At 40.9% G+C, this 69,429-nt stretch overlaps 7 protein-coding genes and 1 long non-coding RNA gene across 38 annotated transcripts in view; 3 read left to right on the plus strand and 5 right to left on the minus strand.

Annotated features, from left to right (window-relative positions):
• Positions 1–8,243: 8,243 nt before the first annotated feature.
• Positions 8,244–17,646, minus strand: LOC9269497 (uncharacterized). Its single transcript, XM_015776639.3, has 20 exons — positions 17,274–17,646; positions 16,249–16,381; positions 15,732–15,868; positions 15,601–15,646; positions 14,675–14,890; positions 14,088–14,591; positions 13,861–13,995; positions 13,537–13,752; positions 13,375–13,464; positions 13,055–13,296; positions 12,891–12,979; positions 12,210–12,250; positions 12,077–12,107; positions 11,865–11,987; positions 11,566–11,780; positions 11,379–11,474; positions 11,185–11,297; positions 9,194–9,329; positions 8,997–9,101; positions 8,244–8,891 (listed from the first exon to the last, which is right to left on the minus strand). The coding sequence occupies exons 1-20, from the start codon at positions 17,546–17,548 to the stop codon at positions 8,691–8,693; spliced, it is 3,144 nt and encodes a 1,047-aa protein (XP_015632125.1). The 5' UTR covers positions 17,549–17,646; the 3' UTR covers positions 8,244–8,690.
• A 2,634-nt stretch (positions 17,647–20,280) lies between these two features.
• Positions 20,281–24,840, plus strand: LOC4332323 (phosphatidylinositol 4-phosphate 5-kinase 1). Of its 2 annotated transcripts, XR_001544266.3 has the most exons (9): positions 20,281–20,810; positions 20,911–21,078; positions 21,183–21,348; positions 21,769–21,879; positions 21,990–22,183; positions 22,277–22,407; positions 22,512–22,611; positions 23,250–23,816; positions 24,134–24,840. XR_001544266.3 is itself a non-coding variant. In XM_015773712.3 (8 exons), exons 1-8 carry the CDS (start codon positions 20,425–20,427, stop codon positions 23,554–23,556), a joined length of 1,563 nt encoding a protein of 520 aa, XP_015629198.1. In that variant the 5' UTR covers positions 20,281–20,424; the 3' UTR covers positions 23,557–24,106. The 2 variants fall into 2 exon arrangements, 1 of the variants encoding a protein (XP_015629198.1); XM_015773712.3 differs by lacking the exon at positions 24,134–24,840 and having other exon boundaries at positions 23,250–24,106.
• A 1,734-nt stretch (positions 24,841–26,574) lies between these two features.
• On the plus strand, positions 26,575–27,165 carry LOC136355857 (uncharacterized). The gene is made up of 2 exons (XR_010740381.1): positions 26,575–26,838; positions 26,972–27,165. It is a non-coding gene; the product is annotated as an uncharacterized lncRNA (long non-coding RNA).
• Positions 27,166–29,735: 2,570 nt separating this feature from the next.
• Positions 29,736–33,178, plus strand: LOC4332324 (partner of Y14 and mago). 4 transcript variants are annotated; one of them, XM_066309026.1, is made up of 4 exons: positions 29,736–30,060; positions 30,149–30,259; positions 31,822–32,120; positions 32,576–33,178. In XM_066309026.1, the coding sequence occupies exons 1-3, from the start codon at positions 29,872–29,874 to the stop codon at positions 32,095–32,097; spliced, it is 576 nt and encodes a 191-aa protein (XP_066165123.1). In that variant the 5' UTR covers positions 29,736–29,871; the 3' UTR covers positions 32,098–32,120; positions 32,576–33,178. The 4 variants fall into 4 exon arrangements, with proteins under 4 accessions (XP_066165123.1, XP_015628231.1, XP_066165124.1 ...); XM_015772745.3 differs by having other exon boundaries at positions 31,822–32,049; XM_066309027.1 differs by having other exon boundaries at positions 31,825–32,120.
• A 1,198-nt stretch (positions 33,179–34,376) lies between these two features.
• Positions 34,377–38,723, minus strand: LOC4332325 (mitogen-activated protein kinase kinase kinase 1). Its single transcript, XM_015777534.3, has 9 exons — positions 37,613–38,723; positions 36,843–36,927; positions 36,669–36,731; positions 36,380–36,537; positions 36,104–36,179; positions 35,934–35,993; positions 35,483–35,590; positions 35,081–35,341; positions 34,377–34,825 (listed from the first exon to the last, which is right to left on the minus strand). Exons 1-8 carry the CDS (start codon positions 38,626–38,628, stop codon positions 35,114–35,116), a joined length of 1,794 nt encoding a protein of 597 aa, XP_015633020.1. The 5' UTR covers positions 38,629–38,723; the 3' UTR covers positions 34,377–34,825; positions 35,081–35,113.
• A 4,031-nt stretch (positions 38,724–42,754) lies between these two features.
• LOC4332326 (uncharacterized) lies at positions 42,755–58,065 on the minus strand. 2 transcript variants are annotated; one of them, XR_010739768.1, is made up of 19 exons: positions 57,642–58,001; positions 56,253–56,316; positions 55,968–56,072; positions 55,324–55,523; positions 54,500–54,673; positions 54,202–54,366; positions 53,930–54,045; positions 52,675–52,729; positions 52,282–52,479; positions 51,747–51,806; positions 49,731–49,813; positions 48,459–48,670; positions 48,249–48,340; positions 48,028–48,157; positions 45,333–46,576; positions 44,975–45,258; positions 44,206–44,281; positions 43,919–44,086; positions 42,755–43,237 (listed from the first exon to the last, which is right to left on the minus strand). XR_010739768.1 is itself a non-coding variant. In NM_001417463.1 (18 exons), the coding sequence occupies exons 1-18, from the start codon at positions 57,906–57,908 to the stop codon at positions 43,102–43,104; spliced, it is 3,753 nt and encodes a 1,250-aa protein (NP_001404392.1). In that variant the 5' UTR covers positions 57,909–58,065; the 3' UTR covers positions 42,801–43,101. The 2 variants fall into 2 exon arrangements, 1 of the variants encoding a protein (NP_001404392.1); NM_001417463.1 differs by lacking the exon at positions 44,206–44,281 and having other exon boundaries at positions 42,801–43,237; positions 57,642–58,065.
• Positions 58,066–58,300: 235 nt separating this feature from the next.
• Positions 58,301–61,894, minus strand: LOC4332327 (eukaryotic translation initiation factor NCBP-like). Its single transcript, NM_001417462.1, has 6 exons — positions 61,654–61,894; positions 61,404–61,496; positions 61,208–61,312; positions 61,027–61,104; positions 58,839–58,958; positions 58,301–58,757 (listed from the first exon to the last, which is right to left on the minus strand). Exons 1-6 carry the CDS (start codon positions 61,807–61,809, stop codon positions 58,626–58,628), a joined length of 684 nt encoding a protein of 227 aa, NP_001404391.1. The 5' UTR covers positions 61,810–61,894; the 3' UTR covers positions 58,301–58,625.
• Positions 61,895–65,257: 3,363 nt separating this feature from the next.
• The window catches only part of LOC4332328 (uncharacterized), a 5,139-nt gene continuing 967 nt past the window's right edge, over positions 65,258–69,429 (minus strand). Inside the window, exons 1-8 of one of the 26 annotated variants that reach the window (XM_066308747.1) lie at positions 69,129–69,429; positions 68,961–69,011; positions 68,002–68,245; positions 67,817–67,911; positions 67,591–67,630; positions 67,332–67,414; positions 67,115–67,158; positions 65,258–65,578 (exon numbers count right to left, since the gene is read on the minus strand). The exon at positions 69,129–69,429 is cut by the window's right edge and continues 967 nt beyond it. The gene's annotated coding sequence lies outside the window, so the exon portion shown is untranslated. Of the gene's footprint in view, positions 67,912–68,001; positions 68,246–68,960; positions 69,012–69,128 lie in introns of all 26 variants that reach the window. The other 25 variants (XM_066308743.1, XM_066308745.1, XM_066308742.1 and 22 more) reach the window with 25 other exon arrangements.

Raw genomic sequence — 69,429 nt, forward strand, 5'->3', positions numbered from 1 at the left:
TCCTTTTTTTTGGTCTGGACAAGACTACTGATCATGCAAAAGTTGCACGCTGTTCGGCTTTTTGCAATGCCATTATTCCGCCCAAAATTATTTTCTTCCTCAAATCAAGAATCAAGATGCTCTGATCCATGGCACAAGTTGCAAGCTGCACCCTTCCAGAGTTTCGGTGATCTGATCACACATAAAGCGTCCCTCTCCGTGTCTCTTCACGATGTGTGCATGCAGGACAAATGCCCGATTAGCGCGCAGAACAGGGCGAGGAGAGGGCCCAACCGCCCAAATGCTACAGCACCATACGCGGATTAGCATCTTTCCCGGTCCCGTCCCAGTTCCCACACGGCCACACGCAGCGCGACGCCAATTGCGATCGATCCCCCGGCGAACGCGTGACCGCAATGCATGCATGGCGCCTATATCCTCGATGACGAGCTACTAGCGTTTGTGCTGTGCATCCGCGGGTTCGACGGCGGCAGGTCCGTGGCGTGCCTCGCCGAGACGACGACACGTCGGCGCGCCGCGAGTGACACAGATGGGACGGGAGTCACGGACAACGAGGACACAAACTTAGGACAGGGAGTTTGGTGGGGGGTGTGGTCGCGCTGGCACGGCTAAAAGCGCCACCAGCCCACCACTGCGCGCTCTGAGGCCTGCGGCGCTGCTTAAAATTTTCCGGTCTCTGCCGATCGGATTGCACGTACACGCGCCCGGCCCGGGCGCTCGGCTCGGGTCCCGACATCTCGCGCCCACAGCCGCGCAGGGGAATCGTGTCCCGCATCGCGCGACGTGCCTCGCCCCGGTGCCGCTCGTCCATGCGCGCGCGCGCCACACGACGGCCCGCCCAGCCGGGCAGCCGTCGCGCGGTGCTCTGCTCGGTCCTTCGTAGCTCAAAATTTTTCACATTTCGACTGATTGATAGCTCGTGTTCGTTCGACACATACCCCCCCCCCCCCCCCCCATGGCCCCATGCAGAGTAGTACGCCTCTGCTCTTTCCATCTCGCTGCCCAAAACGGTACGGCAAAAAGCGCTGCTGACAGGGACAGTCGCCGATTGCGCCCACTCCCCACTCCCCGTGTTGGGCAAAGAAACTTTGCCGATCCCAGTAACACTACTAGAGCAGAGGGCTCTGTAAAACGGGGCATGTTGCCGTAATCTGCATGCGCCCGTTGCTCTCGCCGCTCGTCAAACCCCACCTGTGCGACCCAAACATTTACATCGGCGGTTACGAGCGGATCGCGATATGCGCGCGGCGCACCGTCAGCCCGGAAGCGGCAGCGGGATCTGCTCGCCTTTGCTGCGCACCGGCGCATCTGTGGATTTTTATGGGATCGTGGGAGGGAAAGCCGTTGATGCTCTGTTGCTTCATGTGGGTAGCGTAGTGTTGTATATACGGCGGAATGTAACGTTTGCAGGGGTGGACGTGTCAGCGCTGGAGAGGGCCATGAAGAATTGGCGCGCATTTGCGCATGTAGCATGGCAACGTCAGGATGTTAAGCGGGAGGTGACGCCGCTCTTTTCTCGGGGACTTGCCTACTGTTTCATTTGCCATATCGCCATTCTTTACTGTCAAGGCATGTACTATGATAGAAAACTTTTAATAACCTTATTAATTAGGAATATTTTCTGACATAGGAGAGATAGAAAGAGGAGAGATAAAATAGTGTACTATGGTTAACAATAGCTCAATATAGACTCAGCCTCTGTAAAAAATATAAAATGTGAACACAATTACATAATGGTTAAAAAAGAATAGTAATAAAAAATATTTTTAGTTAATGGTTACATCCTTAGTCATATCAAGTGTCTGAGACCTTATACTAGAATCTACCACTGAGCATGCCCTTATGTTTCATAAATACAATCAATTTTATTGGAGCTGGACTTTAAAATTAAATTAAATTTGGAGTAAATTTTATTTTGGACCACTTTTTATTACCGGTGTTTTGCTTTCGACCACCTTTTAATCAACGTATTCACTTTGGATCAGATAATCTTACATTTGTTGCGTTTTGGACTACCCTAACTCTCTTCTCAAGCATATGAACGATTTCGAGTACGCCGGCTCCGATTCATCGATGAACTCCCACCACTTTATACCCGGCAATTTATTTGACAGATGACAAGTTTGACGTAGATAGATAAAAGATTTGAGTGTGCTCCAAAGTGACACAAAAGTAAGATTTTTCGGTTCAAAGTGAAAATATTAGTTAAAGGGTGGTCCAAAGCAAAACACCAGTAGTAAAAGGTGACCCAAAGTAAAATTTACTCTTAAATTTGATAACAACACTTATGCTTCATAAATAAAATCAATTTAATATACAAATATACCGTGCAATCTATACTGATAATATGGATTACTCGCCACGATGAAATGGTGCTTGTTTAATTTTCTCATTCTGAATTAACACCGTACACAATAATCTTCATAGCGAACATCATATATAGCTCCTTTTAACCCTCTTTCTTATGATAGATAATATATATATTCCCTTCTCTAAATAACTTCATTTCTAACCAGCGGAGTTGAGATTAGAATAGAAGGGTAAAAGATCATAATACTTCTTATTCATAAGAAAATAGTATTACTGGAAGGGTAGATATAAAGGGTATTAAAAAAATACAACTCCTCGTGCTAGGATTATGTAAGGAAGTAAAATGGAACTTATTTTGGGATAAATTATAGAGGCTAAGGGCTCTCCTTAAATCGTCGGAATGGAAAAATAGGAATAGAAAAACACAGTATTATGTTAGGAATATAAGTGCAAAACATAGAATTACAAAACACGGAAATGACTGTTTGATTGGATAGTAGGAAAAAAAATATGAGAGAGATAGACTCAAAAGAAAATTTTCAAGAGGTTCGAGCTCTTGCTAAATTTTCTCCAAAATCTTTATAGGATTTATCAATCATTCCATAGGAATTTCAATGTAGGATAGGATTCAATCATTTGTTTCAAAAATCTTTATAGAAAATTTTCCTATAGAATTGAATCTTCTAAAATTCTTATATTTTTCCTCCAAATCAAAAGGCCCCTAGAAAATGAATTTATTTTAGAAAGAAGCATGTAAATTGCAGCTAAAACTCCTGTTAATTCTTTTTTCCACGAAAAATGGATTGATGGGCCTAAAGCAGCACCGACCAGATATCTGAAGTGCCACGAGCGGTACTGCGGTAGCTTTTGATAAGTTCAACGTCATGTTTAGTATCCTCCGTACATTTCTTCTGAACAATTAGGAGAATTTTTACCCCCGAGAGATGTGAAAGCTTAATGTACGTACGAGGAGTCTGAAAACAAAAAGGTTGTTGTCAGATAGGCCGAGTGGTAGTCCACAACAGCTTTGACAGTTACACGGCACGAAAGAAAGTGTGTAGCTTTGGAGTTTTTCTTAACGAACAAACTTTTCTATGTAGAGATTTCAATTTTTTTTCACTCACTTATTTGAAAAAACATATATGGACAGTGGATTCTTCCTACACTTGTTAGGCTCCAATTTGTTCTGGTATTGATGGTTCTTGTAGGAGAAATGACCTAGTATACCTTTCACCGAGCAGTTACAATAATTGGACCACTTTTTCTTGCGCATATACAGGAATCACAGGCGCAGAGCGATCCACAATTTGCATTCCCAACCAACATCATCCGGGCATGCAGATCAGAGGACGTTTCTTGGAGGAGCGTTCAGTGATGCGTGGGGCAGCTATCTCGCCAAGTGTCGCCTCCAAAGCCCAAACACTAGCAAGGGATGGGAGACGAGCGAACAAACGGAAGTGGAGTGAGTGAGTGATCGTTCGTCGAAGTGTACCGTATTCCGAGCATGCACGAGTCGTATTCACGTCCCCTTCAGCTCTACTGGAAGAATATGATCACTTAGACGTAGCAGCATTGGTCTCTTCAGGCCTAAGCCAGCTGATGGTCGAGCTTACAGCTTGTTAAGCATGACAACGCTAGCTAACAGAGCAAGCATATATGCATTTCTGTTCTCACTCCCACCTGATATGTGCTCAACAAGCATATATGTTCAGATTTCCACAGTAATATATATTCACCTAGCATAGTGTTCCTGTTCCCTCTGATAATTAAAAGGAATTGCATTGCTATGCTAGTATAGTTTGCTGTGTGGTGCTGGTGTTTGTGTGAAAAGAGAAGTACTGTGGGCATGTGTGGACGTGTGGTGACCGGTGAATTTGGTTGCTACTGCTTTGTTTTTCACTGTACATTGTTTGAGAAAAAAAAAAGGGAAAAAGGTGAGATCGATCGCTTGATCGTGTGGATGGATTCCCTATCTCTAGCGCAGCGGTGCTGGTGCACAGCAAGAGGACCGGAAAGAAATCCAAGGCAGGTGCCATCAGAATCCCTCTTGGATTGAAAGCCATCGAATCTTGCGTGCCATTACCAGGACAGGCCCGATCCTGGGGCCATCGCATCTGCTTCTGTCAAAATCGTACTACTGCCATCATCTATCCGCTACAGCTAGCTACCAAAAGCAGTGATCCATCGATCGTTCTACTCTCATGTATAGCTACTCATATACTCCATCCGTCCTAACCTAAATGAACTTTTAAACATATTATATTCAAATTTACGTATAAAAGTCAGATTTATTTAAAAACAGAAGTAGTAGGTCCGCAAGGTTGCCGTTGTCGATCAGTTTTGTAGCAGACGGATAAATTACGCCATTGTAAGATAAACACCAAATGTAGCTTATTGTAAGTTACAGACTCTTGTAATACAAATGGAGATGGAGAGTAAGCCAAAATTTCGGATACATATCGATCGTGAAAATTCGGGCGGTCCAACGCTATAGTTGACCATAGTTGAAACATGGAGTTATACCATGGTGAAAAAAATAGTCATTGCAATATTTGCCTTTGTAAAGCAAACTAAAATGCATGTTGAAACAATTTGCTATCGCATACAAAACATCAAATTTCAACAGTCGAAATATATACATGTCTGCCGTTAGAATATAATTACATGAAATCTTTTTGAAAAAAAAATTATCATAACTAATGTAACGTTATAATCTGATGATAGATGGAATAAGTAATTTACGAGGGAAAAAAATCATCTAGATCTCATAGCTTTTGTTTCATATCCCTCTCTTCTCATCTCCATTGCTCTGCATGCTTAGCTATAATTGCTCTCTGCTAGGAGTGGTAATGAACCTACAAACCTACTCCGTACTTGTTAGTTTCAAAATTCGAGGACCGAGCCTAAAATAGGGTGGGTTGAATTTTTAACATTTTTACCTAAAATTATATAAAGGATACATATGTAATAGGGATGTAGGTGGGACCGGCAAGCAAGTCTTTTTGCCCGTTTATTCTACTACTAGTTTTTTTTCTTCAAAATTTTATACTATCATGTGAAAAAAGACTAGTAAACTGGTTTTGTATGGATAGTGAGATTGCCCGCTTACATTCCTAAACACATTCTCCTAGAATTTTAGATAAAAAAAATTGAGTAAGACAGAGAAGACGTACAAAGCTAGAATTGCACTTGTTTGTTCGTACAATGATAGCACGTTACACAATATGTTCGTACGTACCACGCATGTCATAGTTTGGAATATTTCACTGTGACGGCACATATATGGCTGCTGGGTCGAACTTGTGGACTAGGACATGTACGATCGAATACCCCGTGGACATTAGGTTTGATCGGTATCAGAGATCTATTTGACATCTCCATGCATGGTCAGAATTAGTTCAGAGCCTGTGTATAGTGTAGTGGCGTGGAGCGTACCAGCATGGGCAAGCTGGTCACGAAAAAGGGAACGACCTGCAGGGGTATGATTCTGTCATTCTGTTATGAATAGCTATATGTCACTGTGTTCACATGTAATTAGCGTTGCGCGGTTCATGCTAGCGAGTAAAAAGGAACCTAGCTAGCTGTGCCGGAGTTGGATTAGATACAATACCATCAAGTCGTCGTAGTTTTTAGGCTGTAAAGTACAAAGTAATATGTTGATCCGATCAGTTCTTTACCCCCAAAGAAAGAAAGAAACTAAAAGGACCGTAGCAAAAGGCGAGATACAGCGTCGTACGAGAGAACGACAAAGTGTGCAGTAGCTAGAAGCATACCGTCCAACGTGGCACGCAAAGCACCAAGAAAGGAATACGTAAATACGTAACCCTCCCTACTATTACTATATACTGTCTACTACTATACCTACCTATAGCTAGTAGTAATACTCTTACCTAGCAATGCTAGTAAGCCACAACTTCAAAGCTAGCTAGCTAGCAAGCGCTGAAACGGATCTAGAAAAAAAATAACAGATGAGTTGAACAAATTACATAAAACATCAACCTTCTATCCTTTAAATTTCTATACTAGTTTAGTTTTAAAAGGGAACAGTGATGGTGGTGATGAATGGCGAATTTGCCACCACCCGCACCACCAACTTTCTACATTTTTCTTTAATAGAAATAGACCTACATGTCAATCACCCCTACCACCAAATTCCTATTTTATGTGAGAAGAAAATAGGACAATGTATATGTTAATAGCAAATATATACATAAACTGAGGGGCGATATATGCGGAAAATAATAATAATAATAATAATAATAATAATAATAATAATAATATTATTATTATTATTATTATTATTATTATTATTATTATTATTATTATTATTTCAACGCACTGGCAATATGCATAGAAGAGGCTCAGTGAGACTATCATAGTCCGCTCGAGCCCCCTCTGTTCCCATAGCAGATCAGTCCCTGAGCACGCGTACCAAATGATCCATGCGGCTAGGCAGTAGCTTACTCAGCCAATGGGACGAGAGGGAAATGCTAGCTAGTTTAGCGTGGGGGAAGCAAGGCACCGGCCGCGCGCGCGCGCGCACATGCGTGGAGCGGCCGGCGACGCGGCCGGGTTGGGATGCCAAAAATGGCGGTGCCCCTAGCCTTTGGGAGGTAGTGGGCGAGCAGGTGGCCGCGATCCGGGCCGAGATCGTGCCGGCCCCCGCGACGTACCACTGCTGTCTACCCCTGGACGTGTCAACCCCGGGCTGGCCTCCCTCCTCCGCCGTCCGATCGATCCCCGCCTCGCGATTGACGCTCGCGTACGGACTACGTGGCCACCCAGCAGAGCACAGATAGGAAAATAACTTAAGAGCAGTTACAATAGCATGCTATAAACCAGCTATAACCACGTATCGAGAAGAAAAAAAAGAGAGAAGAAAGCAGGCTATATATTTGTAGCTAGCTACAACACGGATTCTAAGACGTTATGTGTGTATGATAGGTGGGACCGGATATTAATGGTGTAATATATTTTTATAGTTAACTATTATATGAATTGACTATTAGATTAACTATAGATGATTTGAAACCAGCAGTTGGCTATACTGTTAAACTTGCTCTAAGCTGATTTATGTTACAGAAAAGGGTAGAGGGCTAGTGTTTACGTTGTGCGGTATGATCCAGCCAGCTGCAACCTGCAAGTGTTGTTGTTCTTGGTTAAAAGCTGCTTGCAGAGCCAATGATTTGATTAATCGATGGGACGTTTTGTGAGTTGCTCGGGGCTTTAGCTAATTGCCTTTGCTGATCTTAATCCAAAAGTACTCGCGAAAAGGAGAGAGCAAAACGTGCGTCACGGGCAGGGACAGTCATGGACTCATGGTCCCTGCTAAATCCTTCGTCAAGAAGAAACAGAAGTTCTCCCTGAACCGGATTGACCAAATGCTGATATCATTAAGCTAGTAAGTGGGAAAAAAAACATATTTGCAGATATTACTGGCCACTTGAGCCTATCATCCTTCCCCGACACAATAATGATATGACGATGATATTACAGAGGGCACTAGTGCTTATGATCCTTCCCCGGGCATAATAATGGTATGGGCGTTTGGTTTTGTGTTAACATCGTATTCCTTCGAAAAGATTGAATCGGTTCTCGTCGCTAGTTCAATCAGGCAATCCCCCTCGAAATTTTGATGCCTTTCTTTTTCCTCCTTCAAATTCTCTCAAATGATAGGGCAAGTATATTCCTCCAGCCTTTCAGCCTGAAAAAACAGGGCAATCTTATCGCGTGTGCACTATTTAAGCTTATGCGTGCTAAGCAGCGGCGGAGCAAAGGTAATCGTGGAGCTCAGGCAGCGAAGTGGCTTCTCAATCAGCCAGGAATTTTGGGCAACAAACGACGGCACACGTAGGTGTCGTGCCGGGCAGCCACCCCTAGACAAGGAAGTGGCTCCACCACTGATGCTAAGTACAACTGTACAAGGAACCAGGTTCCAAAAATCACAATTATCTCCCTTTCAGAACAAAAGAATTACACCTCTATGGAGAAATATGTTTATATACAATAGTAGCAATGGTAGTACACCCGAGCAAAGAATTGTAAACTCAACACAAGCAACCAAAATCGAAACCAGGATGATGACCAACAAAAGCTCACCGCTGGCCATTTCCTTCAACCAGAACCACCGCACAAGCCATCCCAACAAAAGATCACTATAACTCAAAAGGCAGAAATATATCGCATAATCACGACGCAAACAACTCTGCTGGCACATTTTCCAGCATTTGCATCCACTTTCATATCCCAATGAAGATGTCCAAACCGGTTTTTGGCAGATCTATAAATATCTGGCAAATCAAATGGTCTTCAGTGAGTAAAAACCACTGACAAAGCATCCCAGTAGGCCAAAGAACTGAATATAGATGTTCCTCTGCTGATCATCTCCTATTGGCAAATGATGCTAATGCATTAGCATGAGCGGGTGGCAGAGCACTCAATATAGGTTGCATTTGCTGACCATAAACAGATATCAAATGAGAAACGGCCTTGGCAACTACTGTTTTGACTTCATCACTCTCATTTGGGGAGACTACCACTTGGGCAAAGGCATTTATCACATCAGGGACTAGAGGAAGGATCTGCAACAGTAAAAGGCTATGTTTAATCCATGAAAAGAGCATGGGCTTTGCTCACATGATTAGCAAAGCCAAGAATGAAAAATGGTAGGTTAAAACAAGAATCACCTGAGGATGTGAAGATAATAATAAATTACAGACACAGCTATAGACAACCATGGATTCTTCATGATCTTCTTTTAGCGGCAAAGCTTTGATAAACACCGGAAGTACCTAAGAATCAAGCACAGAATGCGTATTAGACCAGCACTCTGAAGTTTGAAATCTGAAATTATGCAAAATATTATGTACTGCAGAGTGCCAACCTGGTTGAGTGGAATTGACTGAGGCTGCACCATTATCATCCTAGCAATGGCACCGGCAGCATTATCTCTAACTGCGTCATCAGGTTCAGAATCAGCAAACAAACGATGCAGACCATGGAGTATATCCCCGTAGTATCTGCACAAAGATGAATAAGAACCAGCAAACAGTACACGTTAACAAAAACAATGAACTGAATTTACAGCATGGGAAGTCACTCTAAGCTCCATAGAAAGAGCAATGCAATGTTAAAACCAATTCATTATCAACTAGACAGCAGACTATTCAGTACGCTTCAGAATTCTTAGTCACATACATTAGCAATTCAGTTGACGAGGTGGGTTCAGTTTAAGGATAATGCTCTTGGCATATTATCACTGGAAGAAACAATAGCTTGATTTCTTGGTCTTTCGAGCAGAATTTTGAAAATACAGTTGTCCAAGTTGGACTATGAAAGAAAAAATGGATCCAGAGTACCCTAGTCACTGACAGGGGACTGATAAATACACCGTAATAATTAACTCCATCTGATTGTGTCATCAAGTATTACACACATCACAAGGAAATGCATATAAACCATGGGGGCAAAATGGGATAAGCAGCATTTGGACTTGTGAAGTGCCAAAATCTTGGGCTCGAACCCGTGAACCCACCGAATCAAACTAACACAACCCACTTTTGCTTGTGTACATGGTTTGGTTCGGTTTACTCCACCCCGTTCAACCCATGAGTCGCCTCCTTCTCCAGCAGGGCCATCTCAGGTGGCGGCCAAGCCCCCGGACGGCTGTGCCCCTTACCCGTGAGGCCGCGATGAGTCCCCCACCAGTTATCGCCCCCCATGCGGCGAGGTCACCGGCGACTGTGCGCCCGCCCACGACGAGCACCCTGGCGGCTGCATCCCCATGCACTTGACAAACACCAACGGCGGCCATGACCCCAACCCTTCGATGGGCCTATGCTGCGGCTGCGTCCCCGCGTCGGCCATGGCCATGCCCATGGCAACATACCCTGGCAAACGGCAATTCATCTAGTGCTCGACACGCCACGTCTCTGCGGCCAGCTGCGTCACTGCGTGGTCGACGACTCAGTCATCAACGTGATTTATGCAACTTAGCTCTGCCTCCCCGTGCTTCTTGGGCAGTTCCGCCATGAAATCTGGTGCTGCCGACCTCACAAGGAACGAATGCCATGCCTGTTTCTTGCCAATGTGCCTGATTATCTCGATCTGCTTTTTTCTCGCATTGGGGAAACAGTTTAACCCGTGAAACCAAGCCACCTAAACCGGACAACCTTGTGCTGGGCTGGGTTAACCAGCTAAACCGCCTTAAACTGTTGTTGAACACCCCTACTTGGAACTATCAAGTATACCTAGAAACGGCACTAGATAGGAGTTTCAAGCAAGACATAAAATCCCTTGCACCTTGCACCCACAGTTAGTGTTCTAAAATCCCTTATCCAAAGCTTCCTGAAAACCCCTCCTCAGAAAAAAAGAAGTTTCTTCTGAGCATTTAATTGAGAGACATCCCATCCCAATTTGCCCCTCATTGCTATTAAATAGTAATTTTATATTCAGCCTTTTCACTCTCTGAAAAGTCCTCTCTGTTCTTTTCAGATTTTAAACCATTCCAAAGATCATATTTATGCTCTGCCTTCCAAATTATGAAATCCCCAACCCCATACCTTGATCTTATTTGGACTAGTTTTCCTTACCTTCAAAAGCTACTATCTAATTGTATTTGGTGCAAAATTATTCTTTCACAAATATTAAACCTTTGCAAGCATCAGTTGCAAAAGATCCATGTGCAAACAAATTTCGATGTTTGCAGATTTTTTTAAAAGACTACTTCTGGTATGCACAAAGAAGGGACCCTCTTTCAAACTTGTTTCATGCTAAACTCTTCCTTATAGAAGGAAAAATGTTTCCTTCTGAAAATAGTATTCGAAAAGTTTGTTACGAGAAAGAGACATTTTCAGCTTGTGGTTGAATACGTACTTCAGTGCTGCAGCACCCCCATTCTTGCACATCTCACCAACACAGAAAGCAGCATTTCTCCTGTTTGTCGCCTCAGATGATGCAAGTTCTTTCAACACCAAGGGCATTATCTTCTGTAAATGCAAATGTGACAAAGCACTAAGTGGACATAAAAATGGGAAAAGGAAGTGATTTTCAAGAACATAAAAGCATACATCAACATAAGCAGAGATTGGAGCTCCCATTCCCTGAGCGACCTCAGCTAAAGTGGCAACAACCATAGTCTTATCTTGGGGAGGATGAGGAGATTTCTGCACTCATACCAGAAAGAAATTTGTTAACTAAAGTAACTCAGAAACTTCTATAGGTTTCAGATTGTGTGTATGTGTAGAGTTTACTCACAGCAAATTTCATCAATGAATCAAACAATTTTGTAAAGATAGGATCAAAATAAGATCCCATCACTTTTGCAAAGGCGGGCAAAAGATCTGAAACTGCATCCATCAGCACTTCATCATGATCAATATCACCGTCGTCTTCACCATCCGACTCTACTTGCTGGCAACAAGATTCTTGACGCAAAAGAATGAGTGTTGCATCAGCAAGTCGTGTAATATCTGAAATTTCAACATCAGAGAGACATTTTAGGCACACATCCCTAAACATTCACAGGATACCAACTTTAAATAAGTTCAGCTTACAAGGTTCAATTATGGCAAATCCACAATCCCTCACGATGTCTGCTAAGCTCGTGCAAGCTTGAGCAACTACTTCTTTGTCATCATCCTCTCTCATGGTCTTGATATAAATGTTCATTACTGTATCTGCAAATGGAAAGAAATAGAGTATTGTTTCAATATGCAGGACAAAATTGACTTAAAATAAAAACATAGCATGCTATATTAGCATCTACCAAGAATATCCTTCTGCTTCTCTAATACATCCTGCATGGTAGAAAAGAATATTTTGCATCAGAGTTTTGATGTTTCATAATGATCGGTATAATGAGAGGGAATAATACAAGCCTCTTTAAGACAAGTACTCACAGCATGTGCAGGAGGTATTGCTCTTATTGCAGTTAGGATATCTGCAATAATAGTCAACCACTTGAATTAATAATAGCCACGAAGTATCAATTCTTCAATTGAACAACATCAAAGAAGCTTCTAAGTTCTAGCTTTTACCAGCTTGAAGTTCAGAAAACCAACTGATTCAAGTTAATTAAGGCTATACAATCTAGATTCATAGTGAAAATATACTGGAGACCACACTGCCATAACTCATTTTTGTATAATTTTTGTTTCTATATATTGTGCACTCACAGATTGCAGTAGCAGTATGATATAGTATTCCATGTTTCCATCAGACCTCAATGAGATATCAAATTATGACAGGCACAAAATAAATAAATAAAATCAAAACTTTCATGAATGGATCTTGAGATTTATGGTTTTAAGGAGAATTATGTTATATATCTGCCCCCTTTCAACTTGCACTTTGAGTGATAGTTTTTATGGTGTATGTTTTTAACACACTTCATTTGATATAGTTATATGGAGTTGAAGGTTAAACTACCTATTACAATTTTACAATGAAATAAAGTTATTTGTATGTTTGTATTCACTAAACCTGACAATGGAACTTTAATAATGCGGGCATTACAGAAACAAAGAAATTAAACATCTGCTGCATACTTTCACATTAAAGAGGACCAGGTAAGAAATTACGTTTTAAAGAAATAATTGCCTGGAGCCTGACATCTTCATGAAAATATCCACTGTGCCTAATTAAGATCTTCAATGACTCCTCCAAGTACCTAGTTCCAGTCAAGGAAGTTTTGGATGATAATGATTATGACCAGAACATTACATTAGCACCATTTTAAGGATACGGAGCATAGGCACTCTTTGTGTGGAGCGCAAAAAATCCAATGGCCTGAGTTGCAGCAGCTTTCTCATCTAATACTCCAGTCCTTACACTGATATTTCGAACCCTCGGCTCATCATTTACATCATCATCAGAAGAGACACCACTGAATCCATTGTCAACACTATCAGCATCATCTATGTCCACAGCAGAACCATCATCCAAGTTGCACGAGGAAAATGCAAGAGGTACAACATGAGGAAGATACTGCAATATACAACAAACCACTTCCGTAAATATAAACAGCACTCATGAATTGAACAAGCTTCAGACTTCCCTTGTTACCTGTGCGAAACTATCATCCAAAATCTCAGCAACATTACTAAAAAAACCATGAGTATATTCTCTAAGCTCGCTATAATCCAATACAAAACCCTGCAAATAAAAGGAACATAAATATTTGCACTAAGGTGGTCAATTGCCTGAAGTAATGCAACTAATACTCACAGAAATAGCAGCTTCAATAAAAGGAGGCAGTATGGTTTCCATTCTTGCTCTGCCAACTGCCATTGCCACTATCCCAACAACCTCAGTAGCCCTAGCTCGTGCACACAAATCTTCATCATTAGTGAGTACCATAAAGCCTTTCATCATCTCTAGAACCTTTTCTGCATATGGCATAAAAGCCTGCTCTGCAGCAGCTGCTACAGAGCCAATTGCAGACTGCAGAGAAACATTGTCATTTGTCAAATAAAAGATTACATAGAACAAGTCAATCTCCTACTTGACAACATATAGAGATTATTTTAGAGCAATGATTACTATACAAACCATGCATGTCTCTTGTAGGTTCCGTGGACTACCCTGCAAAGACATAACTAATCTGCACATCAAGGGATCTAGATATGGTAGGATGTTTTCACCCATATCCTCACAGAATGCTGCCAGTGCATAATATGATTTCTCCTGCAAGATCAGATCACATTAGTTCATTATTACAGAAAATATCGTCAACTTCAATCCATATGCAAGATTTAACATGAAGTTGGCAATTTCACCTTTACTTCATCTGATGGGTCTTCAAGTGCATTTAAGATGCAAGGAAGGACACTCTCATAGTGAGATAAAATTTCTGGCTGCAAGTGTTCAGCAAATTGACCAAGTGCAAATGAGGCAGCACCTCTAACCATTTGCTCTTGGTCCTTTAAAGCTTCTAAAACAACTTTGAGACAGTCCTCTAGCTTATCTTTTAAATGCTCACAACATCCCTCTGAGACAACACCTAATGATGTTACAGCAGCCTCACGATACTTGGGATTAATATGACGAAAGCTCACAGAAGCAAACTCAAGAACTGGTGGGAAAACATGTCTCGGTAAATTGATAGCCATTGTATCAATGACTTCTGCAGCAGAACGATCTGCTGCTAGATCAGAATCTCCATCTTCATCAGCTGTTTCTGTAAGCAAGGGGCACATAACTTGTAGAATAGGTATTACCAGCTTATGTTTTTTCAAGAAAGATGCTTTAAATTTTACAAGCCATGAGATTATCTGTATAGCCTGAAAAAATGAGTGCACATTTGAAATATTAGCAGTTTGTAAAATCAGACGGATGTATAAAGGATGTGGCTGACTGATCAAACCTGTTGCCTAATATTTATTTCCAGTTCTTGGTTTGAGCAAACTTCAAGCGAAAATTGTACAATTGATCTCACAGAGTCCCCAAGAAGTGGGGCAGGGGATTCAATTAGTTCATCAAATATTTCAAAAGCGATGGAAGCAACATCTTCCTCTCCATTAGCAAGGCACTGCCTTGATACATTCAAGATACTAGGAACAAAATCCCGAAATATTTTTACCTACAATTACCCAGTACTAATTAGTTAAACAGTATACTCTGCAACAAACACAAAATCAAAATTTATGGAAAGGGCTAGAGGCAAGATTAAAGAGCACAATGTGAAAACAGCTGACACTTATGATAGTGGCCTAGTGGGCAGTGACTCTTGAAAATAGTTAGCTGCACATGATGACTAAGCTATACTCTGGCATCTTGCTGCATGTCCAGTTCTACATTTTCTTTTCTGGGGCACACAGCTATTGTTTTATTTTCTTTTACACAGGAGAATAAGAAATAGCTCAGTGAAACCACAAGGATCAAAATGAGATTAGGTGGATTATCTTCAACGAATCCCTCCCTGTACCTTGAGCTGAATGTATGGTAGAAGTTTGATTTGCTTTTGTAGATCTATTCCCCATGTGGGTATGTCTAGAGATAGCAGGGTATTATATCTCAGACTAAGATGATGCTAAGGAAAACAACTGCTCTAAAAACTTACAAAGTTAACAAATTCAAGAGATAAACCACTACAGTAATGAGCAAACAAAACAAGCAACCCAAGATGAGCTGAAGCCTGAAGTGTCACTTTCCAAAAGAAAAGGGCTTTTACTGGAAATACATAACAACCAGGAGGTTAAAAATTCATGCAGAACAATAGCACATTTTTCCCATAGAAAGAAAACATAAACACAGAAATATCTGTGGTGGCAGGAAACTAGAAAAACTTACAACATCACCCCCATCATTAACATACTCTATGAAAGATCCAACAGCCCTGTTCCACAGAAGACAAAACTCTTACTCACAGCTAAGAATATCAAACCAGAATGGTCAGAATAGCATGATTAAACTTAGCATACTTTAGGGCAGCAATTCTGACACGAGAGCTAGCCTCGTCTTGCAGGCATTTCAGTAAAATAGGTTGCAAATCATTCAGATGAGATTGAAAAGTAGTTCCGATAGTTTCAGTAAGGGAACTGAACAGTATCAAAGCTACCTGTTAAGAAAAAAGTGAGCGAGTAAGCATTGACATTATCCACCAAAAAATGCTGCAGGTTATAGAACTAGGAAATTGGTCCGGATCATCAGACTTGTCAATATCAAATATTGTACTATTAGTATGTTGCTAACCAAAAAAAAATACAACTTTTATATTCTTATAGCATAAATCAAGTTCATAAATTTATAAAAACAGACAATGAAAATGTAAAGCACAAAAGGCTCTTCTTATGTTTAACAACAATATGATTCAAATTGCCAATTCTCAGGTTGATTCTATGGTCCTAGACAATTACGTAGTATAAGCATGCATAACTAAACATAATATCGGAAGTAACACAAGTTTGATAAGAACACTGAAACTCGGGATAGACTTACTTCTCTATGATCTTCCTGTGGACTTTGGCTGCATTGGAAAATAAAAGGTAACAACTCAGGCCATTCTCCTGCAGGGACAGCGTACTTAGCTATAATACTCACAACATTTGCGCTAGCTCGTCTTACAAGATGGCTGCATAAAAGTAAGATTCAGTCTCTAACAGAAGTACATGTCAAAATACGATGTAGTTTGAATTGTACAAGTAAACAGCATTTGCACCAAATGGAAGGGATTCTAGCTTGCTAAGGAGGCTCTTTTAAATTTATCTACTTGGTTACATAAAGCTTTGATTGGTTCAGGTTGTGCTACATGACTTTAATATTTCAGTTGAAATTTCTAATAAACACCACTACAGATAAATAGAAATAGATGCTCATAAAGTCATCACATAACAACAGTAGCATTTTTAAGTTTGGGTCATGAATTCAACAGATAAAGACATCGCCATATAGCAACTAAAAAGTAACAGTATAACAGAAATCATTTTTTGTAGATTGAAACAATAAGAAAATGAACCTTGAACCATCATAAAAAGGTAATCCTGCATACTAGGTATTTCTATCAACATAATTTTCAATTTAGTAGGATACAAATAGACAATTTCAACCAACTGAGCATATGAAATCACACTATATTGACTTCTTTTATGACATGCCCTCTAATGATTCAGTTGTTTCCAGATGAACAAACCCAACCATCAGTATCTCCAACAAAGCTCAGTCTTGGAGATGCATATCAATACAACACTATCCAAGGAAGAACAACGGTTGAGCAACCAACTTCCTTATACAGGCATGTGTACAACAGTCATCTTCATCCACCTTACATTTCGATAGCATTAACATATTAAATCGTAATTGCTAACCTGTGGATTGGCCAATACTTCACAGGCACGAGCTGTTCAGCATTTGCACATCAGTTTAAGTCTCATCCAACCCAACAGGATTTAAAAAAAAAATTCCCAATTCCGGGAAGCGGAGAAGATGCGGGCGGCAGCGGTTGGGAAAAGTGGTTAGAGAAGGACCTGTGGTCGATGGTGATGGAGTCGATGAGGGCTTGCTTGAGGGAGGCCTTGGCGTGCGGCGGAAGCTTCGGCCAGTGCGAGGTGATCTTCTTGCGGAGGAGCACCGCAGCGAGCTGCCGGACGTTGGGGGTCTTGGCGGTGCGGAGGTGGTGGACGAGCGCCGGCACCACCTGCGGGTCCCGCGCCAGCCGCCGGATCTGCTCCTCCGCCTGCCGCCGCGCGTCGTTGTCGGGCATCAGGAACTGGATCAACAGGAGCTCCAGCGACTGCGCCATCCCTCCCTGTTGCCGGCGGCGGGGGTGGAGGCGAGAGGGCCAAAAACCCTACCGATTGATTCGAGAGGAGGCGTGGTTTGCTCGGGTTTCGGTGTGGCGGCGCGCGTGGGGGGCGGGAGTGGGCTTAATACTACTAGCTGGGAATATGCTCTTTTCGTTTATTTCTCTCCTGATGAAAACACGATTTTTTTATCTGGCTGAACCAGGTATTGGAATGGGCTGGGCTGGAATTGAACTCTAGTTTGGACCAATTTTATCCAAATAGACTCCGAAGTCTAATTCTATTGTTCTTACTACTGGACTACGGCTCCCATCGGATGGCCTAATCAACCAAAGAAAAAGCTCAAATTTAAATTTTCAAATTTAATTTTGAGATTGATTTTGAGATATTTTCAACGTAGTTTCTTTTTCAGCATTGGTTTTTAAGTCACAAAGAACACATATATAAAAGTTTTACCTATAAATTTATTTTTAGGGGAAAAGCCAAACGATGGTGCCTGTACGGTTGGTTATGTAGCAACAAACAGCTGATAAAAATAAGGAAACGTTAGTTTTTTTATAAACTTCTTTCTTCTAATTCATTTTCTAAATCATATAACTACATATTCTCAAAATTTAGCTGAGAATCTAGGCGAGCTGAAGATTTTGAACTAGACCTACAGCACATGCTCTAGCTAAGGCGTCACATCAAAGGAAGAATTTACACGAAGATTATATTATTTTTTTTAGAATATCATATAAAATTCGTGCGTAACAATGAATTCTTCAAACTGGACTTCAGACTTTTTTATCGATAAACTGTAAAAAGAAAAAACTCAAACTAGTGTTAGTCTGTTAGATATGGGTCCTTCTCAGGTTTCCCTTACCGTCGGTAACCGCGGGGTACGATAATGGTTACTAGCGGTAGAGTTTGGGGAATTTTTTTACCAAATTCAAAGTTTTTTTAAAAAAACATGAATGTAGTTCTTGATTTTTAGTGGCAGGTGGTGAAGAATTTTTATTTTTGAAAAAGAGTAATATAAAATCAAATTTGAGGGAAAAACTAATAATAAATTAGGAAATGGAAATAACAAAAACTATTGGTACTTAAGTTGCACTGTGCAACTAGTCCGTTAAGACCCGTTAGAGAAAAATATCTCCATAATATAGGAAATGTCATGCCGAATTTTTATATTTTACATTTAAACGTTAGGTTTGCAGTTATCCTATATATTATTCTAACTATCCCTAATCTATACATTTAAGTAGTTTTCCAAAAAAAAAAGCATTGTTCTGTGTTCAGCTACACAATTAATGTTACCACACAAGTATCGCAGTTACCGCATCAAACCATGCAGTAATCGTGACCAAACCACCGTTTTTTAATTCAAATGTTTACCGGCAAAAATCACACGGTTTTCAACGGTTAGCGCGGTAACCGTCTTACTGCAGAAGGCGTGCGCCAACTCCCTCCAAACAGTAAGGGGAACCGAAACCCTGGTCCTTCTAACCAACTCTATACAATTGTACTATCAAAATATTTTACTCACTTGACCCACGGATACCAGTTTCCACTGTAAAACTGGCAAGCATTTTAGATAATCTTTTGAGTGATCCATAAATTGAAACAAAAGAATATATCAGTTTAACTGATTTCACATCGGACACCTTGACGATTGGGTGTTGTTTGAATTTGACAAAAGACGTGAAGAATTCTCATCAATAAAAGGTAGTTCATGACCACTCGCTCTCCAGGAACAGGAGTCCAGGTCGAACTAAAAAGGAGACTGCACGGTGTTCTTTCCTAAACGTTAACAATGACATTGCAAACATAAACATAATCTCACCAATATAGTAATTGCAAGTTGAACAGTACACACAGCTCACCTTGTTACAGCTTCCGGTACCCAGCAGCACAGCTCGCGCTGTCACCTAACATCAGGCAAGGGGCTCGTCACGTATAGGGTGTGTTTACTTCATGAAAAAAGTTATAAGTTTAAAGAAAGTTAGGAGTTTGTAAAAAAAGTTAAAATTTTATATGTGTAGAAAAGTTTTTATGTAATATGATGTGATACAAAGTTAGGAATAGGGGGCAAACTAAACACGGCCATATTACTCCAATTTAGTTGCAGCTTTCAGTACCAGCAGCACAGGTTGCACAGCTCACTTCTGTCACCCTACCATCATGCAAATCGCAAAGGTTCTGATTTCTCAAGGTTTACCAACCTGCCATCTCCCATGAGCTGTTTTCCGACGAGTACGGAAGTACGGGCTGCCGCGGGCTGCGACGTGCACCCGTTAGATGGGCTCGACGTGCCCATGTATCCCCCGGCTCGCGACGCCGCCGCGGCCCACCCACGATTCGCAGGGGCGGAAATCCACACGGAAAACCCCGTCAAAATAGGCCCATCCGCCGAGACGATCATGCAGGCGAGGCGACGACCACCCCCCACCCCCACGCCGCTGCCGCGTGCCGCCGCGCTTTTTATACGAGTTCCAGCTCCGCCGCGAGTCCGCGACTGCTGCTGCTACTGCTACTACCCTAGCCTAGTAGTAGTACTACTACTGCTACTTCTTCCCCGGTCGCGGCCGCCTGCCTGCCTGACATCGCTTCGCGTGCCAAAGCCGACGCGCGCAAAAGCAACCAAAAGCGAAAGCAAGACCACCGCCTGCTTGCTGCTCGGTCTCTCACTCTCACGGTCTCACCTCCTCCTCCTCCTCAAAGCCAGCCATTCGTCTCCTCGTCTCGTTTCGTTTCGCTTCATCTCGTCATCGATGCGCTCCCCTAGAATGAGAGAAACCTAGGACTAGTACTGCGTCACCATAGAAGGCGAATCACTACTCTGCCCCGGATCGACCACCCACGCCGCCGTGATTGGGAGAGGAGACGGACGCGCATGCCGCCGCAGCAGGGGGAGTGCTGCCGCCACGGCTGGCTCGGCGTGGGGGAGGCCGCGGTGGGCGGCGGCGGGGAGGAGCCGTTCTACGTGCCGCTGCGCAAGCGGCTGTCGGTGGACGGCAAGGCATCCACGGCGCCGCGGATATGCATCTGGGAGTGCGACGGCGAGGCCGGGGACATCACCTGCGACATCGTCGCCGCGCCGCTCCGCCGCAGCTGCAGCGCCAAGGCAATGCCGCCGCCGGCCCCGCTCTTCCGGATGATGACGCCGCCGCCGCCGAGGCCGCAGAGAGGGGACGGGGAGGAGGCCAGGAGGCCCGGGGAGGCCATCCGCAAGGGGCACCGGAGCTACAGCCTCATGCTCAACCTGCAGCTTGGCATAAGGTGATACCAATTGCTCCATCCCTTTCTGCTCCTCCTCCTAATTCCTCAAACACTCTGTCCCAATGTTTGGTTTGGTTTTGTTCTCCGTGCTGAGCTGCAGCTATTCGGTGGGGAAGTCGTCGGCGCTGCCGTTCCAGAAGCTCGCCGCGTCGGACTTCGACCCGCGGGAGAAGGTATGGACACGGTTCCCGCCGGAGGGGTCCAAGTTCACGCCGCCGCATCACTCGGTGGATTTCCGGTGGAAGGACTACTGCCCTGCCGTCTTCAGGTGCCACATTGCGTCCTAATCCATGAACTCGGAGAGGAATTCGTTGATTTCTTGGCTTCTAGAGTGATGTGATTGTTGGGCATACTGCTGCTGAGTGATGCCAGGCACCTGAGGAAGCTGTTCGGGGTGGACCCTGCGGAGTACATGCTCGCCATCTGCGGCAACGACACGCTCCGGGAGCTGGCGTCCCCGGGCAAGAGCGGGAGCTGCTTCTTCATCACGCAGGACGATCGGTTCATGATTAAAACCGTGAAAAAGTCCGAAGTGAAGGTCAGTTCATGTTCATCTTTGAGATAACTAGGCAGTTGTGGGCATCCTCCACCTTGTATTGTCGTGGACTTTTAACCGGCTTTGCCTTTAGCTTCCTTACTGGACTAGTCACGTTTTAATTGCATTCTTCAGTTAACTTTCTACTAGTTATGTACCTGGAAGCATCACATCATGGTCATTTCAAACTGCTTAAACGATCCTTTTCTATTTCATTTTGCAACAGATGTCTATTTCCTATACCAAGATGGTTAGAATTATTGCATATTTTATTATCCACCTAAAGGAGTTATTCCATAATATAAATTATAAATCCAGGTTAATACATTATCTAAAAAAATATGGGTCAATAATGTAAAGGGGCACATACTAGTATCACATGGTGAGTAGTGTTGTCTTACTCGTAAACATATTGGTCCACAGGTTCTTATCCGGATGTTGCGGAGTTACTACGAACATGTTCGTCAGTATAAGTCCACTTTACTAACAAGGTTTTATGGCACACATTGCATTAAGCAAGCTGGCTGCCCCAAGGTAAGCGACAATTACATGTGGATACATAACTCATTTTAACTCTGTTAACTGTTGTTATGTTTGAATGTACATTATTTCCTCCCTAAACTTATGTCAGCGTATACAACTAGGTCCGGTTCATTATAATGGGCAATTTTTGCTGTTCGGAATATAAGATCCATAGGCGTTTTGATCTGAAAGGTTCCTCACATGGTCGGACTATCGACAAAACAGAGCGCAAGATTGATGAAACCACTACTCTCAAGGACCTCGACCTTCAGTATGCATTTCGGTTGCAGAGATTTTGGTACGAGGAGCTTATGAAGTGAGTTTCCTGCTATGTTAACACAAATATATTGTCTGCAATTTCATTTGAATTGAGATACTAATTGTAGGTCTGATCCTTCATGTCACATAGGCAAATTCAGATGGACTGCACATTCTTGGAGACACAGGGCATTATGGACTATAGCCTATTGTTAGGAGTTCACTTTCGTAATGATTACTCAGTGTCTAAAATAGGCATATCTCAGCACATAGCTTTCCCAAGTAAGTTATAGCACGGGTTGCTGTTGGTGTTTACAAAATCTGGCTTATGAACCCAGCTGATAATTCACCAGCTTTGATCTAATCTTAGCTGCATCCCTGATCAGAATCTACTGGCAAAAGAAAATCATTTGAAGGTGGAAGCAGTTTTTGTGAGCTCTGCTTTGTGGAATCAGGTTGCAAAGACAGAGATTTGATAGACTCTCGGTAACTCCTCACTTCTTACTTTTCTTGTGACCGTTTGCGGTCTAATGTGTGCATTCCAGGAATAGTTGAAATACCTTTTAAGCTGTTCTGTAATAATCAATCCAAATCAGTTACAGCTTGGTAGATCACCTTAAACAGAACAATGTGACATCTATTGCCCTTTTCAGGTTCTAGTAATCCTTCACATATTGTCAAATATATTTTCAATATATTTTTAATTATTAAAAGCTACTCTGTTCTTCTGGTAACTTCTGACTGTAGCTCATTAGTTGTTTGTATGCATCTTGACAATTTTGTAGCATAAGTGGAGTTATTTAATCTGTCGTTGACAAGTAGTTCATGCTCCTACTTTAGTTTGGGACATAATGCTAATCTCCACCAGTGTAAGGTACTTTTTTTCTGTTGCATTTTTCTAAGGTAATTTTGTGTTTTCTCATCATGATACCTACTTTGTTGCTCCCTTCGTAGACAACAACGAAGAAGCATCATGGGGCCTTGCTTGTTTGTTTAAGTGAAATGTTTATATAAAGAGAGTGAATAATATATGGAACTTTAGTTATTGCATCTCATGATCTGAATATCAAATATAGAAACTTTTTATCCGTTGGGCTAATGCAACCTCTGCCTTCTCATATCAGGAAGCCATTCATCCAGTTGGGAATTAACATGCCTGCCCAGGCAGAGCGCAGCTCAAAAAAAATATTAGATAATTTTCTCCTAAATGAAAGACACTTGTTCATAACCCCACCAAGTGGAGGATCATGTGATGTCTACCTCTTCTTTGGGATAATCGACATTCTTCAGGACTATGATATAACGAAGAAATTGGAACATGCCTACAAGTCCTTCCAGGTCAACCCTGACTACATTTCTGCTGTAGACCCAAAGCTATACTCGAGAAGGTTTCAGGATTTCATCCGCAGGGTGTTCATAAAAGAGCAGTAAGAAAAAGTCATTGGGTTCAATGGTAACTATCCCACTGACTTCTTACATCATGAGATCCATTGGTGAAGTTTAGGCTATGATCGTATTGCCAATCCCGAGCATGCCTGAAACAGTGAAAACCGCAAATGATGGTTGGTTTTACCATACGCACAGTATTCTGAATAATTGGGGTCAACGAGCTCCGCCGACACGCATGCTAATATCGGATGGATGGGAGCTAAAACTATGTATAGCTCGGCCTTTTGGAAGACCTGTAAACCGTAAGTGTCGAACTCCATGATTGCAAAGCTAGTTAGTTCTTCCATACCACTTTTTTTCATTTCCTTTTTGTGTTCTTTCTTTGGCATCTCCCCAAGAATCTGAAGTTTTTATTTGCTTCTTGGGGTGCTGTGCTGAATAGCATGATCTTCCAATGGAGTGACCCGATGGAAATCAGCTATTTGTACATGTACATATTTGTCGTGTATCAGACAAATTATTACTATTTACAAACTGGTGCATCCTGTCAAAATCTAAAAAAGAACGAGGATGTCCATCTTGCCTTCGATAATATTTGCATCCTACCTTTTGCTTGCAGATGACAATTTCCTTGGCAGAGCTGTATGGCTGGGTTTTCAAGTAATGTCATGTTCATAGTTCAGAAAAGGAAAAGAAGTTGTTTGCTGTAGACATTGTTGCCTTCTTTGCAAGCATTTGCAGCTTATCTTTCGCTCGTGCCTGCCTGGTGTGACCACAGTCGAGAGAAGGCAGTGTCAATGTGTCACTTGTACAGTTGTAGTACTCCTCCACCATTGGCCTTGTGAACTGAAGGTAGAAATAAAGCGGAAGGGAGGCGACAGGCATCAAAAGGAGAGAAAGCAGGTGCAGGGAAGATGCTGGGACAGATCTGGTCTGCTCCTGTGACTTGTGTCTAAACATTTTTCTCTCCTGTCCTTCTCTCTGCATTACCTGGCCTTTTCTCGGCTCTACTTTGTTTCCCATGCCAAGGCCTCTAGTCCATTTCTCCTTCTCCATCCTGTGCTCTTTTTTTGCATGCTTTGCTTTGCTTTGCTTTGGCCTGGAGTCATGCATGACTGGTAGGAGCAGACCAGGTGAGAAGAAATTCAGAAATTACGGGGCTGAAGTGTGATGCATGCTGCTTTCACGCATGACTCATCAGATGCAGCAATGCATGACTGATCTGACTCTATTGTGGCTGTAAAATAGGATGGGTACTAATTGGGTAAATACTAAGGCTCTGTTTAGATCTAAAGTTTGGATCCAAACTTCACTCCTTTTCCATCACATTAATCTGTTATACACACACAACTTTTCAGTCACATCATCTCCAATTTCAACTAAAATCTAAACTTTGCGCTGAACTAAACACAGCCTAAGTGATTGTTTCTTTTTACAATTGCCATTACCTGTTGATGTGGAGTATATTTGGTGCATTCACGCCTGTGTTTCTTTGTATGGTATTTCCTGTCTCAGTGTTTGTTCTGTGGGGCTAACGGTTGATGGACCAGTGTTGATCGGCTCTGAGAGTCTCTGAGATGAGACTGTCGCCATGGTCAAAAAGAATTTAACTCGTATATCAAGGTTGGATCTCTCTTGCTCAGAAAAAAAGCATAATCTATCTTTAACCTTTATGACTGCGCATCTGCTGTTACTCTGGAGTTGAAAACAATTCACGGTTTGGGCAAGTGCTGTTAATATTTTTTTTCTTCAAAACCATAGAGCGTAATTCCTCCTTTTCACAATGTAAGACTTTCTAGCATTGCCCATATTCATATAGATATTAATGGATCTAGACTTTCTAGTATTGTCCACATTCATATAGATATTATGAAACGGAGGGAGTAGCTTTATAAACTAGTTACCAAATCTCTTTCTACAATGGATACATGAAGATGACGGATAAGTATGTGCAGAAAACTACTATCAGAATTTCATTGCTTTATCATATACTCCATCCGTTTCATATTATAAGACTTTCTAGCATTGCTCATATTTATTTAGAAGTTAATGAATCTAAATATATATATATATGCCTAGATTCATTAACATCTATATGAATAAAAAGTCTTACATTGTGAAACGGAGGAAGTAGGAGTATCTTAGAAACTATCTAGTGTCCAAGAATATCCTTTAAGATAACATGCTGATGTTTTTTTTAAGATAATGGATAATCCAGCCTTTTCACCACGTTAATGTGTCTAGATAGGTGTTTTTTTTTACAATTTATTGAATATTTTTAAATTCTCAAATATAGAAAGCCCTCCGAAAACTTATTTTCAAATTTAAACCTTTTACTCACAGCATCCTGCTTGGCATGACGGGATAACACTGTCATGCTATAAGCAATGGGCATGTCACTGTTCTCCTGTCATTCTAGTCTATCTGTCGTGACAAAACCCTCGCTACGTTGTTCTAATTGGCTTGGCAAAACCGTGGTCAAATTAGTTTGAGTTAGATTGAGATAGCTCACTCAACCGTACAGTTTTACAAATAAAGTTTGGGGCAATTGCAAATTTACCACTACTTTAAATCGTTATTGCAAAACTGCCACTAGAAAATTGCAAAAATACCATTAGAACTGTCATTCGAGTGGCATCCTTGCAATATTGAAAAAACCGGTGGCAAATTTGCAAATGCCCCATAAAGTTTTTGGAGGGGTTCACTGGTGGAGAAACCATCTTTGGTCGGTCGACCAAATTCCACAATAGTCCCGGATGCAATAAAAACCGGGACTAAAGATCATTTTTAGTCCCGGTTAAAAAAAATTTTATCTACCAACCGGGACTAAAGATCATTTTTAGTCCCGGTTCAAAGAAGTTGGTGGGTCGAGTCAGGCTCCAATTACAACCGGGACTAAAGATCTATTTTTAGTTCTGGTTGTTTATACAAACCGGGACAAAAATGAACTGCCGAGCCGCGCGCATGCCGCTACCCTCTCCTCGGTACCCGGTACCCCTCCCTTTTTTTCTCTCCTTCATTAAGACTCCCTCTCCTCTTCCATTGTTTCCTCGGTATCCCAGCCTCCTCTCCTTCATCTCCCCTTCCTCCCCCTTCCCCTCTCCTCCGATTCCCCTCCCCGCCTCCTCCGATTCTTCCCCTCTCTGCTGCGGGCCGGGCGGCGGCGACGGAGGTAGCCGGCCACACAGCAGGCGGCCGTGCGGCGGACGGGTGGCGGCGGCCGGTCGGGCGGCGGAGCGAGCTGGCCGCGCGACAGGTGGCCGTGCGGCGGACGGGGGGCGGCGGCCGTCCGGGAGCCGGTCGGGCGGCGACGGCCGTGCGGCGGTGGCGGAGCGAGGCGGCCGCGCGGCAGGCGGCCGTGCGGCGGCCGGTGGGGCCGCGCCCCTCGACAGCGGGCAGGCGGCCGGCGGGGCCGCAGGTGGCGACCGGTGGGGCTGCGCCCAGCAACGGCGGGCAGGGGGCCGACGGCAGCGGCAGCCCGTATTGTTTTTTTTAATTATTTGTGATTTCACTGATGTACTTTTGGATGGATAATTTTGTGATTCGTTGCACATTTGTATGGATCTGTGATGTATTTGATTTGTTTGTAATTTTTATAGGATTTGTGATGTATTTGATTTATGTGTATAAGTAACTTTGATTTGTGATGTAGATTTGAGATGTTACTTTGATTTCTGGATTGGGGGTTTGATTTGGGATATGTATCCCATTTGATTTGGGAGAAAATAAAAAAGAAAAAAAAAAAAAAGGGGACCATCTCACTGCCGCAACCCTCTCTTTAGTCCCGGTTGATAACACCAACCGGGACTAAAGATCCCCTCTCTTTAGTCCCGGTTGGTGTTACTAACCGGGACTAAAGATCGATTTTTAGTCCCGGGTATTTGAACCGGGACTAAAGATAGCGATCTTTAGTCCCGGATTGGTAGTCCCGGTTTGAAAACCAGGACTATAGGGGGTTGCGAACCGGGACTAAAAAGCACTTCTCCACCAGTGGTTATTTTTAAAAATTATTTTTAAAAAAGAGGTTTAGATTTATTTTAAAAAAACTGTAGGGTTAAGGGCTTCCTCACCCTTTTTTATCTTAGTGCTTGTCTTAGATTATGGGCCTTAGTCCAACCTATATTTTTAAAAATAATGTTTGTTAATTTCTTGGAATTTGGTTGTCTCAGGTTTACTAGACCTAACATGATCCAAGTTTGATGAAACGAATTGTACAACAAGCAATATCGTCTGAACTACTACGGGTGACAAGCGATCGTGGAAAAATAAATGAAGCAACAAAAAATTATTTATAGGTAAGAATTTTATATTTGTTTTCTTAATACAGAGGGGAACATCAGTAAAGGGAAAGAAAACCATAGCCTGAACTCAAATAGTCTTAGGCCCTATTTGGCACATCTCCAGTTCTAGCTCCACCTATTCTGTAGCTGGAGCCCAACCAAATAGTTTTAACTTCACCTTAAACGGGAGTAAAGCTGGGTGAGACGCTCTCACAAAAATGATCTATAGGAGCGGAGCTAGGGGTTAGGCTGCTCCACAACCACAACTACATTTTAGACTCAACTCTTTAAGCTAAATTTAGGAGTAAGCTAAATTTAGGAGTTGGAGTTATACCAAACAAGTCCTTACAATTACACCTCGTAACGACCCCACCTTACTTAGTAAGGACCGGTGACCTAGCGAGCAAATCACGGAGCGTAGAAGCTTAGCCAAACACCAAAGTGCAATTCACGGAGCAAATCACTTTTTATATTTTTGTTATTGGAGGTTTTGGAGGTTTAGAAACCAATATTGGAAAAATATAATGTGATGAAGAAGTCCAAAATTAACACTAAAAATTAAGTTTGTACCGTCTGAGCTTGATGCATCACGGCATGCTTTCCATGTGGATGACATCCGAAAGTTTTTTAACAGTCATAGGTCTTTGATGCGTGGAGAATCGTAATGTGTGGGACGCGCTGTCAATGATACCAAGGCATGCTAAACTAATATTTTGGTATAGATAGAACATTTTGGAAATCTTCTGCAACCAGTCATGTATAAGGGTTCCGTTATACTTACTCCCTCTTTCTCACAAACCAATCTCGTACAAAATGTCACACAAACCAATCTCGTACAAAATATAATATATTTTAGTATAACAAATCTACTCCAGAGAAGACATAAGGATGTCCGGTGTCCAAATTCATCGTACGAGAATGTATCCCATCTTATACGAGATTGATTTATTTTGTAACGGAGGGAGCAGAAATTATCAGTAGCATATAAGTATTGAAGAATGGACTATTGTTTTGTACTTTCGTATCACCACACTTACTCCGCAGGTTTAGAAATTCTCCCGTTAATAAATAAAACAAAACATAAACTGCAAAGATGATTTTGTTCAAAATACGATTGGAAACAAAAGTTAAAGTTGTATATGGAATCCAATTATATTTTAAAACTATTGTATAGAAATAGTACAATATATCTATGAAAATACTCCCTTTGTACTAATAAAGGAAGTCGTTTAGGATAATATTTAAGTCAAACCTTGGAAATATAAATCATGAATAACTCTTAAGTTGTTGAGTTTAAAAATATAAAAATTATATGTATAGATTTGTCTTGGAAAATACTTTCATAAAAGTATACATATAGCACTTTTCAATAAATATTTTTATAGAAATAAAAAGTCAAAGTTGTGTTTTGGAAATCGTGTCGTTGTTCTAAACGACTTCCTTTACAAGTATAGAGGGAGTATATGGTAAGAGCTGTGGACCATTTTAACTTTTAAATCTACAATATATAAGTTTTAAGTATATTTATAGAATCAAAACATAATAATAAAATTTGTATATCAAATTCAATTATGCTTTTACTTGGACAATCCGCTAGTTACTTTAAACACAGATGACGTGTTTGAGTCGGTTTTTAAGTTTATTCGCTTTTGGAAATACAAATCCGTGTTTGAGTCATGTTTTAAATTAATTTGCTTTTATAAATACATAAGAAGTCATATACAAAATTTTTAATTAAAAAATTTTTGCATACTAACTTGTTATGATCGAACTTCTAATTGTAGTTCATGATTTTATTAAAAAATATATATTCAAGCAAATTCTAATATTAAATTTTATCTTAACTAAACTATATAACAATAATAATATTAAAATAACCTTCATCTATTACAACACGTAAAGGAAAGAAATAAAAGGAAGAAAAATTTGACCCCAGCGCCCAAATCTCACCCGACCCGACCCAACTCTGGTCTTAACTCCGACGCCCGAACTCCTAAACCCACCCCGTGCCCCCGCCGTCGTCGCCGCCGCCGCCGCAGCAGCAGCCTTCCTCCAAATCCGCGCGCCTCCTCCGGCCATGGCCACAGCCAGCGACGGCAGCGGCAGCGGCGGCGAGCAGCGGCGCCTCCTCTCCATCCCCAAGGAGGGCGAGCGCATCATCGCGCCGACGCGCCGCCCCGACGGCACGCTCCGCAAGGCCATCCGCATCCGCGCCGGCTACGTCCCCCAGGAGGAGGTCGCCATCTACCAGTCCAAGGGCGCCCAGGTGAGTCCACGCCCCGCCCCGCCCCAATCATCCCCACACTTTGCTCTCCAACTGAAGACCGCCTCTCATGGTGCCTGCTTTGTTGCAGATGAGGAAGTCGGGGCCCGACGTGCCGCCGGGCTACGACCCGGCGCTCGATGCTAAGCCCAAGACGAAGGCGGCCAAGCGGAACGAGCGGCGTAAGGAGAAACGGCAGCAGGTAGGGCCGTCCTCTCTCTCTCCCTCTCTCTCGGTGTTTGTGTTTGGGAAATCGTCTGATTTAGTGGCCTGTTTGTACATTGGATTACTGTATGAGCTTATTATTCGGATGACACACATAATTGGATTGGGCATGCTAGGGTGAAAAGCATAAACCGTTTCATTGTTGTTAGTTAGTTCATTAGTTTGTTGTAGGTATGAGAGATTACCCTAAACAATGCTATCATCAATTGGGTGAAAGATTACCTTAAATTAGACCTTGGCTGTAAAAATAAGGAGGAGCAATATCTCAGGCCAGAGGGATAATACAGAAGAAGTGCTACCATCAATTTTATCATTCTGAACTGTCTAACCAGCAATCACAATACTTTTATTGGGGTACTTCTGTTGATACTCACAGTTGGGGTAAATGTAGCGCATTTCTGCTCTCCACAATTACATTGACTAAGTAGGGTCTTAATTGGTCTACTGACACATCTTAATGCCAACAGCCCAACGATACCTGTAGCATGTTCCAAGTTATTGCTGAATTTACGCAATTAACCAATTTCTGAAATGTATACAAGTCACTGGTACAGTCAGATTTCTGGCCAGTCAGGTGCATAAAAACTTGCTATGAGATGAGAAGAGACATCTTATGAGAAAAATTTTTGTATGCTTCAGAATTTCCATAGAATACAAAACCAGCAGAACAGAGTCAGAAAAGGATTTTTTTTAGCCATCTCATATTTGAACTAAAATGCGGTCATGCCTGTCATCTCAATCAATAATCATGATAATCTGGCACCGACACCTAAACTTGGAAGAATTGTCAATAGTTGCATTATTGTACCTGTGTATTCACTTTTTTTTTATACTCAAGCTCATGTTGGTTCACAACTTCAGACATTAGAAGCCCTGGGGGCAGCTCTAGTAGTATGTTCAGTGATCCTTGACTGTTGTTACTACAGTACCAATTTGTTTCCTCACTGTTTCTCACCATCATCATGATTGCATTTCTTTCTTGGTTAGTAATGATCTGGAGGAAAACATGGGGATCTACCAAATGAATAATATGTTCCACTCCTTTCGTCCATGGAATGTAACTGTGTTCAACTTCAATTCCTGATCGCATGTTATGTTCTAACTTTGTTGTCTGCACAATGGGTTATCTTGGTAGGTTTTATTTGGCCAAGTCGTCTCATGAACCCATTCAACCACAATGACACAATTAGAAAACGGGTCGATATAGGAAGCCTCTACTTGACTATTAAGCATGAATGAACATAAATGCCATGGTAAAGGCCAGTTTTTTTGTGTTATAGCATTAGCTCTTAGGTGCGTTGATATGAATTTGTACATAAGTTTTAAAGAGTCAGCACAATCAGCTATTCATGGCAGGCATAATTATGGACAATAAGAGAACAAGGTTCTTCATAAATCCTCTATCTGATAATTGGGTCAACAGAACAGTGTTTGTTTATTGTTTGCCTCATGGGTGATGATTTTATCTCTTGTAGATTGAGCTACTGGTTTATTAGAGTTGCTTTATGATGTTGTGCTGGGCATTCTCTTATTTCTTAGCAGGCCAGTACAACAAATGATAAAGGAAAGGGCTTGCATATAGAGGATGATGCAGGAGAAACTGACAATCCGAAGGATGCAGTGGACAGTGTAACAAAGCAGATAAGTGGCATTGCTATTTCTGAATCTCTGGTTGTCGCAACCTCCTCCACTGATGCTACCGACAACTCAAAATCGGAGTCATCTGCTCCAGACATAGATAAGAAAATTCGAGCACTGAAGAAGAAGGTTGTCTTCCTCTCTCCCTCCCTCCCTCACTCTCTCTCCAGTTCATAGTTTTTCTGGGGGACCTGAGCCTGGTAGGTTATCCCGAAGTTCCCAAGTAATTTTTGTCTGGTTTCTGGCATAAGGCTTCCAAAATTTCAAGCCATTTTTCATTTTCTGCATAGTACTCAATAATTAAGTTGTATGCCTGGAAACTAAGTTACACAATCAATCTTAATTAGTTATTACTTGGTCTAACTTAAGATAAGCACTTGTACTCAATTTTATCCTACATTGTAATTTTATAAGCACTTGTAATCAGTTTTTCTTCTTGTAAGTTTAACTTATTCATGGTAACTGCCAAGAATCTAATGTAGTAGTAACCAATCATTGATTTTATGTTCTTAGGACATCTCAGGTATTCAGTCCATGCTTTCAACCTCTAGGAGCAGGCGAGCAGCCATAGTATATGTTAACAGTGCTATTTTGATCTGCCACCATGGGACTAAATTAGATCTGACCTGGATAAATTTGTCTTGATTTATCACAGATACGCTTAGCAGAAGCGCAAGTGCAAGGAGATCCAGAAAATTTGAAGCCTGAACAACTCGAGAAAATGAAGAAGATAGAAGGTTGGAAAGAGGAGCTGAAGCTTTTGGAGAATAAGAGCTCTCCTGCTGCTTCCTAGACAATGTCGACCTCAGCACTGATGTTGAGTAGAGCCATCATATATCGAATGCCTGCCTGCTGTGATGTTTTGCTGATCCAAAGTCCAATCAGTCATTGTCTTGCTTGTCTTATTCCCCTCGGCCTCTGGAAAAAGCAATCCAATTGATGTGGGGTTTCACACAGAGTGGTAGCTTTTTGCCACAAATTGTTGTCTCGTGTACGTCCTCCAGTTCGAAGATTCGTATTGCAAAATCTGTTTGTCGTAGACATCGTGCAATGAGACAACCGATTGGAGTTGGGGTATGTGACGGTGCCATTGTAGCTTTGTATATTATGCCAACATTGGCAATTCCTCTTGACACTGGATTTACTTCTCTGCTGATCCAGTAATAACCGTACAAATTTAAAGGCCACAGGCCTCATTGCATCGACAAAGATGACAGGCGAGTCCAATATCCTGATCCATCTTTGAACATTCAGCTTATATGGTCATCGTGGTTTTCTTCTGGTCATCGTGGTTTGCAAAGCAATAGGAAACTGGCTTGTTTTGGGTTATATAGCTAGTATGGCAAGTCTGCCTGTTTGGTTCTTTGTACTTCTGATGAAAAGCTTAAGTTGGAAATGCATTTTATGCTGTGATTGATTTCGTATTCTGGACTAAATATTCACCTATGGGCATTGTGCAACGAAACAAAATTTTATTCCATGCCTTTTTTAGCGAAAAAATATCACTCCATTGATGTTCCTTTTCTCCTTTTATTCGTTGTTTTTTTCTTGGAAATATCTGCTCATGTGATAGTTAAGAGGCAACACTTCACGACAGATGTTCAAGAAACATGAACTACCGTTTTAAGGGTTGAATAGTAAAAGCCGTTCCGCTTTATACTAAGAGCACCCGCAATGGTAAAGTAAGGTGCTATCTATAAAATATATACATCTCAACAATAGGCTAGATTAATAGTAAACAACTTCAATGGTATGTCTACATGGGTATCTATAGCTTTCTAATCCATTGCCTCGTTTTTCTCTATAGACTATCTCAAAATTAGTAGATAGCTTTGCTCTCTCTCTTCATTTAATCTCTTCCAAGTAGAAAAATATGCTGACATGGATCTTTTGTAGAGAGCCTACAGATAACCATTGTGGGTGCCCTAATCAAGCGATGGAAACGAATGACGTAGTCACCTTGATTTCCAAACAACGGAAGCATAAGGGCACCTGCAATGGTTATCTATAGACTCTCTACAAGAGATCCATGTCAGCATATTTTCCTACTTGGAAGAGATTAAATGAAGAGAGAGAGCAAAGCTATCTATTAACCTGGAGATAGTCTATAGAGAAAAACGAGGCAATGCATTAGAGAGCTATAGATACCCATGTAGACATACTATTGAGGTGGTTTACTATTAATCTAGTCTATTGCTAAGTTGTGGGTGCTCTAATCAACTTATTATGAGAGCAACTTATTTTACCATTGTGGATGCTCTAATCAAGAGAGGAAAACAAACGGCATAGACAGAGACATGTAAATATTTTTTTCCCACTATTTTTTTTGTGAATTATTTTCTGTCCCTCTTCTTTTGTGAATTACACGCAAGTCAAACAACGCGTAAAAACTGAGAAGTGATCGTCAAGACGCCAAATGCCAATCGCGACGTGGCTGTAAACGCCAAACTGCCAACTGGAGAACAACAACCAACCAATCGTAGCTTTTCCTTTGGAATACCCGTACCACTGCATAGGAATCGTTGATGAGCTGCCGTACACCCTTTGTTCTAACAAGAAGACATGCACGGCAATTCCAACCTAAGCTACTGTCATCGGAAGTTCCAAAGTTTGGCAAAGCACGGCATATGATGGCAAAGACAAATAAATCACCACCACGAACATGCATATTTACATCGTCAGTTCCTACTTACACTCATGCGCTTGAATGCACATTTAACCTATTCTCCGGGCTGAATATTAGCCGCTGACTAAACCACGACATATCCCCTCGCAGCAAACTATGAGAAAGAATCAACAAATGAAACGCAATGGTTGGGGTTGACGACTGTGCTGTTGACAATATTGCTTCCCGGTAACGAATCGTCCTCCCCGGCCAGCTCCACATGATTAGCAGAACTAATATCTGCAAGAGAGAATATGCACGCCAGTCAAAAGTCAGATTAACCACGCGCTCAATGTCAACCTAGTGCGCCACAACCGGGCAGCTGACGGTAACAACTTTGTATTATATTTGATATGGACGAATCTGTGTTCCGGCGATGATGTGTGAAAATCGTTTGCCCAACTTTTCTTACGAAGCAAAACAATTGTGTAGGAACAGTTTAAATATTTACTATTTTTGCATGAGTGGAAAGCAAGTTAAAGAAGACTAACTTACCATTCCACCGATATTCTGAAGCCGTCCTCAATTCTATCCATTTATGCCGCGTACCGATGAATTTGAGCGCGAAGATGTCCTCATAGACCTTATCGACCGCATTGACCTATTAACGAAAGGATGCTCCAGCAGCTTTGCTGCAGAGGGTCTGTCTTGCGGATTGGGTTTTACGCACTGGCTTATAAAATCACGAGCATCCCTAGAAAGGCAATTTGGAATTGCTGGTGGTTCCCCCTTCCCAATCCTGTATAAAGCTTGTGTCTGCAGAACAAGTTGAGAAAATGGGGTAAATGCAAAAAGGAAACAAAGTAATATGCATACTGGATAATTATCAAACTTGGAACCAACACCATAACTGAATTTGGAGGAGCTAAATTAGATTCCTGATGAACAATAACTCACCCATTCCAGACCAGGATAGGGAAGTTGACGTGTCAACATCTCTAGGACTGTGCAGCCCAGACTCCATATATCAGCTTCAGGTCCATATGTTGTCTTGGGATTGACAACCTGAAATTTCATCATTATCTTAGGAGGCAACTACAACATTATCTAACATCAATGCATTATAAACACATTTTTGGCTTTTTACCTCCTACCTATTAGTTTGTTATTCTAGATAAACCATCAAAATAAAAGAAGGTAAACAAATACTACCTCTGTTTCAAGTTATAAGATTTTCTAGTATTGCCTACATTCATATATATGTTAATGAATCTAGATATATATGTGTGCCTAGATTCATTAACATCTATATGAATGTGGGCAATGCTAGAAAATCTTATAATATGAAACGGAGGAAGTAAAACCCAAGCATGTCCAAATCTAATCTAATAGAAATATTGTGCCATACCTCAGGTGCCATCCAATAAACAGTTCCTTTGCACGATTTAAGCACGTTGAATTTGGTAATCTGAGAGATTTGACAGAAATCAATCATATAAATGAGATAAATTTTAAAATAATAACTGAAACATTCAAAGATTAAAAAGGAACATAAAGATTTCGCGAGAGTAAGCAGACCTCCTTAGCAAGACCAAAGTCAGCAAGTTTCACGGATCCATTGGCATGCACCAATATATTGGCACATTTGATATCCCTGCAAGACGAGATTTGAACTGTTATTCACTTATTCAGAATAAATGTACAGTACCAGTTCCTTAAGAATCTTCAAGCTAACGATAAAAATCAGTGAGCAGGCATTAATTAGAATAACTGTCAGCTGAAGTGAAAAAAAAAAACAATAAGCCTCCTTAGAAGGCTAAACAGCAGATATGCTGATTCAACTAATGTTATTACCTATGAACAATGTTTCGCTCATGCAGGTAAGTCAACCCATTAAGAATCTGTCTTGTATATGCTGAAACATGAGTATCTCGCAGTCTGTACTTCTGATACAAAGATGCAAGAGATCCTTGGGTGACTAATTCAAGGAAGATGTACAGTTTTGAGTCCTCCTGCAGTAGTCACAAGAATGGTTCAATATGAGCCTTAAAAGAAAAAAAGTACAAGAAAACTAGAAATTTACATACAGCCCAATAGCAAATGGTGCTTCAACAAAATGATGAATGGTCGATCAATAACTTACTTTGTCGGTACCATAGTACTGCACAATATTTTCATGTTCAAACTGACTCAAAAGTGCGATTTCCTAAAATATGAAAAGAAGTTAGGACAGATCACATTTACAATACAACAGAACCAGTAAGATATTATAGCCCTGGGCCCTGGCATTATTGACAAACAAAAAGGAAACACCAACCTGCTCAAGCTGAAAAATGCACTGCTGTGCATTGCTCCCTTGATCACACAAGCAGACCTCTTTGACAGCAAAGAAGACACCTTCGCTGTAAAACATCAAATCATAAGATGTCGATATCAACTATTCCGGCATGTAAGAGACATGTGTTATGCAAACATTACAGCAGCCTATACTAAGAATAACTGTTGCAATTGAACACCACATAAAAGGAACAACAGGTATTACAATGATTCATTTAGGACAGCCAGTTCATGTGCATCTTCTAGAAGCTAAGTTTCACATGTTTCAGAACCCTTAGTGATTAAACATATGTTTACATCATGTCATATTGAACACAACAAATCAAATAAATAAAGTACTATTACATTCAACATTCTGACTCTAGCGGAATTCTGATTGTCTACAGCGTAGGGTTATGCTATTCAAGTAGTTGAAAATGAAATCATGTTGATGATTCAATTACCACTTACTAGTACCCTACACGCCATCTAGCAACTGTACTTAAAGAGATATAATTGGAGACATACAGTGTACAATCAATCAGAGAATCAATTTTCCTAAATTCGGGTTAACAATGGCTTCCAAGATATGCCTTATGCTATCTTAGGGCAGGTTAAATTGTTGGGTCTCACAAATTCTCGACCACAAAGTGAACAATCAGCATATAGAAATCATAAGCACAAAGTGAACAATCAACATATAGAAATCATAAGCACAAAGTGAGCGATCAGCATATAGAAATCATAAAATTTACTCTTTAGAGCACTTACTCGCTGATCCCCTCGAAGACTGTCCCAAACGAGCCACTTCCCAGGAGCATCCCCCGGTTCCACGACCGGATCTTCCTCCTAAACCTCCCATTCGGCGAGATGTAGAACATGGACTCGGTGGTTGTGCTCGACGTCTCGTCATCGTTCGTCGTCGACAGCGAAGACGTGCCCGTGAATTCCTCGGACGTCTCCCCTAGCCTGAGCTCCTCCAGCGTCAACACCGCGGCCGCATCATCCTCCTCCTCACCCGCGTCCTGGCATGCGGAATCACCACCAGATCTGCTCGCCGGGGCGTGAGCATGGCTATCCTCCTCCGGCGCGAACGACCGCAAGATATCCCACGTGGACTCCACCACGCAGACCGCCGGCCGTACCATCGACGGCGGCGGCTTGAGCACGACCGGCGGCGGCCGCACGCCCTTGATCCCTCCCTCGCCGCTCGCCTTCCTCACATCTGGACGGGCTGGCTCCCACGGATCCACCCGTAATAGGGGCGCTGGAGCTTCAATTGCCACGGACCTGGGCGTTTCCTTCGCCGGGAGCACGGGAGCAGCGGCGGGGGCGGGCAGGGAGGGCGGCTCCTCCTCGGCGGCAACCTCGCGGCGGACAGGAGAGTCCCTCGCGGGGGGTTCCTCGCGCGGCTTGGGGGTGGAGGCGGAGGAGGAGAAGGAGGAGCGGCCGGCCTTGTGCGCCTCCCAGTCAGCGACGGGGACGGCGAAGTCGTCGACGCCGGAGAGGCCGAGGCTGGAGCAGAGCAGCTGCACGTCCCTGCACCCGTCGCCGCTCCCGCCGATCCGGAAGCTCGTGAGGTCGAGGGAGCACGCCGGGGAGCAGGCGAGCGACGGCGACCCGGACGCAGGCGCGGACGCGGCGGGCGGGGACTGCGGGTAGGCGCAGAAGTTCGAGGCGTCGTATCCGATGTGCTTCGCGGCGTTCCGGCGTTCGAGCCGGCGGCGCCGCCTCGACGAGCCCCCAGACGACGACGACGGCGACGGCGGCGCGGCGGGCGGCCCCATCGTCGGCCTCAGCTCATGGACGAGAGAGAGAGGGGAAGGATGGTTCGTGATAAGTGCCAAGCGAGCGAGACTCCTCTTGGCTTGGCTTTGGGTTTGGGGGAGAAGAGGAGAGAAGAGAAGGGAAGACGGCAAGCTGCAGATTTTTATTTTTTTTCTCCGTTTCGCCCACTAGCTTTGGCGCTGAGGTTTTGCGAGTATTTTTTGGGTGGGTGGGGGGCGGAGAGGGGGAGATCGGATGGCGCTGTCGCATTGACCCGCATCTTTTCTGGTGCGCGCGCGCGCTCGCAACCGCGGACAGATCGGCCCCACGCGCGAGCTTGGCGCGGCACCGCAGCCGCGGCTTTTTGCGCTTTTCGTGCGTTTTTTCTTGGGTCCGGGCGGCCCGGAATGGCTGCGGTGTTGGCGTGCGCTCTTCTTCTACTCTATCCCTGGATCCTATAAAAAAAATTAACTTAAGCGTCAGATGTGACATCTTCTAAGAGCATGTATAATAGCAGATTATTAGTCAGCTATAAACATATTTTAATAAGATAAAAGATGAGAGAGAAGAGCAGCGGGTTATATATCTGTAGCCAGCTGCAACACGGACTCCAAGACGCAATGTATGTATGACAGGTGGGACCATATATTAATAGTGGGCTATACTATTAAACTTGCTCTAATAACGAATCTGAACATATATTTATCTAGATTCACTCTCCTAGGATACGTGACATCTAATCCTAGATTATTATTTTTTTGGACGGAGGGAGTACTCTCTACTATAGTGAGTTTGAGCTGGAACAGTCCGGTCGTCGGGGACTCGGGGTGTTTGGGCACGTGCCTGCGTGTTCTTGCCAAAGTGAAACAACCCAATGGTATTTCATTACGTGTTAGCGTATGAGCGTAGTTAGTCGTATACATGCGGGGCAGATATGCACATAGCGGACGATTTTTCACCTTGAAATTGCAGACGCTTTATGCTTTAACACCGAGTTTCGGTTCTGCCAAATTTACTGGATCCGGATCCTCTGCATTTTGAAATGCTAAAGCAAGGTTCCACGGTGTTTTATAGTAGTACTTGGGCAGTAAGATGAAAAATCAAATCAATATAGGTCGTGTTTAGTTCCAAAATAATTCTTCAAACTTTCAACTTTTCCATCAGATCACAATTTTCCTACACACATAAACTTCCAAATTTTTCGTCACATTGTTCCAATTTCAACTAAAATTTCAATTTTGGTGTGAACTAAACACAACCATAGTATTGTAGCATCAATATTTTACCTTACGGCTTGTTCTGCCACATTCACAGTGTGGATGTTGATCGTATGCCTAGGATTATGAAATTGAGGGTGCAGATTTGTTATAATGTAATTTACTGTAGCACCTATGCATTTTATACTCTGATGCAGAGGATCCTGATCCGAAATCAAGCGTGTGAAAAGCTGCTTAAACACTCAAACAACTGGCGACGAGTCAACGTAAATGCCCCCTTGTCCTTTTTTGCTCCAAACCATAGACTGAAAACTACCACGTGCACTGTACCCACAAGCTCTCCTGACCAAGATCATCGAGTAGTACTACCTACGTACATCATCCAGCCATAATTCATGTTTAATGGCGAGAGATATTGATGTGCTTAAGTTTTGTGGTCGGCATTAGCCCGACACGAGACCCGGCGACGAGTCTGACTGCAAGATTGCCGTAAGAGTCGTCGCTGCCCCGAGCCACAGCAAGCGTGCCGTGCTGACGGGGAAATCCTGTGCAGCTCAAATCAATCCTCCAATGGCAAGAGAGCAGTACACAGTTTTGGTGCTGTTGGAGTCTTGCAGAAGCCACACGTACGTGCATACGGTAGCCTAGCCGGTGCGGTAGAAATATATAATTACCCATTTACTCTTAAGCCCACTTGGCTTTTTTACCCTCCGGAAAACGTTAACATTATGGAGTATCTCAAATCGCAGTTCAGCACGGCAAAGATGGTGATGAACGGTCGATGGTTTGGTCAGGAGCAGGGCGCTGTATTTATTCGAATTCGCTGCAAAAACACGCAGTACCATTACCTTACAAGAAACCTCGATACGAATTGCGTGCGAATATGCAGAGAGAAACGCAACCAAGGCATGCGTACCCACTTCTTTAAAAAAACAGAGAAACAAAATGGATTGTAACAAAAGGCAGGAAGACCAATACGGAATACTATTATTTTCCGAGTGGGAAGTGGGAAACAACGTAAAAGCTGGGACACACGCTACCGAACGAAGCGCACACGGAAGCACCGTCGAAGCGAGCCGAGCGCAAAGCTGAAAAAGCTCATCACCAAGCGGCACGAAGCCAATACGGGACGAAACAAGGAAAAACGCTGGAAAATTGTGACAGCCGAGAGCCGGAAAGGGATATGCCCCGCGTCGGGTCGCGCGCAATATGGCAGGAGGACGTAGGTAGGGCGATGTGATTGTGGTGTGCCGGCCAGCTCGGCAAAAGAAGCGGAAGGCTCCCCGCGTCAGACTCTCTGTCTTTATATACTCCCTCCATATGAAAATAACTACTCCTAGGAGCAGGTACAATAGCAAACTATTAGCCAGCTATAAATATATTTTAATAAGATAAATGATGAGAGATAAAAGCAGCAGGCTTGTAGCCAGCCGCAGCATGGACTCCAATACACAATGTGTGTATAACAGGTGAGACCATATATTAATAGTATAATAAAAAAAATTGTATGAATTAGCTATTAGATTGGCTATAGATGAATTGGAGCTAGTAGTGAGCTATACTTTTAAACTTGCTCTAAGTTGATCAATCTAAGATATGTCACATCCTAAGTTGAGTTATTTTGGAACGGAGAGAGTATGTAACTTGGACTGAAACTTTCAACGATACGTAATAGAAAAAAAAGAGGCATTACGATATAATTAAATAAATATCAATTTTTATAACTTAAAAAATAGATTTATTTAATTAAAAAAACTTATATATAACTTTTTTAAAATACTATTTAGTACGTAGTATGACAAAAGGATAGCAGCTTAAAAAAAGGTAAGTAGGAGACATCCTTATATTAGGGGGTGTGTTTGATTCTCAACCATATTTTGCATGTGACTGTTAAATATGTGTTTGGTTTTTTTAATAACTTAAACAACTTTATTATGCAATACAGGGTTTAGTACATCGCAAAAGGATACAAAGTATACGTGTTTGGTCCACTGTTATCATTATGACAGCATATTTTTTCAATACATGTTCCATGTATCGTAGATTAAGTCTTTTATCAATTTTATCATACTTTATAGCCAATAATAATTTATTCGTCACACTTTTGTTACTCTCACCATTTACGTAACCTTAATTATGGTAAAGTGGGATCGGAAAAAAAAAACACCCTACGTCGCCCTCTCGATGGAAAGAAAGGGAGCGAGACCGAGACGAGCAGTAGCAGTAGTGCCTGGAGCGGTGCGGAAGTGTAGCTGTCACGACGAGACGGTGCTCCACGTAGGTAAGTGTCCTCGCTGTAAGAGGGTGGGTTCCAGCTAAGCGCGACGTTTTTACGCGGCTTGAGTATTTGGGGTTTTCTTTCTTGTAGCGAGACTCAGCGAGGAGATCAGAGGAGAGAATATAATGCGTGCCAAAGACCGGACGAATCGTACGCATTGACTCGAGTCCACGGCTGACTCGTCAAGACGGCGAGCAGCCTGAGCCACTAGACTCGTCCTTCTCGGTGTCTGTCTATCCATCCGTCTGCAATTTGTGCTCTGGTAATGTCTGGCTATTATTAAGAAAGGATCATAAGTGTGGTTGCTGCAACATTTTTATGTAAACAATGGACGTTTCATGTGAAGTTTGTGCAGGGTTAACATGAAAGAACTGAGCTTTATTGGTTGGGATAAGAACGTATTGCTCTTCTTCACATGGCAACCCAGCAGAGCAAACATAATTGGTCGGGACTGTTCTAATCAATTCCAACAAACATCAAATATTTGTTCTGCGATTCAGTTTAATAGGTAGATCTCAACTACACACAACAACCGGTTCCTTTTTTTTTTGTTCCAAATATAGTTCAATCCCATAAAAATATGTCGAAATCCGCATATTCCAAACAGGCTGTGCATGAGAAGACTAGAGTTGCAGGTGGAATGCAAAAATATAAGACGTAAACAAAGATAATTTTATACGACAATTGGAGATAATTTGCTCTCAAGTTTCAAGTTCACCCGGGTGCGCTTTCTCTTTGGATGGAGATGTATGTGTACATCAGCTGGGAAGGTCACATGGTATAATTAGGACAACAACATGCATTTACATTATACAACTGAATACACTGGAATCGTCAGCTCCGCCCACTATGGACCAGACTTCACCACTTGGCTACGGGTCATGAATTGTGAATATAAGAATGAGCCATCTCAGGCAGCTCATTATCCTATCGCCTCTAATCAAGCTGGCAAAAAAATGTTGCCGCTTACATCAACCAGTTTATTAACTTATATACTCCTAGGAAATCGCTTGCTCTATAATCGTCTCGCTCTCCCGTCTGTCGCTGAAAGTGCTGCACTGTGCTAATAATCCAATATCTTCAGCAGACAGTGAAAGTGCACCAGAACTCAAGTAATGCCTCGGCTGACGACACCTATCACAAAGACAAAGAGCAGAAGCAGCAACCATGAGCCAGTGAAAAAGTGCTTCAATGTAAAAATGTTTGTTAATAGATTCCTAAAAATTGAATCGTGATAACACAAATAGCACATAATATTGTGAAAACAGTATCATTAGGGATAACAAAGTATATGAGAAATGGAAGCAAGTTAGTAAAATGGAATTGGTGCTACAATAGTTACAGCTAACATAGTAACAAATTCCAATTGGTACAGAAAATAGGGAATAAGGAACCATATTTGCAGGTTGAAGCACACATACTTCTTGAAAACTAGAAGCATGAGACACATATAACAAATTCTGAATAGTCGACTTCTTTTGTCTTAAATATCAAGGTCCTAAGATCTCGATATAGTGCTACTCTTAGAATTTCTATTCAATTGAACCATGTATAAATTACACACTTTCAGAGTAGAAGTTTAATTTATTCAGTTAAAGTTTTGAACCATACAACAATAACGGAAGTTTGAAACTTTTTTTTTATCAAAAGTAGGAAATTTTGTAAGGCGCAAATATGGAATTCTACAGAATGAGACATGGGCATATGGCTCAGCAATAGCAACAAGTTTCAAAAGGGAGCATATTGGTTCATATGTACAGCATCATACTTGTATTTACATAAAAAGTACACTTTTTGAACTGAGACAGTGATTACCTTCTTTGCTTGCTTGAGGCTTTACATTCAGAGAGTTGCATATTTTCCAACTGTGAAATCTGACTCATCGAAGACAAATAATCAACAAAAGCAGGACCTCTCAGTGACTGAGATAGCTTAGGAGGAACTACCGGAAGCAGGACTTCACGAAGACGAGCTTGTCGCTCCCTGAACAAAGAATGACAACAATTAATCAAGAGAAAGTTAAGTCTCAACTGCCAATAGAAAAATCCACATTGAGTCATATATGATCAGAGGTTCGATATCAGGGAAGGGTTGCCACCAACATTGAGGGAGTGCTATACGAGAATAATCAAACTGTCAAAGTTTGCACTTAGCAGGCTCAGTGCCCCCAAGACGAATCTTCCATTAGCGTGTCCATACAACAAAAAAAAAGATTTAACTAGTCTGGGAAAAGGTTCATGTAGCCATAAAATATTTTAGTCAGTGAAATTTACAAGGTAACAACTAAAATTCTTATGAAGTCCAATTTTTAAGGAAATTGCAAATATGCAACCATTTTTTCAACTTGCAGTAGATTAATAAGGGAACAAGATGACAATGCTTATGATTATAGAGCAAAAACACAATCTTTGTGTGAACCTACAGGTGCCCTGAGCACATCATATCAATTGGTGCATAACAGCGAAATACGTAATCAAATAACAGTGTTGGCCAGCCTACCAATAAATGCATATGCCAGCCACTAAAATCTCATTTGCATTTCCAAATAAAGTGTATGTCATTTATGCTCTGATAGAAAACTCTACAAGTATGAAAGATCACACCAATAGAAATCTCATTTTGCCGATGCATGCGCCTTGTGAACATGTGACCCTATATTGAAGCAAGCTGCAGAAATTACTGTGACCAATAAAATAATCCACTCTACTCATACTCCTGGTTGATGCGATAAATCAAGCATAGCTAAGGGATCAACATGGAGCTCCAACTATAAGGAAGATAGTCCATCATGTGTATATATATTTTTTGAGCTCGTCATATGATATCAGTCATAAGCAATAAAATGCACCGCAAACACACTGTAATGCTTACCTTCTCTTAGAAATACAACTTGTTGGGTATTTTACATGGGAAATGTTCCCAGATCCATCACCACAGCTGATTCCAGAGCTAACAAATTTACCCAAAGATGTGGTAGTTGTACCGCTAAATAACAACTCTTGTAAAAAATCAACAAAACCATCATCTGTAGCTTGGGAATCCTGTAGAAAAATGCAAAGACCATGCTGAGCATAGATAGATCCCATCTCAAGCTGCTTGCTGTACGAGAAGCCATCAGACTCAGTGTAAGGAGTCAAAGATGGATCTGAAATATCCTGCACAAAATTATAAATACTTCAATACCATATTACAGAAACATGAATCTCAAAAGAGACAAAAATACACTGACATTACTAAAAGGGTGGCAGCTAATGAGCATAAGATCTGATTCTGATATTAAATCAGACACTCTTGAAACACGCTTCAAAGCTCCAGAAACTGATCTGTTGTGATTCATGTCACATGGAAGTACAGGATGGCACTGCCGTAGCCTGTTCCAAGTATCTTGTACATGTTCGACCTTGCAGGAGTCATTGTTTTTTTTCCCTGAAAGCAACCAAACACTTTCAGCACGACTGCATTCATCCATCAATTGATATCCTGTAATTGAACAGCTTGCATGATCATTCCTGTCAGCCAATTCCACATAAGCCTCACAAGTCTCACCAACTTCATCTTCCATGCATTTTTGAGGTTTATCAGTCATTTGATTCTCCACCTTGTTAGTGTCTTCTAGTGCCACTACAGATGCAGTGTAAGTACTCTCATTACGAAGGGCAGACAAACCATTGGACACTAGACTTGATAAAAGATCATCACTGCTGATTGATGCAGATGTCCCCCCAACCATGAACGATGACTCAGGCACACATGAAATGCCCTGAGACATAAAGGTATCACATATTTGTGAAATGGACCCGGGCATGTTGCTTTCAAGCTGGTTTTGGAAAGAACTGGCAGGTTCAAAGGCCCTTGATTCGCTAGGAAAGCATAATTGATTTGAAATCACTTCCCTATGTAAATGAGGCACAGATGATTGTTGGAAGAAAACACTTTCTGGAACAATGTTGGAAATCCCATGGCCATATAAACAGGGCAGCTCTGAAGATTGTGGGAGCAATCTACCTTCTTGAACAGTAAATGTGGCATCTTTGGCAGCATGTGCATCAGCTAGATCATCATCAGACTCAGCAAACAAAACTACTCCACGCCTATTTCTCATTCTTTGATGATTGGATGGAAGAGGGATATCTGGACTATCATGGAAATCGTCAAGGTCATTCTTACAAGGTGAAGCATCATTACAATCAGCAGAGCGGCCATGCTTTAACTTGGATTTCTTAGGTTTTCTTGTTTTACCAGCACTTCTTCCCTTGGTCAAAGGTGTCATTATTTGTAATTCGAGGCCTTCAAATTCTGATACTTCCATCTGTTTTTTCTTTTGTTCAGCTGTCACGATTGTTTTGTCTATTTCCATGTATATTGTTTCTGATAATTTACATGGGAAGTCCCAAGGCATTATTCTTGGTACAGTAGAATGTACTGCATCCAAATCAAGTAGAGAAGGGCAGGACAGGCACTTATTCAACCTCCCTGAAAGCAAAACACAAAATTAGTGTACCAAAATTGATGTGCTCATCATTTCAAGACTGAACACAACATTGCAATTTTGTTACGCTAAGGTACTGATTTGTCATTAATATCACATGAAAAAGAGAACTAAAACAGATATCTCAAGACATGGTCACATTTCGGTGCTGACAGTAAGCTGAACATATTCAATAACATTCTTTCACAGAAAAAAATTAATAAGCAAAACAAATCATGCAACAGCCAGATGAAATTTCTAACTTAAAGTTGACAATTAAATATGAAAATAAACCAACTGTTTGATGCCAGATAAAGCCCATCAAAGTCAATTTTATCATAAACTCAGAAGTCGCTAGTCTAGGAGGATTTGCAAACAAGTTCCACAACTGAACATATTGGCTGCTGCATCTATTGATATTTCAAACTACAGTCCTAATAATGCATCCACTTCTGCAAATAAGAGAGATGTTTTAAGTTATAATATATTAGAATTAGGGCCTGTTTGGTACAGCTCTAACTCCTAAATTTAGCTCCAAGAGTTGGGTCTGGAGTGGAGTTGTGGAGCTGCCTAAACCCAGCTCCATAACTCTAGTTCATTTTGTGAGAGAGCTCCACCCAGCTCCACTCCCAGTTTTGGTGGAGCTGAAACTGTTTGGCTGAGCTCCAGCTCCAGGAGGGGTAGAGCTGGAGCTGGAGCTGTGCCAAACAGGCCCTTAATATCACATGAAAAAGATAACTAAAACAGCTATCTCAAGACATGGTCACATTTCGGTGCTGACAGTAAGCTGAACATATTCAATAACATTCTTTCACAGAAAAAAATTAATAAGCAAAACAAATCATGCAACAGCCAGATGAAATTTCTAACTTAAAGTTGACAATTAAATATGAAAATAAAACAACTGTTTGATGACAGATAAAGCCCATTAAAGTCAATTTTATCATAAACTCAGAAGTCGCTAGTCTAGGAGGATTTGCAAACAAGTTCCACAACTGAACATATTGGCTGCTGCATCTATTGATATTTCAAACTACAGATTTAGTGTCTCCATTATCACAAAACTGCAGGTTTTAACAATCACAAAACTACAAGTTTTAAGAATGTTAAAACTTGTATTCTTAAAACTTGTAGTTTTGTGATAATGAAGACACTAAACCTGTAGTTTTGTGATAAATGAAGATATTAAATCTGTAGTTTTGTGAAACAAGTTCTTAAATATGTAGTTGTGTGATATATTGTGCAAAGTACCTGTAATTTTGTGATAAACGAAGACACTGAATCTGTAGTTTTGTGAAACGAGTTCTTAAATCTATAGTTTTGTGATAGATTGTGCAAAGTATACATAGTTTTATGAAATTTACTCTTAATTTATTTTAGTAATGGGCCAACAGGTCAGAACCAGAACGCAACCATATAGTGAGTTGAAAGGGATTTTACATTCAAAGCACCCAACCTGAGTATTGCTGCTTGCCTTGATACCAAAACTGTAAAAGCATCATTGTTCTCCTAATATCACCTAAAAAGGCATCAATTATATGCTTCTGTTGAGGAACAGTGATTTCTACTCCTTCAGACTTGCATATCTGCACGAAAACATGGTATGGTCATCGTTCAATAATTGCAGAAAGCAGCATAGTTTTTTGGTATTTCAGCCTAGAACTAATTTGTTTTTACCATGTCGACATGTGAAAGTAACTCTGCAGATGATGGGTATGTGAAATCCAATACTAGCTGAGCCAAGAGATGAGGCAATGGCGGATCTTTCTCTTCAGGAAATATAAAGACAAAAACAACAAAATAACAAGAGCTTTAGTATGCTCTTAATCAAATGAAATTTCGAAGGATGGTAGAGATGTACAAAATCCTAAAGACAAAAAGGCTTACTGTTACTGGTCAGTATGATTGGCCATTTTGTAGTCTCCACCATCTTAAGTATAGTTGAAATAAATCCACGGTCCTCATCAAAAACAGTATCTACATCTTCAAATAGGATGAGGGTCTTGTTAATGACTTGTTTGTATTCAGCCGTGCCAGGAGTCCCTGAAGCTGGATCTAAGGAATTGCTTATTGGTAAACCGATGATCTCCTCTTGTGACCTGCATGGGAAACCAAAAGATACTTCTGAGGTTGTCTCAAACATGCAAATTTGAAAAGTTTGAGACAAGAATGCTTGGATTGTCATTTAAACTGCACTTCGCTATGCATCTAGTTGGCAAGAAAACAAAGAGCAAACTTCATAAGAACTGTAAACAACTATCTTATGTTTTTTTTGGTTTGCACGTGTTGTTCCCCAAAACCAACATCCTTTTGTTCTTATCATCTAGTTGGTTGAGAAAAATCAGTCGTAGCCACATTAGAGATCACGCTTGTCTATCCCAGATTATGTTAGGCATTAACGCCGTCGAATAGTAGTCAATTTTACGAAGTAAATATGAGGAAAGTTCTTTTAAATACAAATGTGGGGAAAGGTTGATCGAGACACTGGTTATATATGTTTCGTCCTCCTATATAACCCAAAATCTTGCGTGTGAATATATTTATGGAGTTTACAAGAAGGGGCACTCTCTAGTCAGAAACTAAGAATGAACACTCCGGTACTTGTCAATAAACGGTCATAAGATGACAGTTGTTGATATAAAGGTGTCTCCAAACTGGCAACTGTTGAGTGATTCTTGCCAGTGACCCATGTTGTGCAGACACTGGCTGTTGATGAGCACTCCATGGGGGTCTACGGTAGGCTCATGGACTCCACCAGATCCCTAGCTCTACGTGTGCCAGGCCAGGATAATAGATTGAAACATATTATAATAAAGTGATTTTTTTTCAGCTGCAAAACTCAATGGACATGTGCCTAATGACGGAGGCAGGAGATGTAGGACCTATCTCTGTTACTCTGTATAAGAGGTAAGGTAGATTCGGTTATCTCATAAGCAAGAAAAAAGAAATAAAAAAATCTCCCAGATCCATGGTCTTATATTTCTCCTAAGCTCCTTAACTTTCAAGTCATCACAACCCAGCCTATTTATGTGCAGTACTTACCCCCATTAACTATGGTTCATAACACAGATACAACATGACCAGGATAAAGAAGGAAAATCAACATAATTATCATCATAAATATGAACAGTGATAACTTGGACAATAAATTGCACAGACCATTTTTCTAGACCATGTGATTTAGTTGCTTCCTCGAACTTCTGCCTTACATAAGCCCCATTTCTCATATCGGATGTATTTACCTAGAAAAACGTCACAAACTTCCATCAGAATAAAAAAATCAAGCTTTAGAAATCAGAGTTGAAATTTCAGGAATAAATTTTGCTGAAGTACTGTAAACTAGGTAACGAGAATACTCAGAATTCTGTTCATGTCCCATGTCCTAGTTTTCTCTAAAATGAAAGCACTGCATTTTGAATAGCATGTGTCCATAATTCCATATTAACATAACATTTTTACTGACTGTAACCTATAAAAACCTATAACCCCTGACACTACTGCATTTTTACAATCAAGTATGTCTGGAACAAGTTCAAGATTATACTTTAGAATATATCCAAACATAAGGATGAAGACAGAACCGATTATAGGCCATGGACCTTTACTTAGCCTTTTATCATATGTTAGCTTGATTAGACCAACAGACAAATCATAAATGCATAACTCAAATAATCAGGTGGTAGAGAACCTTAAGTTTTGTCTGTGCTTACTAGACAATGAAGTTTGATTACGCTTAGAGAACTAGACATGATTATGAACTTGATGTCATCATTATGGATATGAGCTAGCTAAGTGCCTCATAATAATAACGAAATTCCATAGTAGCTAAAGCAAGACTGATCCACACCAGTATGGGTGCGCATGGAGGTGGTTATGTTAGCATTTCTCATATATACAAACGAAACCCAAATAACCAAGCCAGGTGACACCTCATAGCGAGCAAAAAAAAATGGATTTCAGCTAATTTCTGGGCATCACCATATCTTAACAAAGTCGAGTTCAAATAAGCACATTCCACAATATCAGTATAACTAAAACCCTCCTTGAATTCAAAACATGAGACCCAACCCAAGAGGGGCGAGTTGAGCCCAACTTTAGCCCATGCATGTGGGCGTGAGTGCATGGTAGAATAGTACCATCTTGCTAGTTTAACGAGTGATGTACCAACATATATACCAAGTACCAAAACACTTCAACCCCCATGTAACCCTTTTACACGAAGCAAAGACAAATGCATAAGCTAAGGTTTGTGTGAGCGGTGTAATCTACCCAAAATGGGATTAGGCTCAATTTCAATGAGATCTTTCAGTTTCTTCTGCCAGAAGCTCCCCCAAACAGCGCCATATTTTATATGTTCAAAATTATTTATTCCTCTATACATAGAGTACCTTGAATGTGCAGAAATGGATATAATAGAATTTCTATTCATATGAACAAATACTCTAGTGGGAATGTACTTGATGCTAGGATGACTGGAGTCATGAAGCTTGTCAGGTTTCAGATCCAGGGTTTGAGCAAGAAGCTTGTTGTGCGGTAAGAATGGGAACACAACTGTTTTGGGCATATTAAGCTGGTCGTGTCAAGAGAGGGATGGAAAAGCATATACTAAATCACCCTTAGATTTTTCATGTTCCTAAGGGAGGAACATGTGTGTGTTGTACTCCCTCCATCTACTTTTGATAGTCATATTTCATCTTGACACACAGAACAATGATAAGTGGTTCTACTTATCATTCATTTAAATATGCTACTAGTCATTCCTCGTAAACAAGCGATTCATTAATATTTACATTTCTCGATGCCCATGTAGCTAATCTTGTGTGGAAGAATGGAGAGTCACGCATTAAATCCAAGAAAGCCATTAAGATGATAAGTTGTTAGATTGAAATATGCCTATCAAAAATAAATTTTTCAGATTTGGAAATATGCCTATCAAAAGTAGATGGAGGGAGTATATAAATAAAGGACTTCCAATACAGTATTATCATTTTTACAGCATTTTAATGTTACAAAAAAGTCCCGAATTGGTAGATATTGTAGAGAAAAACAGGCGAAAAGGAAAGAAGAAGCTGAAAGGATTCATCAAGCCAAAATATATTAGTATCTTAGTACACAAATAATATAGGAATATGGAAGCTCTTACAAGGTAGAGAAAAATGGAATTCCAGACAATACCTCAATTACATTGAATCCTTGTTCTCTCGCACATGCAAAAACTGCGGCTGATTTTCCACACTGTAAAAATGAACAAAGAGAATGAAGAAGCAGCTTTGCAGCTGGGAACAAAACTGATTGCTTATAGGTTGGTACACCTTTTTTTTCAAGTACAGCATACAAAAATATATAATAGAATACTATAGGAGCATCAATTGATTGCAGCCAGTAATCTTATGTTACCACACCTTCATGTGGAGAAAAAAGTGGTCGAAAACTTACTATTCTGCCTAGACGTAGCTTAGTACTTTCAAACGTACAGACCAATTCAAATTCCCGACAAGTTCCAGGGGGTGTAAAAATTATTGTCCCGAGCTCAAACAAATAAGATAAGGCTCCCCCCCCCTCTTCCCCTCTCACACACACAAACCCCCCACAAAACACACACGCACGCGAACACACAAGGAGATGATGCCCAGCAAATTCAAAAGAAAAAACAAAACAATACGTGAAGCATACAATGCAAACGGCAAGTAATCTTCAAAATGGAACTCACCCCAACTGGTCCAGTAATTAGAAGCACATTCTCATAATCAGAAGCATCTTCTGAATAATCTGTATCAGAACCATCTTGACAGGATCTACCATTCATGCTCCCGTTAGTAACTATATTCTGTTTATTTCTGTGACCTCTTTCATCCCACCCTTTAAGCCACTCATTGAGGAATTTTACATGCTTGGAATTACCACAAACCTGATCAACCAAGATAAAATAGTAATCTCAGAGCAAGTATAACCATATCTGAAGGTATTATTTTGTGAGTTCATAAAAATAGCATGTTGGCTAAAAAACCTGATCAAATAGAAACAATTGGAAACAGGCAGCGAGATTTTATTATGAAATATATGATTCGTACTGCCAATATGTAGAATAAATTGTGATGTTTACCTGTGCAGCAGTTTCAGGCCGGTACTTGTCAGTCCATAGGTTAGCTGTCTGACAGCTACAAGAGCAAATATTATGTTATTTGCCATCAAACCTATAGAGATAAAGGCTGATGCAAAAAATATATCATGCAAAATCTAGATTATTGACACTAGCTCAGTTGACCTATTGGCTACAACAAAACAATGAAAATTTTCATGCCACCATCAATAATGAAATCAACAGTTTTTTTTTCAGAAATGGCAGTCATAAAAAGACAACTATGCGGTGCCAGCAGCATTTTACTTTGCATTATTGTGTTACGCTGATTGACACTATCAGGCCATTAGTAATGTGCAACTCAAAAGGGATAGAAATATATGAGGAATGGAGCACAATTGATGCAAATTTAAGTACTATTATATTGTGCAATAGGCTACATTCCATAAAGAAATTGTTAGAGTATATGGTAGTTAGAGGGATGTTAGGATAGGATTGATTTGTATCATAGTCTTCCTTATCTCTAGATCCCCTTATCTCTTGTACTCTATACAGTATATACCAGCCCCCTAAGTCTCAATACAATCGTCCAGTTACATAGTATATTTCTCTCCCTCAACTATTCAACAGAAATATTATGAGGTAGGCTATCAAAGAAAAGATAATAGGACATAGAACCAGTAGGTGCCAAGAAAAGAATGAACATGAAAACAACGTAAGTGTAAAACAAAGTAGCATCCTAATGGCTGACACCACTTAAGTGAGCATTAAAACAGACACCAAACAGAGGGCGGGCTTGTTTGCTACTCCCTCCATTCCAAAATATAAGGCACAACTATCACTAACACGAAGACTAAAAAAATATTATTTTCACTTTCTCGTTTGGATCACCCCAATAAATGAAATGCATGCACCCAATGGGATCAAGGATCTTGAGGGTAGGGGATTTTTGTTATTAAAAAAAATAGGGGAGGGGTGTGTGCTAGTTAATTGCATGCATGAATGCATGCCCTCCCAGTCAAAAAAAAAATGCATGCTCTGTACTATGGAACATCAAAAAAAAAGTTGTGCCCTATATTTTGGAATGGAGGGAGTATTAATTTTGACCAGTACTTGTGAGTGTCAGGAGTTTACGCTTTGCAACTTCATAGGCTGGTGAGGTTCAAATGATTATTGATTTTCTTTTTCATTTGTGATCTGAAGGCAAAATTAAGACAACAAGAAGAAAGGTAGTCCTGTCCAGCACACATCAAGGCAAATAGTGTCCAATGCAGTTTACCCTTTCGGAGTGACTTCAGGCAATTCATGCTGTACCCTTTCGTGTTGTTTGCTTTCAAAAAGAGAGGCATGGAAACAGGAACTAGATGCTAACAGGCACTCATCATCAACATCAATCTGTGGAGAAAAGCAAATGGTTGTGTTTAAATCAAGATTAGCGCATGATTAGAACAAGAAATTCACTGGCTATAAAACCAAAAATCTATAACAGACGCACAAAGCAAACTCCTTCAAATGCTTCAAAAAAGATCAATGGGAAAAGGAAACTTGTACCACATCCTGAGAAGAAAACTTGCTTTTGTTTTGTTTGTCATGAAAGTTAGCCAAATGTTTTCCTGGATCTGCATGCTCTGCAGAATTCTGCTCAGTGGTACTAGTGCCAAGAAAAGATTTGTCGGCAATTAGCCATTTGTTACTCCAGTGAATTGGCATAGTGACCTGTAACACACATACACACACACAGATGTTCAGTCGCATTAGACAAACCACCCTAAGGCGGACCACAAAAGCACAAAGGTGAGATACATTATGGAACCAGATGAACAAAATATATGTTTTTATATAGACACACCTCCAGTTCGTACAAAACATGAACAGGACATAAAGGTGGGTCTCTTTCAAAAGCACAAAGTGAATCCATATCCTCATCCTCAACATTAAGAATATCTTGGCCAGCACCTTTGTGTATTTTCCGAGAAGCAAAAAATGGATGCATTTTCTTTCCAGATGATAACCTCCGATTTTCCTGGCAATGAATAATATGAACTTTTCAGACAAGAACAATCTTGGAATCAACAGAAGAGTAAAACAGCAACCATGACTTTTTTTTTCCCGAGGAACACTCAAATTGAGTATATTAAGATCCAAGACGTTGTAAAACATTGGAGGATGATTCACACAGACAGAAGTTAAGCTTATTTTAATACCCGACTGTACTGCTTAACAATAATAAGACAATATTTCTTAAACAATTGTTGTTGTTTTAAGAAAATGTATGCAATTCAGAGAACATTATAATGTAGTACAAAGCCTAAATTCAATATAATAAATATTATAAATATAAACTTGTGCAGGGCCCAAAAGCCATGAACAAATATACAGTATTCAACCAAACATAAGGCAACCACCGCAACCACAAAGGACAAGTATCCACTGTCTGAATTATTAGTAACATTTTACGTTTTACCTTTGCTTGAGATGACAAGGTGGGCATCCAAATGACTACAGATCTAAACTTGCAATAAGCATGATAGAACACCCAATTTTCAATTGATTATCGAATAGTCAGAATATTCTTAATGAATTATTGAGACAATAGTCAAAAGGAAGGTATAAAACAAAAAGACCAAAAGACTACATACAGTATCTCAAATCAAACATTGGCATGGGGCATACCTCTGCAGCTATATTTGCCTCTGACCTTAGATCAACTATCAACTGTGGCTTATCTTCATTGTCTAGTGCATCAACATTATCATTAACCGGACTTGCTTCAGATGGGCCGGTCACCAAATCAATATCAACTGATGTGGGTGATTTTTGAGGCAAGACAGCTTGAGTCTGACTGCTGCGTAGTTGCTGACAACTTTCATGACCTGCACAAGCAAAAGAAAGGCTCATTGCACTTTTTCAAAAGTAGAGTAGGTAGAGATACAATCGCAGCTAAACAATGGCATTGAGTTAACTTCAATTGAGCAGCCATGGCATATATTATTCTTTATATGCACAACAGCATGTGCAAGCAAATGACTATAAACTCAGACTGTTTTGACACTCAATAGTTGGATATTATTTTTTGTTAAACTCAAATTGTCGAATGCACGGATTATTTAATACTAATAGTGCGAATGGTGTTCAATATGTGTTTCCTGAACACTTGGTAGAAGTGTATTTTTTTTATTTTTTTTCAATTGTACAAACCAACATGGTAGGGTACTTCTACAGAGAAACTCAACAGTATCAAATCACCAACAATATTCACACATGCATGCGTGCGCGCGAGCACAGAAATGTGTGTGTGGTGACGGCTAAGTGCTCACCATCAGTAGATTCCAATGCTTTGCAGTGCTTTCGGTTCGGAACCTTCAGTGCTGCACCCTGATTCTTACCCCTGCCTTTCCTCTGTTTTTTCTGAGGGCTTTCATCTGAAATTCAGGTCAAATATTCAAATGTGATATTTCTGGCATGATATCACCTGTTGCGTGCCAGTCACAATGTATAGTAAATACATAACAGAATAATGACCAGACTGGTGAAGCACTTAAGAAGTTAATAGAAATGATAAAAATATGGGCATGTGTAGACCAAGTACAGGATTGACATACCAACCAAAATCACTTCATCCTTACTATCTTGCTCCAGACCAGTTGTCTCTCTGTTTGAAGACGGCTGCATGAGTTTGATTAAACAAATCAGGATTTTACATAAATGAAAGGTGAACAGAATAACACACATGTACCGGTTCATTAAATATATAGCACCTAAATTGAATGAATGGATCCTTTTTCTTAGAATATAAGATATACACAGAATACATAAACACGGTAATCGGTCTACCTAGGATCATGTGAATGTCTGCAGCTACATTGCAAAGGTTTCTTTTATGCGCTGCTTATCTGGGGATGCAGCTTTACCCATTTGCCTGATTAGATCCAATTTGAGACAAATGAGATGGGTTACATTCAATGGCATAAAATTCTTGCTAGTGAGTAGATGATCATATAGGTGTAGTCAAGCACCATTCATGCCCATTTCGCCCCTTGCCCACAAATCCTAGCATGCTCCAGCCCAAAATAGAACTACTAGTACTGAGTAACTAGCTGTGGTAGGTGGCTCAACCAGTGGTGAACCCAGAACAGAAATTACAGGGGGTCCTTATGCTCATCTGACCCATGCGGTAGCCTTCTCAGGTGTCCAATGTAACTTGGTTGGGATATCCCACATGGTATAGTTATAACTGTAAAAAAATAATTTACATGTGTCCAAGGACCCCTGTTGGGCCTTAGTAGGTACGCCCCTGGGCTCAACCAGCCCAACTACAGGTTATTAGAGAAGAAACAATAAGACATTCCCTTGGATAATCTGCCAACACTACCAAAGAGCGCATCAGTATAGGCTCTGGAGCGACAGTAGTCACAGTGTGATGCCACTATCATCGGAAACTTCACTGGTTGGTGACTTGGTGTCATTAATTGAGACATGTTCCGCCAGCACTCACTATCCTTCTCTGCCTGACACAATTGGGCCTTTTTGTCATGCTTGCTCAGATTCGTCTACCATCTTCATCATCCTCATCTACTCGCCCTTTTTTTCTCGGTGCTATTTTAAATAAGTCTATTTGAATTTGGATTTTTTTTCTCTCAATTAAGTCCATTTGAAGCTATGAACAGTCATTTTTAGACTAGTTTGATAGCCATCAAAGGATAGTGGTTATACAGTGGTTGCAACCTTATATAGTGATTTTTTTTGTCATCGATAAACAGATAAAGAATTAAAAATTGTGCACAACACCCTAATTTAATCATGTTTCTACCTGAGTTATGTATTGTTTTGACATGTTCTCTCCCTAACAAAAGTGGCACACTAGACTTATATGTCCTTTAAAAGAACTAGTTGGACCAACCGAAATTCAACCCAACGGGTGAATCAGAACAGTATGGACTACCGAGAAGACGCAGACAACAGCTAAGGTAGGCAAAATTCAAGCAATGTACCTTCTTGCCGGCCTCTGATTTCCGCGGCCTTCCTCTCTTTTTCACCTTCTCCGGCGTCCCATCGCCCGCGGCCAGGGGAGGGAGACCGGCACCTCCTGCTTCTCCTCCGCCTCCGCCCGCCTTGGGAGGTCCCCACGAGAGCTTCGACTGAACGCACCGCCGCAACCGATTCCCGTCCGCGGAAGCAGGCGAAGGAGTCGCCTTCGCCGGGGAAGGGGACGGCGACGGCGTCGGCGTCGGCGCCTCGGGATCAGCAGATCCGCCCATGGGAACGAGCGAGAAGGCGAGGCGGAGAGGAGGGGATCGACTCTAGGGTTTGGGTTTTTGTGAACGATGGGGGGAAGAAGCTCAGAGAGAGTCAGAGTGAGCACAGCGGGAGACGGGGGTTGGATTAGCTTCACGTTTCCCGCGCGGTGAGGCGAAACGCGGGCAGATTTGGGCGCGCCGCGCATATATACCGCGCGTCCGCGCGCGCGCGGAGGAGCTTTGGCGCCGCGGTCAGAGGGCGGAACGGGATGCTGGAGCCTGGAGGCCGAGGAGACGGACACTCGCGTCTCGAGTCTCTGCTGACACGCGGCAGATTATTTGATACTCGTTTTCATGTCTCTCTTGATTTTGTGAAGAAAACTGTAATCAGATTTTTTTTTGAGAGAGAGAGTGCAATCAGAAACTATTTTATGTCACTTCCATCGTCTGTTGATAAGAAATTATATATATCACTAGAGAGACAGGGCCTATTCCACTATTTCCAGCTTATCATGTTGGATCAATTCTGCCTATAAATAGGTTGTTAAAACGAACCAACCATGACAGTATAACAATAAGGCATCACGATAATTCTGGGCATTTTGATTGTCCATAGCATAACAGAGTTTGGATGCACAACACATAGCAAGGTTTAGTCCCATGCAAGCACAGGTTCAAAAGAAATCCACGAGGCGATAGTTTAGAGGAAGATAACAGCTAAATATGTGACCATGGAGCTTATCCTCTCAACCACGTGTTCCTGTAAGATGAGTTATCCCGCAGTGAAGCATCATGTGGTTTGTACTCCATCAGATAGCTGTGTGGCAGCTTCAGATGCCTCTTAATTGAATCTCTTAATGTCATCACAGCCTGCACGACAGAAGAAAGAAAGTGAGTACAAGTCTAGAGTTCAAACATAATAGCTATTGTAGCATTTGTGTTGTCCCAAACCTGGTGGTCAGATGCATTACGGTTCCAGACACTTAGAATGTCCTCATTGAAACGAACACTGAGTACAACGCCACAAACATCATCACTATAATCAAGTTGATCACCCACTAGCACCAACACCTGAGATATAAGCACAATAAGCAAAAGGAGTTACTAAAATTCAAGCTACCATACATGTGCACCATAAAGAACAGTTTGGTGAAGCATTGAAGAGCATCTACAAGTTAATAGCAGAACTGGACAAGCCTCCTGAGAAAAGTACATATTATTCTGAAAACTTTTACATGCATATGGCTGGTCTCATGCATCATTAGTCATTGGAACCTTGAAAGAACCATTTAGCAGTTTGAAATCATTCTCAAGGTGACTTCTGCGAAGGTAAAGAAAACTGAATGTGGAACATGCTAGTCCCAGATCATGGCATGAAACAAGCCATCAGAAAAGGTTTGAAGATGCTAAAGGTTATACAGTATCTGGCATAGACCTAAATATAGTTGTGTACCATACTGTGATGTGACAATGATTCCTATGAAAGTCGGGCCCTTTGATTCAAAGGAAATTTATAGGAATTTCAGAGGGTTTCATTCCTATAGGATTTTTTTTCCTATATAACCTTTGAATAAAAGGAATAAATCCTACGAAATTCCTATGGAATGCATGTTCCCATACAAGTTTTGGAGGAAATTTAGGGCCCCTTGGAATCGCAGGAATGAGAAAACATAGGAATAGGAAAAACGCAGGATTTTGATAGGAATGTAAGTGTAAAACAGAGGATTGCAAAACACAGGAAAAACACAGGAATGGTCGTTTGATTAGACCGCAGGAAAAACACAGGAATTAGAGGAGAGATAAAGACTCAAAGGAAAGTTTCCAAGAGGTTTTACCTCATGTTAGAATTCCTCCAAAACTTGCATGGCATTAGGCAATCCATAGGAATTTCATGGATTCCATAAGATCCATTCCTTTGATTCAAAGGGCTATATAGGAAAAATTCCTATAGGAATAAAATTCTCTAAAATTCCTATGAATTTCCTTTGAACCAAAGGGGGCCTTAACATGAGGTAGAACCTCATGAAAAGAATCCTTTGTCTTTCTCTCCTCAAATTCCTATGTTTTTCCTGCGATCCAATCAAACGGTCATTCCTATATTTTTCCTGTGTTTTGCAATCCTCTGTTTTACACTTGTATTCCTGTCCAAATCCTATGTTTTTCCTATTCCTCCTTTTTTTTTCATTCTAGTGATTCAAATGGGCCCTTAATGATTTCAGAATACACCAAATTGACCATCACAACAACGGAGATCAAGGAGGAACAATAGATAGAACAGAATAGCAGGAAAAGAAAAGGAACAAATGAAAATGAGAATGGAACAAAAGAAAAAGGCAGCGTGAATGTGGTACCAATGCTGAGCAGGCATGGCAACTGAAATAGTGACAGAAAAAAGTATGGCTAAAACCCAATGTGGCAAACACATCTTCCAAGCTAAAATATCATGTCTTGGAACATGGAAACAATGCAATGTCACAATATTGACATGAACAAACAGTACCAGCACAACCTCTTGTGTCATTTAGGGCTATTTGATTTAAGGTTTGGCCTGCTACAGGATATATGGGCCCATTGCATGGCCATCCTATGATTTTTATGCCATGGCCTTATTGCTCATCATGCATTGGCATTGTAGCCATGTGAAGTTGGCATGGTAAAAGACAGATACTTTATATTTGTAAACCAAGCAATATTAGGTTTGTAGAACTAGGCCACTTCAAAATTGCATAAATTAAGCAGCGTCATTGTAATGCGGTGATACGTAGGTGCTTACAAATAAGCTTGCACATGATCAATCCTAAGAGTCATCTTTTCACTCCTCGGAAAAGAGTTGGGCAATGATGGCATGTTCCACACCCATCCCCCATCAAAACATTCTGTGACTATAACATAGATATCTGTGGATATGCATGAGATAATTGCAGCATATTTTTGTAGGAAAAATAACCCTATCCATGTGTGTGTGTTTTGGCTAATCTCATGCTGTCATCTATATAGTTTTCAAAACATGTGGATAACTATTTCACTACTGTATATATCGGTATATTATTTCGCATCTGTCACCACAGACATGCACTTACTAAATTACTAGTCTCCTGAGAACCCGAATGCATATACAGTAAAGTGCAGATGTATTTACCAAATCCTCCCAGAAACGACCAGAGACGGTCTTCTTAAACCTTATGATCCACTTGCCACCGCTCCTATTTGCGGGATCCTGCTCAACCAAACTCCGTCAACAACTAGAAGCATAACAGAGATAACTCTAAACAAAACACAACCACATAGAACAACACGGTTTACTGACTACTGAGGAGTACCTCCCAGAGGGGCCGGATGCCCTCCTTGAAAAGATGCAGGTCGGTGGGGCTCGGCAGGCTAACCGGCCGCGTGAGGTGGCAGTAGCAAACCCAGAACGACTCAACCTACATACAGGACACCCAAACAGCATCAGCAATCCAATCTGCAGCCCTGAAATTAGAGAATCCCCACCAAAAGAAATTCGCGGTGACGTACAGTGCTGAAGTCGACGATCTTCTTGATGTTGTCCTCGTAGGACTGCGACCTCGCCCCAGGAGTCCGGCGCGTGTACCATAGCACGAATCTACGCTGCGGGTGCACAGGTAAAAAAAAAACAAAGGAACACGGGTTACTTACATACATCTATCTACTCGATCTCAACCTCCAGGCGCGCTGGAGAAACAACTTTTCCTCTTTCCGGGAGGGAAATAGAAGCTGGATCTAGCGGCGGCGGAGGAGTACTTACCCTAAGGGGATGGAAGCCGGCCTTGAGCTCGCGGTTGCGGCGCTCGTTCTCCTCCGCCTCAGCCTCGTCGTCGTCGGCGGAAGGGACGGCGGGCTCGTCGTGCTGCTGCTGCAGCTCCTCCTGCTCGGCCTCCCTCTTCTCCGCCGCCGGCTCCATGGCGCGCCCTGCTGCGGCGATTTGGTCCGCTGGGGTGTTTGGTCAGTGGAGTCGAGAAGGATGGTTGATGGGAGTTGGGAACTGGGAATGGAACTCGTGGGGGACGCGGAAATATCGGAAAGTGGCCTACTGGGCTTGTGGGTTTCGGCCTTTTGGGCTTTTTCAGGAGTAAACGGTGTTTGTCTTTTCTTTTTTTTTTTGTTTGATGGACTGAACTCGCTAAAATGTCATGGTTGTCGTCTCGCTCTGTGCCTCCGTGGAATTTTGTAGAGAGCATTTTAATTTTAAGAGACAATTTAAGAAATGTCATTAACAAGCGTCCAAATTTAAGAAATATCATCGACAAGCGTGAGTTTGCCATCGTACGAACGACTTTATTCTAAAAATAACATCGTCGTTAGAGTTCCGCACATCTCGTGTCGTTAAATATATTGTTCATCCTATATCACTTAACAGCATGGGATAGAGGAACCCTAACGGCAATGGCATTTTTGGGACAAAATTATTCATACGATGGCATTTCTTGTATTTTGACATTTGTCAATGACATTTCTTAGATTATCTAATTTTAAAGGATAACCGATAATTACTTACATTCACAAGTACATGTGTGTGTAAAAAAATTGTACTCTTATTTTATATTTCAAATGCTTTTACGCGATATTAGTTTTATAGCTCGGACGCCTCCCGCGCGCGCGTGTTGCTTCCACCACGCGCGCTCCGTTGCAACATCTGCCCGGATATAACAGAAACATCCTATTAGGGGGGATCCATTTCATTTTTTTTCCACCGACAATGTTTCAGCTAGTGTACTCGCGATGTTTCACTATGTATGGATGAAATGTTGCAGTGGATTTTTTATAATGTTTTAATAATTTCATCTTGATGGACACATGGTTATTGATGTACACAGGGTTTAAGTGTTGAAATGGCTTTAAATCGTTTGTTGCATACGTTGAACCAAATTGTTTCATCTAGCGATCTGACTGTATTTCACTTTTTTAAAAAATTGAAACATTCTTTCACTATTTGCTGAAACATTGTTTTTATATAGGGTAAAACAACGCCTATTTTTTTAGAAACCGTTGTTTCATACGTTGTAGCAAAATGTTTCATGAGGTGATTTGGTTGTATTTCAGTCTTTTACAAGATTAAAATATTTTTAATCTACTTAGTGAAACATTTTCGGTCTACTTAGTAAAATAGTGCCTGATTTTTTATTTTTTTAAAAAAAATCGGGCACCCAATTTATAGGCGTCTCGGTGAAAATCAATAGATGTAGCAATTGTTAAACATCTTATAGGTAGCTGGTCCACTGTGGATATTTCACAACAAATTGTCGGAATGAAAATGCAACAAAAATGGTTTTATATTATCTTGATATTTTTTTCTCTACAAAGTGTCACTCGACTAAGTTACGTTTTTCATTGCTTGGTACGCAGTATTGGATAGTGTTGTTTTCCAATGGAGGTTCGAGTTGCCAGAGTACAAGCATCAAAATGGATCCTTGTCATGACTTAAGATATACACCCTCCGTTTCATAATATAAGTCATTCTAGCATTGTACACATTCATATATATGTTAATGAATCAAGACATATGTCTTTGTCTAGATTCATTAACATCTATATGTATGTATGTAGGTAATACTAGAATGACTTACATTATGAAACAGAGAAAATATGAACATGAAAATATTTAGTCAAGGATTTACCGCTAGACTCCGTTTCTTTAAACATGTGCTAAGGATTATTCGCGGTTACATGTGGTGTGTATGTACATCTTACATGTAAGTTATTACTTGACATAAATTTTACGCTTTCAATTTTATGGAACAAACTCTATACACGAGAACATGCTAACACAACTAGGGTTCCCTTATCTTTTGGGGAGGGGTTACCCTACTCAACAATATCATGGTTACTAAAAACCAAGAAATTACTAACAGAAAGAGATCTAAAAAACTAAGAGAAGTAATCGCATGATATTGTAAAACCCAGGCACATTAGGAGTGGCATTCATGTTTGAAAGGTCACATTCTGCATGTTCAGGGAAATAGTTCAAACTTTCTAAAACATAACATCATAAAGATAGATTTCTTTACAAGCATGGTTTTAAACGTATATGTTTCATTTCGACAATCATAGTATTATATTGTTGGTGTATACGGCCGGATTCACAATGTTTGACAATCATGTGGAGTCAATCAGGGTTTCCCAAACCGCTGGGGCCGAGTTACCGCGCCCCGGCGGTAAGCACGGCTACCGCACGGTAACCGTGAAAAATCATGCAAAATTTATCAAAAATTTAAATTATTTTTTAATTTATTTAAATTTAAGGAGGTTACCGCGGTATTTCTATTACCGTACCTCCGCGGTAAGGACGGTCACTGCGTGGTTACCGACGGTAATGTAAGCCTTAGAGTCAATACAGGTTACTGTATATATAGTTCCACGTGGTCAGGTGCACTTCTTAATTTAGAGGTAAAAACACCTATATAATATGAATGAATTTATTATAGGGCCTTGTTTAGTTGGGGAAAACTTTTGGGTTTGATTGTCACATCGGATATATGGACACATTTGAAGTATTAAAGGTAGTCTAATAACAAAATAAAATTACAGATTCCGCCAGGAAACTACGAGACGAATTTATTAAGCCTAATTATTCTGTCATTAGAAAATGTTTAATGTAGCACCATATTATAAAATCATGACAGAATTAGGTTTAAAAGATTCGTCTCGTAATTTACACGCAATTTGTGTAATTTGTTTTTTTTCCTACATTTAATACTCTATGTATATACAACGTAAAAATTTTTGTTTTGGAAGCTAAACATCCTAGGTCTTGATATAATTATGTGTCATGCCAATCACTGTTGTACATATGTGAATCTACGGTGAAGAACGAGAGAGGCACCTCTAGCTTACTGTAGTAATTGACCTGCCAATGCGAGCTTTAAATTCGAGTGACAATTCACCCTGTACGCTTCTTGCAAACGACACATTAATGGTCATCTTTTCTTCCATGAATATAGCCCATTTCTTCATACATTGCGTGCAACGTGCTTATGAACTTCGCGTGCGCTGTTCTTTGACTACAGAAATAAGCACTTCGCGTGCGCTGTTCTTTGACTACAGAACTGGATTCACGCATAGACAAAGGCTCCTGTGGATAAGCAACTAGCTCCCTATCCAAGTATCCATCGTTGGAAAAACTCTCCAATCAAGTTAGGTCGAAGTTTTCCTCTATAGTCCTTAAGGAAAAAAAAGGGGCAAATATCAGTGCTTCACTACAGATAAAAAAAAAAGCCTGTGTGCTCGAATATTGCTTGAAACAAGTTAATTCTGACGTTTTTTGAACATTTTCACATTTGTGAATATCTTTGCACAGTAAACTTGTTTATCAAAATAAAACAAGAGAGAATCATATATAGATGGACCACTAATTTGTAATATTAAAGTACATTAAGGGTGACGGATTAACTATTATTGCCCTTTTTTTTAGAGTACTAGAAAGGGTTTGCGCGCTACGGCGCGCAGCAAAAAAAATTAAACAGAAAATATTACAGAACGATTAGGTGATTAATGCATATACATGTACTCCGTCAGTGATCATTTACATTGATTAAAAAACAACACACTAATATACAGGACAAATAAAGTAGCTGCCTACAGGAAATGGTCCATTTATAAGTTCATGTGTATTCTTCTCTCCTGCTAGTTCAATCCACAACAAAAGCACAGCAGTATGAATGGCAGCTTTGGTCCTGCAAACATGAAATGGTTATACTTATGTCGGACGATATAATGCACATAATAGTTTCGTTATAAAGCAGCACCGACTGAAGAGTGGGAGCACCAAACTAAGTGGATTAAACATAAAAGAAGAATATTCATTATGAAATATAGCAGTCTCCAGCTCTTATCAGTCAAAATAAATAAGTAAATAAAAGAATATATAATATATATAAATATGTAAGAGCAGCAGGAAAATGATTATCCGTAGGCATCGCCATCGTTTGGAAAGCCTTTGTGTCATATTAAACTCTGAAAAGTGCTCTAGAATGACATAAGGCCAACATCCCGTGAGCTGTTTGTTTATAAACAAGTTGCCCGTTAAAAGAGTAAACTATGACTGAAAAAAAAATCATGCTAGCTAGCTACTTACAGGGAAACCAAGATTTGCAACCATTAAAATTAAACCACCATACATAGTACTGTTTAGCAAAGATACATATGGATCAGCAAGTATACCTTGCTACGGGGTAGTCACTGAGCACACATAAAACCCCACGTGTAAGGAAGAGAAATTGAATGTAATTCATAGGAGGACAATTCAGTTTTAGAAAATATGTTGTTTTGGCACGCGTTTCTGTATGGCCACTAATCTTCACATATTAAATAACATTATTTTATATCATATTGTTGGGCTTATGAAAAAATAAAACAATCCAATCATCCAAAACCGAACTGTCACCATAACCAAACCGAATCCGTATATCTAAGGACTGTTGAGCCTAGTAACCTCACATTAGCACAAAAAACTTGTTGGGCAACATAATTGACCTAACAATATATATAGGGAGCTCATCAACAAACAACATTGTGTGACACAATGACCTAAGAGACCAAGAACATACACCTAGGTTTCTATCTAGCATATCCATCAAACAAAAGTTAAGTTGGGAGTGGCTTGTTTTTCACTTAATCTTCATGTATGAATAATGCATAGCTTTAAGTAGAGACAACCATCATGAAGAAAAGATCCATATGGATACAAAAATGTACTGCTAGTAGGAAGTAGTAGGTCATAACACAAGTAAGGGTGGCTTATGGCATAGCGGCATAGCATCTTAAAGCCCCTTTGATTCACAGGATAGGCAAAGCACACGAATAGGAAAAACCCAGGAATAAAAGTGGTGTGCTTCTTTAATTCTACAGGAATAAAAACACAGGAAAAGATAATAGGAGCCCTTCGATAGTGCCATAGGAAAAACAAAGGAAAATTTACAAAGAGGTTATACCTCTTGGTATTTTTCCCATGAAAGTGAAGCATAGGAACATAGTCCTATAAGCCAAAGGGAAACATAGGAAGAAAAATATGTTGGAATTTGAATCCCATAAAATTCTTTGCCACTCCTAAGAATCAAAAGGGCCCTAACACCGTAAGAAATGTTAGCTGACAGATGCAATAAACCTTTCCTTATGTAATCCATTATTGACATATTGCTTTCAAAAGCAGAGTGAGAGCAGTGACACTGTAACATTACAGCAAATAGTAAATTGCATAATAGATCACCTACAGGAGAGAATGACAGCCCTGAATAATTGTAGCTTTTGTCATCACCTACACAAATACTTCACTTTAATCAGAAGTAAAGAACATTCACAGCCCTCGCGGCAACACCTAGCCATAATGTGGGACCTTATTTTAAGAAAAAATGATATAATAGTCACTAACCAAAACTACTGCACCAAAATCGAAAGCAGTCACAATATGTTGGCAACAAAGAGCCCCACCTTCGGTTTTTTCGGCTAGGTAGCGGGCTTAACTCTCTTATGCTGAATGTACCTTAACTGATGCTTGGTGCAGTCTATTTTCCCTGCACGGAGAAGTAAAGCGATAGAAATGAAATTGCTATGGATCCAGATGTGATACTGAAGAGGCAACCATCTTAAACATCAAAGGGGATAATAAAATATTATCTGGAACTTATGCTAATCAGGTGTGAATGATGCTATGTAAATCCTAACTGGTAATGTAATACGCACTAAACACCTTGTTTCATCTCCAGGGACTATGTGTCTTGTAACTGAATCTGTATATAGCACTGAAAAGTAAGTAAGATTCAGAGGCCCCGCAAAAAAGGTAAGATTCAGAGGCAATGCAACGGCATGAACAAAAAGGGAAAACTTCAATAAGCTAGTATTGGTCAGCAGCAGCACATCCACATGACAGCAAGCATGAGGCAGAGCAAAGCAGTACAGAGCAGAGGAGGAAATACATATGGAGGGACGGAGGAGGCTTATTTCCTCAAGGCGACGGAGTTGTCCATGAAGCCTGGGATAACACCCTGACCCTTGCATTGAATCTAGGTACCTGCACAACCAGGCAATAGCAGAAAGGGGAGGAATTGATAAGAATAGCTACATTGCCATAATTGGAAAAAAGAAGCCCTTGACAGACTACCTGCCAGCAAAATTAAAGGTGGAAGCTAATCATTTAATTGCTGCTCCTTGGCAACTCCTGAATCCAATAACCGTGGTGCTGGTGTGTCACCCTGCTGCAGCCCTATTGATGCACTACCATTCCGTGGTCTGGAAGACCAGTGTGGGTCTTGCACCGGCAAAATGAAGAAATATACCAGCAACAAGGCTTTCATTGAAAGCAAGACTGCCATTTTGTCTCATGTGATTCACCTCAGCTTGGATGCCTGAAAGTAGTGTTTGCAATTTTGAAACTTATGTAATACAATCAACGTAGGTTGTATCCATTCTAAAGAAAATCAACCCTGCTTTTTCTTTATGAATGTAGGAAACATGCATGGACTTAATGAAATTCCTTTTTTATGCTGGTTTTAGATGAATTTGTGTTTCACTCTGTTTCAGAACAAAGAATTGCATCACAACAGGCTAAATTTGTTTAGAGCAGTGCAAGAACATGTTTGCAGGAATAGGACCTTGAAGATTGTTGTTGGCAAGATTTCTATATGCAAAATTTGGTCAACAATTGCACAGAATAAAAATAAAGCATACAACATAATTCTTAGACGCGATAAAATTTTTTACAGTTCAAAAAGCTCAAGTTTGCCAAGTTCAGCTGGAATTCGAGCTTTGCACAGGCACAGCTCTTTTCATGATTGTTACAGGGAGGAGGGTTGTCAGTTGATGACAGGAGGTCAGGATTAGTTGCTTTGGAGGTGACAGGCTAATGGTCGCATTTGCTTTAGCACATCTACATCTTTAAGTTTCTATTGAAAAATAGACTTGTGATGGTGATGACAAATTCAATTTCCCTTTAAGTTATTTTGAGACTCCTCCAGTCTTTCCACTATTCATTCATAAAAAACATAAAAGATTGGCATGTGGTAATCCATGGCAAATGATTACAAAACCACAGAACACATCAACCATGAAACTCAAAAGTACCTGCAGAGCTAGTCCATAACCTCCATCAAATTCTTGTTCGAAGAAAAGTAGCTGTAGATAAATATTTGGCAATTGAGAGAATTATAAATAATATTCCAAAATTCAAAAGAGATGCAGAACATAAAAGCTTCAATTCCAGAGCAACCGAAGGAATAATCAACATCATACCTTAAATTCACTTTGTGCGGCTGAGTTGACTCTGACTACAATGCCTGACCGAGCTTGTTCTTCACTTATTGTTACACCATAAAAAAGAGCACACTTCTTGTCAGCCTATAAATAGAAAAATATATGTGGTAGCCATCCCATTATAAACAAGATCATAAAACTGGTAGTGGCGGAACCTTTCCTGGTGCTGATGATCCAACTGGGAGTGATCTCAATGTATCTGTTCCACTTATAGCTTCTTCAAGAACATTCAAGACAAAAGGAGAACTGGAAGGATAAGAACTGAGGGCATGTTCACTTT

The sequence above is a fragment of the Oryza sativa genome, chromosome 3, assembly GCF_034140825.1.
Source record: "Oryza sativa Japonica Group chromosome 3, ASM3414082v1".
NCBI classification, from domain to species: Eukaryota; Viridiplantae; Streptophyta; class Magnoliopsida; order Poales; family Poaceae; genus Oryza; species Oryza sativa.

Coding starts and splice junctions, on each gene's coding strand:
- LOC9269497 (XM_015776639.3), bottom strand. CDS start 17,548: ATGGCGCAGTCGCTGGAGCTCCTGTTGATCCAGTTCCTGATGCCCGAC. Junction 13,996..14,087: donor ACCCATCAGATGAAGTAAAG/GTGAAATTGCCA, acceptor CTGATCTTGCAG/GAGAAATCATATTATGCACT. Junction 9,330..11,184: donor GGGGGTGCTGCAGCACTGAA/GTACGTATTCAA, acceptor ATCTTTGTGCAG/ATACTACGGGGATATACTCC.
- LOC4332323 (XM_015773712.3), top strand. CDS start 20,425: ATGCCGCCGCAGCAGGGGGAGTGCTGCCGCCACGGCTGGCTCGGCGTG. Junction 21,079..21,182: donor TACTGCCCTGCCGTCTTCAG/GTGCCACATTGC, acceptor GAGTGATGCCAG/GCACCTGAGGAAGCTGTTCG. Junction 22,408..22,511: donor TCAGCACATAGCTTTCCCAA/GTAAGTTATAGC, acceptor ATCCCTGATCAG/AATCTACTGGCAAAAGAAAA.
- LOC4332324 (XM_015772745.3), top strand. CDS start 29,872: ATGGCCACAGCCAGCGACGGCAGCGGCAGCGGCGGCGAGCAGCGGCGC. Junction 30,061..30,148: donor ACCAGTCCAAGGGCGCCCAG/GTGAGTCCACGC, acceptor GCTTTGTTGCAG/ATGAGGAAGTCGGGGCCCGA. Junction 32,050..32,575: donor TTCGAGCACTGAAGAAGAAG/GTTGTCTTCCTC, acceptor GATTTATCACAG/ATACGCTTAGCAGAAGCGCA.
- LOC4332325 (XM_015777534.3), bottom strand. CDS start 38,628: ATGGGGCCGCCCGCCGCGCCGCCGTCGCCGTCGTCGTCGTCTGGGGGC. Junction 36,538..36,668: donor AGTACTATGGTACCGACAAA/GTAAGTTATTGA, acceptor TGACTACTGCAG/GAGGACTCAAAACTGTACAT. Junction 35,342..35,482: donor CCTATCCTGGTCTGGAATGG/GTGAGTTATTGT, acceptor CTTGTTCTGCAG/ACACAAGCTTTATACAGGAT.
- LOC4332326 (NM_001417463.1), bottom strand. CDS start 57,908: ATGGGCGGATCTGCTGATCCCGAGGCGCCGACGCCGACGCCGTCGCCG. Junction 51,807..52,281: donor TAATTACTGGACCAGTTGGG/GTGAGTTCCATT, acceptor TCATTTTTACAG/TGTGGAAAATCAGCCGCAGT. Junction 46,577..48,027: donor AGGCAAGCAGCAATACTCAG/GTTGGGTGCTTT, acceptor TTTTGCTTTCAG/GGAGGTTGAATAAGTGCCTG.
- LOC4332327 (NM_001417462.1), bottom strand. CDS start 61,809: ATGGAGCCGGCGGCGGAGAAGAGGGAGGCCGAGCAGGAGGAGCTGCAG. Junction 61,313..61,403: donor AGATCGTCGACTTCAGCACT/GTACGTCACCGC, acceptor TCCTGTATGTAG/GTTGAGTCGTTCTGGGTTTG. Junction 58,758..58,838: donor GTAATGCATCTGACCACCAG/GTTTGGGACAAC, acceptor TCTGTCGTGCAG/GCTGTGATGACATTAAGAGA.